This window comes from Sturnus vulgaris, chromosome Z (genome assembly GCF_052056855.1).
Source record: "Sturnus vulgaris isolate bStuVul1 chromosome Z, bStuVul1.hap1, whole genome shotgun sequence".
NCBI lineage: Eukaryota > Metazoa > Chordata > Aves > Passeriformes > Sturnidae > Sturnus > Sturnus vulgaris.
The window spans coordinates 10,768,485-10,829,432 of record NC_142283.1 but is presented as its reverse complement, the minus strand read 5'-3'; the positions used below and the strand labels follow the sequence as shown (position 1 = coordinate 10,829,432).

At 39.6% G+C, this 60,948-nt stretch overlaps 1 protein-coding gene across 1 annotated transcript; it reads left to right on the top strand.

Annotated features, from left to right (window-relative positions):
- The first annotated feature begins 5,561 nt into the window (after window positions 1-5,561).
- LOC106864358 (coiled-coil domain-containing protein 171-like) lies at window positions 5,562-39,463 on the top strand. The gene is made up of 19 exons (XM_088156461.1): window positions 5,562-5,645; window positions 6,859-7,033; window positions 9,075-9,169; window positions 11,559-11,705; window positions 14,023-14,115; window positions 15,425-15,549; window positions 16,951-17,080; window positions 20,257-20,424; window positions 22,010-22,198; window positions 23,385-23,880; window positions 24,663-24,791; window positions 25,437-25,708; window positions 26,335-26,514; window positions 27,748-27,924; window positions 28,394-28,539; window positions 30,115-30,169; window positions 32,303-32,419; window positions 35,261-35,396; window positions 38,642-39,463. Exons 1-19 carry the CDS (start codon window positions 5,562-5,564, stop codon window positions 39,142-39,144), a joined length of 3,417 nt encoding a protein of 1,138 aa, XP_088012587.1. The 3' UTR covers window positions 39,145-39,463.
- Window positions 39,464-60,948: the final 21,485 nt, after the last annotated feature.

Sequence of the window (60,948 nt, the reverse complement as noted above, 5' to 3'; positions counted from 1 at the left end):
ATCAGCCCCTCTAGAAATCTCAGCTCTCATTCTAGAGAAACTGCAGACTGTATAGAGAAAGCTTACCAGATTAAACACCAGAAAGATGGTCTCTTTAACAGTCAGGGGAAAATGAACATTCTCTAATAAGGATGTAACAAATTCAGAGGAGAAGAAAGAAAACAAAGGCTGAAAAGCCTCATCCCCTGCTTCTCCTCTAACAAACTGGGTGCACAACCATAACCATGAACCATACATTCCTGGAACAGACTCCAGCACCTTTATAAACCTCCTGCAAGCCATTACAACCAAGCCCAGCCCGATGGATATTCTGGTCAGTGCCCCTCTGCTGCAGAAACTACGTATTAGGGACAATACCGGAGCTATTTCTGGATAAGAAAATAAACCTAGGGACCATAGAGGTATTAAGACCTCAAAAAACCCTAGGGAACAGAAACACATGCAGGCCTCCACCCCAAAAGACATGAATTCCAACAACATAGCCAGTAATTGCTCTATACCAACACAATGTGATTGGAACCAAATGATTATTAGAGCAGGGTTTTTTCCACTTTCTCGAGCCTCACGTTAGGCACTAAAATATCTGTCCTGGTTTAGGGCAGATTTGGGGGGAAAGCCTCCGGAAGGAGCCCCCAGAAAGCAAACCTTCCCCCACCACCGGGTTAGGGAAGAATTTCCTCAGAGAAGAGTGGAAAAAAGAAACCTGTTTATTTAACAAGCGAGACCACTCCCCAGCACAAAAAAACAAAACCAGCTGACAAAAAAACTCTTTCACCGTTCTGAAGGGATGACAAACTCACAAAGTCTCTCCTGCGAGTGGTCGCTCACTTATCAGTCTCTGGCGCTGGGGAATGACTGCTGCAGGTCACAGAATGCAGACTCCCGGTGTTTCTCGGGGTTTCCAGTATTTCCCAGGTTCCCGTCCGGAACAGGTGCAGATGGTATGGAGTGCGGGGGGAGAAACAGTCCAGGGAAAAAGTTGGACCGCCTAGCTGAACTAACTAATAAGCAAAAGCAAGGGCAAAGCAAAGGAAAGAAAAAGAGGTAGAAGCGAGCAAGCAAGCAAGCAGGTAAGCAAGCCAAACCAGCCATCCTCTCCTAAACAGACCATGGGGGAGGTGAGCCGGCTGATAACAAGACAAAACAAACCTTCACTTTCAGAGTCAGTCCTGAAAGCACAGGACATAATACCAAGCATAAACAGAATACACGATTGGAGATACAAACACCATAACGTCACCCTAGGACACCCTGACTCCCTCCTCCTCGACAGAAATGTGCTCCTTTGTTCCAGAGAGCGCCCTGCTTTGAATTCTGTCCACAGACATTCAAAACATTCGAGCTGTTTGTTCCTCTCTATAACCTGGCCGAAGAGTGCGCTGTCCTGAGGATTCACACATCTCAGTCTGGTTTTCGTGTCAGTCGGTCCTTTCAATGTCCCGCACTTTTATTATTTTCCCGTCGGGAGCCCTGAAGCCCTACAACATGTCCGAGAGGCCGGAGAGAGCAGCGGCAGCCCCGGCAGAGCCCCGCGCTCGCTTCGGAGCATTGTGGCATCACCTTGCGCGTCCGTGGCAACCGTGGAATTCCCGGCTCTGGCTCCGCGTTTGTCCCAGCTGGTCCCAGCCCAGCAATTCCTGCGGTGCCGGGAGCCGCTGCCCTCCGAGCATCCCAGCTCGTCATGCTGGAGGAGGAGCAGAAGCGCCACAACTCCGGACATCGGCGGCAAGACTGCCCAGTGAGTTCCCGTAGCTTCACTGCGGGTTTGTTGATTGCTCCAGGCTTTGCCTGCTTTAAATTAGTGCGGTTGGATTTTTTTTAAGATCACGTTTAGATTTATTCTTGAGTGGTCTCTATCACCTTCAAATGTCGTGGGACTTTCAAATGTCTTGTTCCAGCCCCTGCCATGGGCAGGCGAACCTTCCGCTCTCCCAGATTGCTGCTCCAAGCCCTGTCCAGCCTCATCTTGGACACTTCCAGGCATGGGACAGCCGCAGGTGCTCTGGGCAACCTGTGCCAGGGCCTCACCACCCTCAATGTGGAGAATTTCTCCCTCATATCTATTCTAAATCAGTGGCCTGAAGTATTTAGCATATATTTAGAAGTTTGCAAGAAGAAACTGACACAAGTTTTTAGTGACACATCAAACATAATTTCCAAGTCAAAAACTTTCTTTGCTGTTTCGTTAAATTATAGAGCTCCCATGAACTGTTCCATGGCACTGGAATTTTTTTCCCTAAGTGAAAGAGCATGCTTTTTGAATTTATCCTTTTGTCTGCTAGTAAGCTATTGATACCTATTTTAACAGAATTTGTAATCTGCTAAAGATAATGTAGCTCAATCTACTCAAACATAACATTTTTAATTGGTGTTCTGAAAATTCTGACAGCAAATATCCTGCTTTATATATATATTTATTTTTCTACAATATTCAGGCTTAGAGGACTACTAGTGCAATTCTGTTTTCTAAACGCGAGGTCAAATTGCAGTTGTGGTAATTATTCAAGTGACATGGTAGTAACACTGTTGGATAACTGCCCCTGAGTGGTTAAAAATTAATATTTTACTAGGTTGGCAAATAAAGCATATCTCTTCTAGAGGACTTAATAATTTTATTATATAGAAGACACCAATCTTAGAAGCTCATCAAGCAGAAGTATATATGGCTAACTATGTTCTTAATTCCCCACAGTTTCTAGACTTAAAAAACTTCATTTTGACCACCATGAGTTCACCCTCTTCAGACAACATCCCTTCCAGGGAAGCTAATTAGTGAGGTCCAGTTCTGGATTTTTAAATCTAGCAGTTTATTTCCTGCTTTTGTGGCTTGTTTATTCTCTAGATGCCTGAAATGATGCAATTCAGGCTGAGGAAGAACCAGATATGGTGTGATACATGCCAGCTGTCATAGAGTCATCAGGAGGCAGAGAGAGTTTCTTCCAGCACCTAGGAATACTGCCCAGGAGGCACAGGGGGGGTTTCCACATTAATTGAGGTGGTAGAGCTTGGCTTTAAGTCTTACCATGACCCCTGTGTTTTATAACTTAATAGGAGTTTGATCTTTAGCACAAAGTATTTGTCTCTCTTTAGTCTGTACAAAACTGTCAGTTACAGAGGAACAGCAAAATTCCACAAATACGGACTGTGGTTAGAAAACCAGTCTGCTCCTTCAGCTGCAAAGTTCAGCAAAATTACACTGCTAGGTACTAAGTGAAAGAACATTTCTCTCTGTTGCAAAATTACTCTGCATTTTCTGTCAGCCGTGGAGTTGAAGTTAGTGAACAGCTGGTTTTCTGCAATGGTCAGTGTTGCCTGTAATCAGCAGACTTGTGAACACTGAGAATTTAGGTCTTGAGCTACAAAATACCTTCTGCAGTGTAGAACTCAAGAGCTATTTCACCTGCTCCTATGCTTTCTTGAAGGTCCTTAAATTCCTGCTAAAAATGGTGTCTTAGATAAAAGCTGTAGTTGGTAAAAAACATTTTAGTTCAAAACCAAGAGTTGATTAATTAGTAATACATATAAATGGAAGTAGAAGACATTCTCTGAATTTTGTTAGACTGCAAATTGTGCATGCTTTCAAACTTTCCAGGGACTTTGTGAGGCTTTGTCTTTGAATCTTCGGAGAGCTCTATGGTGGTAGCACTTCTAGTTGTTACACGAAGATTGAAGGAGAAATCTCCTACAAGTGGTAGTAAGAAGCTTTTGTACAGTACTGCGTTTGCCGGCCATGCTGTGACCATTAAAGAAAGTATCACAGAAATAAAAATTCTTAAGGCTACTTTTTATTTTATTTGAAAATCTTTAAGTAGACAACCAAAATGAAGTGGTTGATATAGTAATAGTTCAGTAGTTCTGTCACTGGTTGGCTGGGGTTTTTCTTTGTTTGTTTGTTTGATTTTGTTGGTTTGGGTTTTTTTGGTTCTATACTAAGAAAAAAACTTAGGGTTTTCTAATATATATTTTAAAGTTTCCATCAATTGCACTGTGAGCTCAGAAGTCGTTCATAAAATGATATTTCAGAAAGGTGTCTAATGATTTTTTTGCCAGTCCTTGATATTATGTTCTTTGTTTTAATGCTCTCATATATGTTTTTCATTTCCATAGCATTCTCAATTTGCTAATGCTTGCGGTGTCATATAATTTTTATATTTAAATATTTAAAGTCTGCAGCTAAAAACCTGAAATTTTATCCTCTAATAGTATCATGTCTTTATAGGCAAGATTTAATCTAAGTTACTGATCCCCTCCTTGATGGCATTTGTGTCTTTTTTGCCAGTCAAAAAATGTGTGAGAAAACATATATCATTAGGTAAATTTTTGGTAATGAAAAATGTTAATTGTGCCTACAAATCTAGGGGTAAAGTGGTCTTTTTATTTAGAAAGATCTATTAATTAAATACCAGTACAGTGTCATTTCTGTAAAAAATACTTCATGTATCCAAAGGTACTGTATTTTAGTATTTACATTACTGTATTATATAATACCAACTTAGTGCTTAATTTATCCATGTTTCTTTTATCAGTGTATTTCACATTTATTGCCCATAAACTCTTGCACTTTTGTATGGAGAAATTACTGCAGTCTTATGTACTTAAAATAATGTGAAAACCAACATATATCAAATGATGTGAACACTGATTTTCAAGTACTGAAATAACTTAAAAGTTGTCCAGTTTCAAGTTTTAATCATTTCACTTAAAGTTATTTAACTAGTTAATAAACATGTTTTTAATATACTTACTTCTATATCTATGTATGTATGTATGTGTATGTGTACATATTTATGTGTGTGTGTATATAAATTTGTATATTCCATGTTTAAATTTTTCACTTCATATACAGAAACTTGGTTTTGACTCTTTTATTATTGCTTGAGGTGCTTGAGGGCTGATTCTGCTAATTTCCTAATAGATTTTGTTATAGCTGAAATAGTAGTGAAAATTAAGATAAAACAGGGTAGTTTGGAGGACTAAACCTTTAATTTGTGTTGTGTTTGTGATCAGTTCCATGTAGTTTGAATGTGTGTATCTCTGAAGACAAAGTAAAAGAGGGATTTTGTTTCCACATCTGTGCATTTGTTTCATGACTGAGATGGTTTTGAGATAGTAACTCATGTTAAAAAATGAGAGTAACTGTGGAGACAAAAAGCTTGCCAGTTATTTTAACTTACATGATTGGAATGATGTTTTTAAGCCTCCTGGAAGTTAATTATCAGAAGTTATGGACATTCATTATCAAAAATAAAGATACTGAAAAATAATACTGAACATGTTATGCTTAAATTGACTTGGTTAATCCAAAGTGCATTTCTCTTTTAAGTTCCTGCTGCTATATGTCTCATATCTTGCAAAATAAGCAATTCTATATAATCCTTTCTTCAAAGAGCAATAGTAGATGAAAACTGCTCAAAGAATTTTATTTATGTGAATGTTTAAAACTCTGGGCCCATGGGCCCAATTACTTAGGTAATTGAAATAAAGAAGCATTGAAACAAAGGAATACTCATGTTTTTTTCAGCTCAGGACCAATATTACCTCAGGATATAAATCCGTCAGAAATGGACACCATTGAAGATTTGAGAAGAAAACTCCAGAAGCTTGAGAAAATAAATTTGGAATTAACCAATCAGCGCAATCATGATGTAAGGAGTTTGTTTGCTTGCTTGCTTGCTTTATTTTACCCTTGAAATAAATGTAATTTGTTTCCTTAAATACAGTTTGTTTCCTTGAAATAAGCCTCTCATCAAGTGAATCAAAATCACAGTCACTAGTTGGAAAATACAAAGAAATAGCCCTGTACAGACCTCTCATGCCTGTCCATAGGAACTGATATCACTTTCAGTGTCATTGCTCATACTTGAAGGTGTGTGTAAGAAACAACAGCAGTCATGCAGAAGAATATTTTGCACCCCCAGCTTTGGAATTCTCAATGTAAGACATGGTTTGTTTGTTTGAGTGTTTTAATCCTGGTAATTCCAGGGATCCATTTTAGAGAATCACCCCACCGTTGATGGAGCAATGGGAGCACAAGAGCAAATCACTGTATAAGAAGCAGGAATCTCTAAAAAAAATGGATATGGAACAACAGGCTTGGTTTATTGGCTGTATTTAATCTAAAACAGGTGAATGACCACCCACACCAGCTGCCCCTAACAAACTGCTAAGAGCAGAATTGTTACTTGTAGCAGTAATAATAATTCAAACGAAAGAAAATTTTAATGAAATATTTTCTCACTGCTACTTCATTTAGATACTAGTTTGCCGCAAGAGCATCAGGGAAAACCTTTTTAATGGAGTTAAATTATTTCCCATTAATGGAGCTCATGTTAATAAGGATACTGCTCCTTTGTAGATATTCTGAAGAAATGCATGTTTTATCTTCCACCTTCTTGCATTCAAATGGCTTGAATGTGGTAATTTCTGGCAGCAGTGACTAGACTATCTTTCTTATACCAGATAAGAACCCTTTCTGAAGTGTTTTTTTGTTTTGTTTGTTGTGTTTAATAGCATTCTTTTTGATTGCTGGACATCATTGGACTGGAATTTGTGTTTACATAGTGAGTTACTAGGTCTCTGATAATCTAGTATCCCAACATGACTGTTTTTCTAGTTGTTTAATGCAGTTATCAGAAAATTGTCTGTGGAATATAATTACATCTTCTATTGTCTGAAGGCAGAAGTATGTGTGGAAAAACAGAGGTGTATGTTTAAGGTACATGAAAAGCATATAAGAACAGGATCAGTTTTGCATTTTAAAAAAAGCATCCAAAATGTGAAATTTCAAGACTGTATTTCAAATTCAGACATGATGAGATGGCAGCTGTGAATGCAGTTTCCAAAATATTTATTTTCTAGATGTCACGCTATGAAAAAGAAATAATGAAATTAAGGTTGGAACTCGAGAGGGGAGAAGCTCTTCGTCAAGTTCTGGAAAGTGAAATGTCATTTGCTAAAAAAGAGGCTCATGTGCAGATGTGCTCTGCAGAGGATGAGCTATGTGATATAAAAGCCAAGCTTTTGGAACTGCAAGGTAAGTTTTAAAAAAAAAAATGGACCATAGGCTACATCAGTCCCAAGTCATTACAACGAGCAGAGATTGCACAAAATTTTATGGCTACTACATTTTTCGGAAATCTCTTATTTTACAAAACCCTTGCATCTCATATGAATCAAATATAATATCATCTCCTAAACCTATCAATCCCTCTTTTTTCTCTTGCTCCTTACCTTCTGTTACTCCTTCCTTCATTGTGTACAGAATTATAATTAAGGTGCCCCTCTCTACATCCTGCTTGTCACTATGTCCAGTTCTTCCTTTTTCATTTCAGGGGGGAAAACAAATAAAATCTAGTCCTGCTTATTTGTTTACACTCTTTCCAAAAACTTTTTTTTTTCCCCCAGGAGTTCTCATCGTACTGCTTTTTCTCTTTTATCTTTTCACATATTTCTAACTTTTCATTGTTCTTATTTGGCCTCTTCGTGTTTTCTTTGGTTTTCTTTTTATACAAAAAATGTGTGTTATGACAGTAGTACATGGAAAGGAAGGGGTTTACCTAGACATTTTTTCCCCTACTAGTTCTTCATTCAGAAACTCAAATTTTCTTAATTATTCTCAAACAGAGAGAGATTTCTCACACTTAAAAGCTGGGGAGATGCATTTTTTATTACCTATGTAAGTTTAAATTTAGTATAGGAGATGTATTTGTGAACCTTTGGTCTTCACTGAAAGACTGGAGCACTCCTGAAGTTTGTAACCTTACAAGGATGGAAGCAGACTGAAACTTGCAAGTGCACTTACACTGCCAGATTTTTTTTAAAAGATAATAAGAAATCTGTGCTTTCACTCATTTGGAGAACACACAAATTATAAAAATTTATAAATTTATAAAATTTATTTATAAAAATTATAAAAATCAGTTGCTTTAAAATTCTAAAACTGGCTTTTTTTTTATTTGGTTCTTTTGTTTATTTTTTTGTTTTGTTTTGGTTTTGGTTGTTTTGTTTTGTTTCTTGATTTTTTCTGTTTTTTTTTTTTTTTTAATTGGTCTCTTGGAGCCTTGCTCACTATGTGGTACTTTTGATACAATCCCAACTTCTTGGACAGAGTGCCTCACTTGCACCATGTCTTTAGTGTTTTCTCCAAACTGTTTTTCTGCTGTTCTTCTCGAGGCTTGACTTCCTGACATCTGACAGGTCTTCCCCATCATTGTGTCCGCTAATTCTCTGTGTTTCCCAACATATCTCTTCTGATTTTTTCACCTTTCTCCAGCTAGGAAGAAATTTCAGAGGAATGGGATGAATTTGAAGTAAAAATCTATTTGAAAGTGATGATAACATAAATGCAACATTGCTAGTTGTATTCAGTAACATAAAAAGCTAATACAAAATACTTTGATCCAAAAGCCAGTTTGTGAAATGAAGCAAAGTTGCTAGTAAGACTGCTTACAGGAAAAGAACTTTTCCTTGGAATTTAAGATTTCAAAGAGAGGTATATGTAGTATTTCCCTGTCTTGGAGCAGTTGCTGGGCTGAAGATTGAAATCTCTTGAGCAGCAGTAAATTTCCCCGGAAAAGCTAAGCCTTTTCTCATTACCCAACCTGCCTTAGGTTTTCCTAGAGTCTTTTTCATGTGGCAGGTGTCTGTCTTTATTTTTACTTAAACTGAAATTAATTGGTACCGACTAAAGTATCACATAGGTATTTGGAAATAAGCTAGCCGAGTGTTGCCAGAAAAATGCAATGAAGTTCCCTATGCTACTCTTGAAAGAGTTGATTTTTATTTCTTTCCAAAGAGAGAAGAGCTTTAGTTTGTAAAAATCTCCAAAGCATTTCTACATCCTTGTGTGAAAGATATTACAGGAACACAAAACGTGATTGTGATTGTTTGTCTGTAGTGAAACTGAAAGTGTTAATGTTCTAGCATTTCACAGGATATCACAATACACAGAAGAACTTATGTTCATTATACCTCTTTTTCCTGAACATGCTTATTTGCAGTGCTACTTGTCTTTTTCTCTTTTTTTTTTTTTTTTTTTTTTTTTTTTTTTTTTTTTTTTTTTTGGTAAACAACAGTACTCAACGACAAATACCGGCAGAAAGTAGCAGAGACTGAGAAAATGTTTCAAAGTGCTCTGTGGCAATGGGAAGAGGAACAACAAAAATTTGCAGTGGAGAGAGATAACATCCACAGAGCATACCTCACCGAAATGGAATTCCTTATTAAAGAAAAAACTGAAACGGAAAAGGCTTGTCAGGTATGATGTAATAATAGATGGAAAGTTTCATGAGATGCTGACTGAAAGTTTTTTTGGTGCAAAGTCCGTGGTGGATGGGGGTTTTTCTGCTTTAAGGGGGAAAATAATCTCCCTAATAGCTAAATACTGCAGAATAGTTCTGAAGATTACAGCTTTATGAAGTTACACTTAGTGTGTAACAGTGGTTTGGGGCTTTGATGGAATGCGTTGTGGCTGTTTGTCATGGTAATCACCTAACCCAAGCTATCTGCACGAAGTGGTAGAGAAGAACAAAGGAGTTTGTGCACAGCACCTAAGGTCCTTCTCAAAACAAGGAGAAACACGAGTCAGTTTTCATTCAAAACTGATTCTTACAAAAGTAGGGCAGGATATACGCTACTTTTAGACAGTTTTCTTTTTTAAGTTGTCAGGTATACAGCAGAGTAAGCTCTGAGTTCTGGCTAGCACTAAGTGGCTGAGTTCGTTTGAGGAGGCTCTGGAAGGGTCTTGACTTCTGTTGTGTACGGTGTTTTGTAGAAGCTACCTTCAGAGAGTTTAATGCTGCATAAAAGATCAATGTTGAAAAAGTATGCTATGCTCTGTCAAGTGATGTTTGTCCTCAAAAAGGGACAAAAGGAGCAGTGGATAGCTTGGGACGTTGTGTTTTCTGTCAGCTCCCTGGCAGTGTTCTCTCTGCCAGTGGTTGTAGAGGAAGGGGTTTATAAATTATTACTTTCAAGGTGTTGCAGACTTTTGTGTTGTGTATTTACATGCCCGGTTTAAATCTCCTTTAGTTTTTCTGAAGTATAAAATGAAAGCAAGGGAGATTTAACTGTGGTCTTAATACATGCACAGAAGTGTGAGCCTGAGCAGGCAAATCCTGGTTGGAAAAAATGCACTTCATGAACCAGAATTCTGAATTTGGCTGTGAAAATGCTGAGGCAGGCATGGGAGTGAAGTCACAGACTATTGAAATGTGACTCTGGGACACACAGGAAAAGCCATCCTCTCTGCTTTGTGACAGGTTTGTGGTGAGGTCTGGCGGGGTATCCTGCTCCAGGATAGGAGGTGTTGGAGCTCAGTAGGAAGGGCAATAGCATCACCTCGTGGTTAGGCAGGAGATCATAGCCCTTCACGGATTTTTCCTTAGAATACCTGTGAGACTGTGCTGTTTACACATGGTTAAAAAAAAAAAAAAAAGACGTGTTTTTCATGACCAAATATTTGCAGGTGGCTATGGGGATAGTATTAAAGAGTCCTATCACCTCCGAAGAGTTCAGGAATTCTCCAAAACTCTGAAATCCTGCAGCTCATGCTGACTTGTTTAATGAGCTTGATATATTCATGACAATTTTAGCTTGCTAATGTTAATTACATTTCCAGTATAAAATGTTCTAAAAATTTTTGCAGCATTTTACAGCAAACTATCTGTTACTTATTTCCCATTTCCCAGTTCACTTTTGTTAATATCTGGAAGATAAACCTGAAAAAAATAAATATTTCTGTATCTTTCCATGTATATTTTCTGTACAAATGGTTAATTTTGTTTTATTTATTTATTTATTTTGCATTCCGAAGGGAAGAAATCTGTCTTGCTGAACATGCAAAGCTAGAAGATTAACTTAAATTTAGTCCAAATTCATATGGACTATGAGGATTTTGTAGCAGTGACCTCACAGAGCTGCAGAGTCCAGTAATGTCAGTAACGCCAGTAAGTCCCAACCTGCAGCTCAGTTCAATTTCTGTATGCAGAAATTAAAGTCGGGACCAGTTATTTTCTACAGTTATATTCTACTGAGGACTTCATAAGATTTTAAAATAATTCCGTTTCTAGGTAGAAGAAAATCCTTTTCAGAATAGCAGGAATTAAAATTATTTATTCTGTGGGAGTAACTGTTTCTAAAAACATCGAATTTGAAGTTTTAGCAGTTAAAATCAGAACAAAAGTGAACTTTTGCCCCCATGCATCATTTCACCAAATGCACCTTATTTCTATCACTGCCACTGAGCTGGGAGACAGATGAGATTGGAAGTGGTCTACTCTTTTAGGGAAAGATTTCCTGTGTAGATCTGGCTCTGATTTTAGTGTTACCACAGAGTGTGATGCTCACAGTGATTTTTGGGCCAACACAGATTTTTTGTGATGGATTGAAAGATGTCTGCTGTTGGGTAAACACTTTTGTTGATATGTGCTGGCGTCTTAGATTCTAAAATTTTAACATCTTTTAATGCAGTCCCCTGTTGAACTCTCTACTGCAATACTTCATCTTAGCAAAAGTACCCCTTGATGTATTTATTAATTCATTTATCTGTTTCTCTTTAGGAAACTAATGCTGTCCTGCAAAACACGCTCAGGAAGTTGAGGGATATGGAGGTAGAGCACCATGGATGCAGCGAGATCCTGAGGCTCCAGGCTGATCATCTGGATCTCAAGGATAGACAGAAGGAGAGACTTGTCAGGGAGCTTGAGGTAAAGCTTTCTGTCTGCTGCAGGGAGTCTCAGAACGCACTGGCACAAATGAGAAGTTTCATTTTTGAGGGGTGGAACCTCTGAGTTAGGCTGTGAGCTCCTTGTGTTTGATTAACAAAATGTGGAGTTATGCAGGAAACGTGGATTCACAGGTTGTCCTGGTTTAGGATAAATTTGGGAGGAAACCTCTGAATGTGGTCCCTCCAGGGGAAAAAAAAAAGAAAAAGATTCCAAGCAGTCTCTCCCCCAGTCGGCTCAGGGGGAAAAAGGAGAACGAAAAAAATTGGAGAGAAGTGGAAAAAAGAAACCTGTTTATTCAACAGGCAACTCACCTCCCAGCACAGTGAATGAACAGTAGCAAACAGGAACACCTCTCGCCGTTGCGAGGAGATGGCAGATTTAGAAGAGTTCTTTCTGTGGGCAGCCCGGCTCACTCTGCTCTCAGCCCCTCCTGTGCTGGGCAATGCCGCGGCCCAGGCCAGGCCTGCTGGGCCACAGCTCTGAGCTCCCGGGGCTCCCCTGGGTTTGCTGTCCAGAGCAGGTTCAAACAGTTCCAGGAAAACAGAAAAGGGGAAAAAAACAATCCAGGGGGCTTCTCTGCCTCAGCTAGCCAGAAAAACTAACCAAGAGCAAAGGAGAGCTCTCTCTCTCTGTCCACTGCAGACAACACAGTCTGAGAGCAGGAATGGGGGAGCCCGTGCAGTCTCTGATAACAAACTCTGCACTTCTTCTTCCCCACCTTCACTCCTGGAACCAATCTGTCAGGAAAATTAATCCACAAACACCAGAGGTTTATGTCCAAAAAGGAGACAGAGGAGTCCTTTTTGCTTTATTCGACTAAAGGGAGAAGCCATGGGACATTGCCCTGGGATCTCTCAAATTTTTGGAGGACACAGCCTCCTTTTTATCCTATTTTCCCGGCCGCATTTCCTTCTCTCTTTCCCCATTGGCTTAGGTACTTGAGAGGCACAGACTTCCCGGAACGCCTGATACCTGAAATTCCCCTCTAATGTATAACCCTCCCTTTTAATTTTTAATTCTTATAGAATTCATAGTTTTCCCCCCGTTGCTTCTTTCATCTTTCGATATCCAATTTCATTTATCAGCAGCCCTACAGTTTGTTTGTAAAGGCAAATATCTCTTTCCATTCATCAATCAGTGGAATCCATCCCATTGTTTCTTTTATCTCTCAGTGCTAGCCTTATTTATAGGCTGATCCACAACTCATTTGTAAAGACAAATTCAACATTCCTCTCAAGTCTTAAAACTGCAGAATTCAATATTCAACACCAACAGGACAGATGATTTGGGGATATAGGCATCACACAGTCACCCCAAGACACAGCTGAATGCTGCGAGCCTGACCTGAGACTGGTGTTTGAGCAGCAGATGGGAAGAGGTTTATGTCACTGGGAAAATACCCTTGGCAATATGGAGGCATAGGGGGAGTATTTGTGAATTTTTTTTTTAATTTAGTGTGTTAAGCAGGTGAATCTTGTGGGAAGAGGCAAAGATTAAGCCTTTTGGCTGATGCTGTGGAATAGGTTTGGTAAGCTCTGCGCTGTTACTGACTTTCTCATAGGCGTTCCACAGATCTCTGTTTCTCAATTATTCACTTTTATGAATGTGTGAGATTATACAGAGTTTAAATTTATTGCCAACAACTTGTACTTTAATTTCTTTCTTTATTTTTTTTTTCTGTTCATATTTCCCTAACAGAAGTGCTTAGAGTGAGGATTCAGTCTCACATCCTTGTTATTTTGCTCTACCTTTGCAAATCATTGACTTCACTTGTATCTATGTAACCTTAAGTGTCTTAAATTACTTTTAATATTAATGTCTTTTTCTTGATCTTTATTGCATGACTTGAAGGCAGGAATCATTTTGGGGTGTATTGTTCTTTTCAAATCAGTCATCACTCTAAGGGAAAAGATTTTTGTGATAGAAAACAGTGTAGTTAAAATTCCGTATGAATTTCTATTATAGCAGCTCAGTAGTTACTGCTTTTGCTAAAAGTATTTTTTCAATTGAAATTCTATGCCCAGACCTTTATATGGAGATAGTGATAATAAAAAATGCAGCGAGAACATAATTCTACGTCAATTTCTTTAACTAAACAGAAAATACTGTTTTAATAATCTGGATATGTAATTTTTTCTTTTGTTTATTTATTGATATGAGTTTTCACTTCCAAAATGCAGGTAGTTCAGATATCACTGTTTGGTTTATGGAGACCTAATAAATTGAACAAATAAAGTTGTCTTTGTGTGATATTATCATCTTTCTGGACTTAAATATTTTCAAAATGTACTTTCAGGCAGCTATGGAGAAAACAAAGAAACTGGAGGAAAACGCTGAAGCAGCAAGACTAGCACATATGGAATGTAAATACACTGCAGATGTCATGCAGGTAAACTTTTTATTAAATATTTGGTAGAAGTTTACAGCAAAACGAAGATGAACTTGTAAAGGTAAAATCTTCCAAAAATGTTAAGACTTCCTTGCTCCAGTGAAAACACTGAGTAGATTTTTTGCAATGAGTGTCAAAAGTGTACAAGGTAATAGAAAAATAGCTCCTTTTTTTCAGGTAGCTATCAAGTTAATGGAATAAATATTAAAAGAAAATGTCACATCCTTATGTTTGAGAATTCAAAGTAGCATTGAAACAGTGAGGGGAAGGGAAATGTTTCACAATAGTTAAACTGTTAAAATATCCTGTCCTATATCTTTGGAATGGGCACTTAGATAATTTTGGAGATACAGTGCATGCATCCAGCTTATCCAGATGTGGGCTACTAATGCATCCTGAGACTGCAGTTCCAAGTGTGATTATTCATTTCAGCTTCAAAGCTATTATATCTTCAGTTACCAGAGAAGTTTGAATATATAAAAAAATAGAATATGTATACTTGAATATTAAATTCTTGTATTATTAAACTGCATTACACAGGGTTTGACTCATTAAAGCAATTAGGGTTAATTTTAAAAAACGATTGTGAAAAACCTGTAAGATGATTGCTGAGTGATCTTGTACTGACTAAGAAAGCCCTCATACTGGACTTTTGAAAAACTAAATGAGAAAACAAAAAGGAATTTAATCTTTTTTTTCTTTTTTTCTGAGGAACACAAATAAGCATTGCCACTTCTTCAATCAATTGTTTTCTTATGACCTCCTCTAAGTACAGGCACCTAGATTTCTGAAGTGGTGATTAAATAAGTAGTGATGATTTAGTTTTCTTGATTCCCTCTCTACTTTTACAATATACAAAGGAACTGGAAGGGTAACATTCCTTGAAGTTAGAGATTTGTCTTTTATGGATGAAGAACTAGTAAGGTTTTCTTCCTTGTTTATGTGCATGAACAAGCTCCACATGAGGTTTGTTCTGAGTGCAAGTGTAGCTCTTGCTGTCAATCCCACCCTTTCATGAGTCTACATAAAAAATAGAATTCCCCTGGAAAACCTCAGTAATATAAATAATTTGAAAGAGGAAAATCCAAACACCATGAAAGGACAACAAAATGTGCTTTTGGTCAGCACATATCTTTCTGTTTTGAACCCTATGTATTAATACATTTTTACATGTATTCGATGCTTTCTAATTCCATATGGAATTAATAGACTATATTCACCTGTAAAAAGCAGAACACAATGGTGAACAGCATTGAAGACCATGGTAGTCTTTCCTAATTTTTAAAACTGCTTTGTCATCTCTTGGTAGTTAAGAATTCAAGAACTTGAAGATGCTTTGAATAAAAAGCAAGGCGGCAGGAGAGAAGCTGTTTCAGTGGTAGCAAAGAAAGATTTTGGAGAGTCAGAAAATGCACATCAGAGAGGAAAACAAGTGTAAGTTTCCTTCTAAAGCCATTGTAAAGTGGCAGTAGATGGCTTGAGTGCAGCTCATAGTTTACATTCTCTGCAATTTTAAGTCAGCAGAAAATCTAATGCAATGTGACAAACCAACGTTCAGAACCTGACAGTCCATTAATAGCAGGCCCATATCAGTAACCAAAGGTATTGTGATTGGGTAGAGATAACTGGCCTGTTATCTGCCAAGAGAAAAATTTTGAAAATCATAGTCATGGTAGGGTCCAGCCTCCAGTAGTGGTTGGCATGAGAGTAGGAAAACATATCCAGCAGGTCTAGAAAAGATGGCATTTCTATATACACTTACATTATTATGAAAATATTGTTCTCCACTTCAGTGAGCCAGTTGAATCTCTAAGACTCCTGTCAAGAAGTTGTGTATCATTTATAGTGGGTAATCTTTGTTTCCAATTTTTGAATGGCTGTTGAAAGCTTTAATCAGTTTAAAAATATTGAAATGTGTGAGAGCAGTGGAAATCACTTGGGACATGTTTCCTGCCCAGCACAATCTGCTGTGTCTGTGGTAACAGAACTTGGATGACCTCTCTTTCAGCCTAGAGCTGATATGGGTCTGTATACACAGGTGTTTATGTTGACTCACACAAAGAGTAGTGGAGAACGAAAGAAACTGGTTTTCCTACAAGAAAGGAAGTTTGTGGCTTGAGCAATTAATTCAAGATTCATGGTTACAGGGATGGTTTTAGTAAGATACTTAAAACTTGACCTGTAAAAACCTTCGTTGTCCTTTGCAAACATCAGGGTTCTTTGGCTTTCCAACACCATGCCTAAATACTCAGGCAATCTTTTTTAATTCTTCCTTGAATGCTGTCTCTGCTTTTGTCTCCTTTATACTATTGTTTGGCCTTGTAGTTTTCTCATCAGCTGGCTGTTTAGTCATGCCAGGCTCTTGATGTATCTGTTTTCCTGACTGACACAGTACAAGAACAGATTAAAATTCTAGGTAGTCTGCTTTAAAAGTCATGCCAGAGTAGAGTCAGGCATGTGGGAAACTTAGGAGCAAGAACTGTACTTGAAATCAGGGTTGATGATGCAAGTTGTGACTTGGTATCTCTGAAGACAGCTGTTGTGTTAATTAAAATATGAGAAATTCTGTTTGTTATATATAATTTTTAGGCTCTGTCCAAATAATCAATTGAATTTCATGACATAAGGCTTGATAGCTGAAAACATAACCACTTGAAAAGTCATTCTTAGAAGGAATGTAAGTTTCTTCATTCAATTAAAAAAGGCAGGCAACTTCAGGAGCCATATGATGTGCTAACATGGTATCTGCCATATTAATTGATTATCCTTTAAAAGAATATAGTGCATTTGACAAAGCAATTTTGGCTAAAGTATCTTATTGTGGAAACTTTCCAGTTTACAAAGACAGCATGCATCCTCAAATGTGCAATGGAGAGAGGGGGCTGAGGAAAGAAAGGAAACTGAAGAACCCTCTGGGAGATTAGTGAATGCTGCAACCAGCTTCAGCCTGCATGAAGGCCCAGTGGTAAGGAAAAAAAGCCTGTGGCACACATTGTTTTGGCTTTTTTAAACATACTGTCAAAATATTTACTGTACTAAGGATTTGCTGCATTTGCTGTGCTGAGCTGTGGAAGAACTTTGCCATTCTCTTACCCTGTTTGTTATGTTTCCTTTTTCTAAATATAAAACATCAATAAATGTAATCAAGGCCCTGGAGAAGTTAATTTGAAAATGTTTTTTAAGTGATACGCATCTATTTAACTGAAGAGTTGTTTTCGGAAAACTATTATTTAAAAAGTATGAATAAGATGTACTGGCATTCCTAATTAAGGCATTTTGTAGATATGGAATATGATTTCCTGTGAAGAATGTTGTGTGTTTCTACCCAAACTTTTTTTTCGAGCTTCATTAGCTACCATTATAGAATGTTTCTTTCTTTTTCACACAACCTTTTGGTTTTAGCACAAATATTTGACTGTAAAAATTGCTTGTTCGAATGTAGCAAAACAGGGTATTTTTTGTTGTTGTTTTGTTTGTTTGTTTGTTTTGCTGTGGATTTGGCACATTGGATGTATTTCACTGGATTATTTTTTGAAATCTTTCTCCTCTTGCATGACCACTTTGGGCCTTTCTACTGTCTTTACCCAACTACATTTTGAATTACAATTTTGCCTTTTTTTTCATAGCAGCAGGGACAAAGGAAAGCTCTTAGCATATCTAGAAAACCTCTCTTTCCATTGTGTGGTATTGATCTATTTCAACTCCTAGCAATATAAACTTTTTTATGGCGGTGGCTTGGAAACTTCTCTTTCTATCTCAGTGCTCTGAGCATGGAAGGTAAATGTGATCTGTTCCCTGCTGACAGGAGCAGAGACCACATCAGTTCAGACCTTGTTCAGTTGATGGAGTTATTTCATGCTTTGTCTTAGTATTACTCACTGCCCAAGCAGGTCTGCAATTATTAAACTGAAGAAAAAGAAAATCAGAATCTTCTTTTTTTTCTTTTTGGGAGACTAACAGCATCTTGCATTCCATCATTAATGCATTAAAAGATGTTTGCTGGCCTAGTTAGCCTGAAAAGTAATTTCATCAGGCACAAAAGGAATACAAAGAGAGAAAAGCAACTGTCTGCCCTAACTACAGAAGTTAATGATTGCTATTTATAACTACAAAACAAAATTACAAGCTAAAACCATTCTACTAGAAACCGTAAGTGCTTGCTAGCTGTTACAGTAAGAGTTTTCCTTTTTATTTGTATTCCTTAGTTAAATAGATATATTCTATATTACAAGAATTCAGGACAAGATTCCATTCATGATCAAGATTTCTAGTAATAGAAACAGTACTTAATGGTGTGCTCAAATTAATGTTATGTATTGGGATTTATTTTGTAATGAGACAGGACTACTGAGAGATGTTGTAAAAGATGGTTTATTGCTTTATTACATTATCAGTCTCATAGAAGGGTCAGACATTAAAGGTGTTACACCCAACACCATAACATCAGAAGCCAATCTAATTTTCAGTTACAATGCTTTATATAAGTTTTTAGCCAATCAAAATTCACTAGCGTCTTCTTACACCAATCATTAATTCCTTTGTGTTTCATAGCTTTACCACAATGTGTCATTTTTCAACCAATCATCTAACACTTTATAAATTTACATTGATACATCTTAAACATCCAACAAACTTTATAACAGGTTCTGTTGCTAAACTTTAAAATCATTTACTATCTTACTTAACATACTGCTTTGCTTACATAATGCATATCTCCGTTTGCTTAAAACATACTGTTACTTAAACTACAAACTTATATTCTTGTTTTATGACTGTTTTACTTTTAATGCTCTCATTCTCGTAGCCTTCTCTAAGGTCTTAGGTCAAACCTTGTATCCATCTCTCGAGCCTGTATGCACTAGGCCTTGGGACTTTTCTGTCCCTGGATTTCCCACAGTTATATTACTGAAAGGTTAAACAAAAAAGAGATTGATTCACTGTCATAGTCATAGAGTTGGTTGTTTAAATTGTTTTACTCAAAGGATTTCAAACCACAGGACTGTCCTAAGCAGGTAATAAAAATACTCGATTTTGGAGTAGTTGTATTAGTGGTTCCCTTGTGAGATTAGATATTTATTGCCTTGGATGGCTTTGTATTTCTCCCAAAGCTTTTTGTATTTATTTGGGATGTCCTTGTATGTGATCCTGTTGGCTCTATTGATACAGCTTTCATATTGCTTCCCAAACCAAAAAATCAGAAGACTGCAGCAGAAACTAAGTATAGATAACATTTAATATATTGCTGTTGGACTTTGCTCTACCCATGCTAAAACTGTGTGAAAAAGTCAGTGTGTTCTCTTCCCTTCATTTTCATTTCCACTTTCCTGACCTATACAGTATTTTTTCATATTTTATACCACTTTTATGCTCTCTGAATATGTTCTTTCCATTCCAGTCTGATAATTTTATATTGATCTCTAATTGTACTGATACAGTGATTTACATACTTCGTGCTCATGGCATTTGGGATACAGCTTTCTATTATCTTAATCAAAGTTTCTAAGTTGTTTAAATGTACTAAATGTATGAAGAATTGAATTTCTACTGCATGCTTTTATTCCTATAGTTTATTTATAACCTGAAGCAATTTATTATACCACTAATTTAAATCACTGTAAATAAATGAGGCATGGCTTGTGGAGTTTGACTGATGGCGACCTATTTTGGCCAGTTATTTAATCATATATAATCCATGCAAAACAAATTTTAAAAATAATTAAAGTGTGTTGTGCTGCCAAGACAACTGGACAATTTTCTGTGCACCATGTAGGTGTTGGGGCACAGTTTGAATGCACCTGAAAGTATTAACAGGGGTGAATGAATTGGATCTACTAAGAGCATGGAAATTTTTATCTGTGCCAGGTCATGATTGTGGTCCCCAAGGGACTGGGATTTATTCACATTATTTACATACTGTGCCTAATTAGATACATTTTGTGAAATCTGTTTTCTTACACTGCTGTAATATTATGCAATATTATGACTGCAATTGTTAGAAATTAACTGAGGAATTTTGTAAAGCTGCGAGAATAAACTGTGAGGGTTTGTTTCCAGCTGCATGCAGCGCTGCTACTACGCATATGATGCATTTCTCTTGATTTTAACATTGCCCAGATACAGCAATAAATTTTTGTGTTCCAGAAGGAGCTGTCCATCCTCCTGAACATATTCCAGAGCATGGCAGACGGCCACGTGATTGCCAGACACCCAGACGTTCCCCTGGAAGTGTTACCTTGGAGAGAGTTTTGTGAACTCTTGCGTGAGAACGTTGAAGCCCTGATCTTGAACTTCCACGAGGCTAACAAGAGGGTGAGTGTCCCCAGGCACCAGCTGCCTCTGCTGAGCTCAGTGACATTTGTTCACACTGCAGTCTTGATAAAAAGGACTGATATTCATCCCCCCCCAGAAGGATTTGGACGTTAACAAATGAATACCATTAATTACGGCTTGTCCACTGCTCAGTTTGATGCTGTTGCTGTGGGCATTTAGATCTGACTGGAGTGTGCATCAGTGTCTCAGCTCCACTTTCTGTGCAGGACATTCTGAAAGGACATGATAGTGATATGAGCCACAAAAATCCTAATTAAAAGATAGTAAATTCATCTTACTGATAAAGAAATTCACAGGATGTACTCATCAACAGTCATGAACCAAGTTTTTATTTTACCATAATCCAGATGTACTATTTGAAAGAATGCCAGTGTGGGGTTTTTTTTGTTTAATTGTGACTTTTGGATTATGACATTTTTATTCAGAAACACAATAGAAATACCTATCATAAAACATGTCAGTATTTGTGTGGAGAAGGAGTTGTATTTTCTGAGTTATTTTAATGCACATGAGCTTACTTGGCCTTTCTCCCCAGAAATCCTTGTGTTTTTAGAAAGGAAAAAAACCCTTTTTACGTAAGTCAGCTGGTTCTTGAGACTAAGTTGTGCCACTCTTTAGAATTTCACTTTTTGTTCTGGTTTATTTCTCTTTTGAAGTAGGGGAGGAAAGGGAAGGAAAGGGAAGGGAGTGAATATTGTTGGCAGTGTTTGTGGGGCTTGTGTCTTATTGTTGCTTGCTTTTTAATTAAATATTGTTATTGAGAGTGATTGTGAGGTCTCTAGGGCTCTTTTGATGTACTTAGCCGCTTTTCTGGGATTTTAGATTGTGTTGTACAAAACTTTTTTTCCCACAGTTCGGTGTGATCTATCTGGAAGTATCTTGCTGATATTTCTAGTAACAAGGTGCAGGTGTGTCCATTTGGAGATCATTGTTGGCTTGGTTCATTCCTCCATTTAGTTTGCATGGGAGGTGCAGTGGTAAACCACAAGGGTGAATCCGTTCACCCTTGTTGAAAACACACCATAAACTTGTGAGCTACTTGTAAGGAAAACATTCTCTATGCTAGAATTCCCTGAAATGGTTTTAAAACTTTATAATAATCTGGAATGTCTTTGCTTTTCAACAGCAAAAACAACAACGACAAAAGCCCAACCGAAACACAACAAAAAACCCACAAACAAAGAAACAATTAAAATCTGTTTTTAAATTATTGTTTGCAATGGTCACAGACTTCTAAAGGATGTACTTGGATTACTAATTTACTAAAATGCAATACAGTTCTTTTAAAAAATGTATGAGGTGTCTGCCTCGGGTTTCCTGAAAGAGGGTGACATCTGCAAAATGGTATAAGATGGCAAAACCGAAATCAAATAGAATACTTTGTTTCAAAACAAATTTCAGTTTTGTTTTGAGAACCAAGTAATTAATCTGCCATGAAAAGTTTTACTTAGTTTTAATAAAAATATTGTAGAAATTACGTTTTAGATTTTATGCTGGAATAGTCTGTGCTTAACTTAAAGTGAAAAGGTAAACCGTAATTTCTTCTTAAATGCTTGTCACACAGATATCTCACCTGGAATATATTTGCAAGCACAAGACTTACACTGTGAACAACCTTCAGCGGAACCAGAAGAATGCTTTGGCAAAAATGTCTGAACAGTTAAAAGCACAAGAACATTGCTGGCAGAAAGAAAAGAAATATCTTGAACACCAGTACTCAAATCTCCTTGCAGAAGTTCATGCAAGAGCACAGGTATGGTGCTGTGAATTTATTTTTCTTTAAACATTTGATGGATTATTTCTGTAGTTTAAGCCCCTTAGCAGTTTAAGTTCATCTGGGAATTTTAGTATATTTTTAAAGTTAAAAAAACCCAACCAAACAACAAACCAACCCATCACTGTGCTAATATTAACATCACTTAAAATAAGAAATAAATGACTTTATTGAAGCATTCTGAAGACAATTTGACCTACAGCCCCAGTTCAGAAGCCTGATTTGGTCTACAGTTGGAAGTATTTTTTTTCCTGAGAGTGTTAAAGCTGTAAGATTGAATTTGCTTATTTTAAGAATTACTGAGGGCAGCAGCTACTTTTTCAGCATCATCATTTGCAGAGATTGTATAGAGTAACAATAATGTGGTGTCACCTGGAGATAAATTTAGTTACATGTGTACTGACCCTAAGAACAATGGCAGATTTCAACAGTGTTAAGTGACTCTGTTTTATTGATACTACAGTGAGAAGTGATTTTAAAATGTAAAACTCTCACTACTTGTTAGATTAGTTATTTGCATTCCAAAATGTTCCGTTTTTCCACAACTATCACTTACTGTCTTTACCATCACATTCCTTCCCACCTGTTTCAATTAAAAGTGTTGAGAAAAAAGTAAATAGATGTCCCTTGTTATTTGTGAGTTACTGCAACTTATTTCATCAACATAATGCTGTATTTGATGCAGATTTCAGGACTGGAAATCTTTGCATGCTGAAAAATTTAATCTGTCTAGTTTCATGTTCCAGCCTTCCTTATTTATTTCATCTCACACTGGCTTCTGCTTGGTAGAGCAACGTTCTCTCTGAACTTGGAGGATGTTATTACTGTTGTTAAGTCAACTCATAAAACTATATTGTGGGCAGACAGGTGGACATCCTGTGAACTGTCATGGTATTGGTGGATTGTTGTCAGAATTCAGGAGTACATTTGCAGTTGATGATCAGACAAATTTCCCTCTTACCTTTGCTTGGGTGTTATACATCTGATTCTATTTCATAGTTGTTTACTAGAAGAGATACTTTCATCACCATCATTACTAACAATTTCTGTTCCTTTAATGCATCGTTTGAATGGCAAAATTAACAATTTTCTTTTAGCTCTTGTCTAGGTAAAAACCACCTTGTTATTATTTCTCCCATTTTCGTTTGGTTTGTTTCTGTCGCAGGAATGTGAAGAAATTTCACAGAAAAGCAGGCAAAAACTGTATGGCCTTGAACAAATCTGTGAGAAGCTGGCCTATGAGAACAATTCTGTGAGAAATGCATTATCGCTTGCTCACAAGGAGCGCTCATCTCTGCTGGCAGCCTGTGCACTGCTGTCAGGGGCCCTGTGTCCTCTCTACAGCAGAGTGTGTGCTATGTCTTCCCAAAGAGATATTCTCCAGGTCCAGGTGAACCTCCACGAATTAGTGAACCAGAAGATCAGGAGCCTCCTTTATGGTCTCCCTACTATGGAAAACAATCAAGAGGAAGAAAGGCGGAGAAGAGCCAAACACCTGATTTATGTGTTCCGAAGAGCTGTTATTGCAGTTCTGGCTGCTAACAGGCTTAGAATCCTGGCCCAATATTCCTGCTTCCTTTTTCTCTGGACAGATGGCTCAAGAGGAAGCACTAGAATTCAAGTTTGTGTGGGAGAATCTAGAGGCAGGCATCACATGTCACGTAAGTGAAATGGTTTTAAAGTGTTACATCAAATTACATGGTTAGGGAATAACAAGGAGCAATGTTGTTACTGCTGGGGCATAAAGACATATTTAATGACATTTTGACAAATATTATTTATGGATTTATGGTTTTTATGTTTCTTGACAAATATATTTCACTCTAAGAGGAAATTCCTCTCTATGATAGTGTGTTAAGCATTGGAAGTAAAATTGTAATTATACACATGAACTCAACACTATCTGATATCATTGATATTTGTGTTATGGATTTCAAAACTAAGTGCTACAGCATCTTCTCTGTGGTAAATATCTTGCAATGCTCTAAAATGATTAACCATCAACTTGTTTTTTGTTGTTTGTTTTGGCGTTTTTTTTAAAGGTATTCCCTCTTATTTTTGAATAGTTTTTAATATTTATTTCCTACTAAAATCCGGAAAAATTTGCTTTCTGATTCAGGTGAAATATTAGCATAGGATTTAGAAATTTTCTTTAGACATTATGTCTATTTGTCCCTCTCTGTTGCCAGATCAGTGTATGCTTCCCCCTACAAGGATAAGTGGTACCAAAAATATTTTGCAAATTAGAAGATTAATCTACTTTTTTTTTTAGTAGTCCTGGAAACATGCTTAATATGGTTGGCTACAACACATGGTCTAAATTGTCCTGATTAATTTGTGGTTTACGTGCTTATTTTTGGTTAATTTCTGAAAGAGATGGAGATAGCAGTATGCCATATCTCAGTAATTCAGTTATCCTGCTAGCTGCAATTCTGTTTCACAGGTTTTGAAGAGGAAGGAGTTGACTCTATTGAAGCTCTTGACTGGTTGACTAGCTCTAACCTCTATACTGCAATAATCAGTTCCTTCTCTGAACTGCAGGATGTTCTCAGCAAACCAGGTAATTTTAACAGTATATTGCTGTAGCAGAAATACATTAAAAAATAAACAAATTTTAGTGGGGCTGTTTCCCTGAAGTGGTAGTTTTATTGCAGGGTAAAATAATATCCCTCTTCTACATTCTCTGAATGATCACATCTCTGTACTCTTGGAGCAGATTAATTTTCTTTAATGGCTGATAGGATATTTTATCCTTTCAGTATTTGGAGTCATGGAAGCGGAAGACTGCAGAGTGGTTTTGGAGTCTATCTGCAGTAAGAACTGAAACAGGTTCCCTTGGTTCATTTGCATTGCTGTCATCTCTGTTTTTTTATTAATCTGGAGATTTAGAGTAGCCACATTTTTGTCACAGAAAAAAGAACATTAGAAGAGGGATAATTTATATGAATGAAGGCAAATAGCAGGACAAAGACATGGTGATACATTTTCCAGAAGGCTGAACACTAAATTGGTATCAAAGTTGCCATTGAATCACATGTATTCAAATTCCGTTTCAGGCACTTTCTTCTTTGATCATGCTGTTTTCAAAAAAGTGAATTAATATCCTTAAAAAGCAAAGTTTGAGCCATGTGTCAGATTCAGTATTCTGTGTTTCAGAATATTTACAGATTCCATCCTGTATACATGAAAAAGAGATGGATACTACAAGACATCAGAGCTAATAACCTTCTTGATGTTTCCTTTTTGTTATTGTTTCTTAAAGATCCAAAATCCTGGCTTTCTGGACACTCACTTATCAACGCAGCCAGGAACTCCTTTACAAAACTGATGGACAACCTGAGCGTATTGATGGAGACAGGACAAGGGAAACCCTGTGGGTGCAGAGTTTACCTGGAGAAGGACTCCCTTATACAGAGGCTGGCTTGTGGACTCCACAGAGTAAATGCCCAGGCCCTGGAAGCTGGACTGTATGACAGACTGCCTAGCTCAGTAAGCAGATTTACAGTCCTCCTTCATGGAAACAGAAGGTTTACAGTAGCAGTGAAGTTCCCTTGATAGCACCATTTATTTTTTTTCAGGCTGGTCATGAGTCCATGACAATGAACTATGAGGACACTCGGGAGCTGATTTGTCACACGTTAGGGTGTGGATAGGTCATTTCTTTTATTGACAAAGAATTTTTGGAGGAGGTTGTGCATATCCAAGTAAAAGATTTTTTTTGAGGTTCTATCAGAACTCTACTAGCTAATAAGAACAAATTTGCTTTTGGCTTGATGTAAATGTTAAGGCTGCTTTTTATCATTGTTTTCTCATTTTTACCATCCTTTCTTTCAGTAGATAACCTTCTTCCCTTTAACCAAAAGGAAAGGCTAAACTCTTTCTCTCATAATCTTTTATAGTAGACTTTAGGTGAAAATAGTACTTCCTTGTAAACAGAATTTGCAGTTACCCTTGGTAAGTTACAGGTTCAAATTTTTGCCCTTGTGTACGTCTTTTAGAGATGGAGGAAAAAAAAGATAGTTTTGTCTTAATTTTCTTGCCTCTTAAATATGCTTAATTTTATTGCTAAAATAGCAGATTTTATAGCTCATCAACTTGGTTTTTTTTGCTGACAGAGAAACATAGCAATCTTGCAGCAAGAAATACTTGAACTTTCAGGATGCTTTCATACAGCAGAGGTAGAGGCCCGCTCACTGTTCCTGCAGCTTGTAGAATTCAAATGGACTTTCAATGAGATGCAAAAAGATGTTGAAAAAGCCCACAGACTGCAAGAGCAATTCAGTGAACTTCAGCGTGTAAGTATATTTGATTTGGAGACTCTCTTGCTTAAAAGAGATTCTCCTTTCTATACTTTTTTTGTGTTCTTTTGGAAAAACAAGCATAACATTTATTTACTTTCAACAGACTTTTCCAGAAAACTTGCCTTGTAAATGTCACTAAACTAGAAGTCAGATGTATTTAGAAATATCGCTTTTCCACTGGAGTTTCCTTTTGATTTGTAGAAGGAAATATCCTGCATAAATTACAGTTTAGCCTTCAGCAGTCCAGGTTCTCCCATTTGTTGGAAATGTTGATGTGATTTATGTATCCTAAAAGGAGATTTCACTTCAACAAGTCAGCTGGAATGAGAGTATTCAATAAGAATGTTCACGAGAGGTTAATGAAATATAAATTTAACAGTTTAAATTCTTTATGGATGTTGATGAATGTTATAACAAATATAAATACAAATTTTAGTGGGTCTGTTTCCCTGAAAAAGTAACTTTATGGCAGGGGGAAAAAAGCCTTTTCCTACATTCTCAGTAGTACAAATACACAAAATTCGCCTGAGTCTTTTGCTGTTGCTGATTGACTTACTGAAATACTGTGGGTTCCCTAAGCTGAAGCATAGTTTTTAGAACTTGTCAGTGTATCCCAATCCAAACACTTTGGAGTAGAGAATATCTGCTAGATGATATTGCACCCATCGTCCTTCATGTTCCCAGCCAGTAAAACGGAAATTTTTTTTATTTAAAAATATCTAATGGTCTTCAGTTTTGTTCTTAACAGGTTTTATTCCCTCAGTGTTTTGGGACAGTTAGATGAAAATTGTTACATTTTAGATTGTAGTTGAAATGCAGATTATGACTTTCCTTGAAGAATTATTTCTTCTTTTGGAACAGTTTTTGGAGAGGAAAAACAGTGCACAAAGGTGTTTGCAAGGATTAATAAGCTATCCACTAAAATTTTGAACATTGATCTGCATATTTTTTCTTCTAAATATTGAAATTTTGCAACTTAGGGTGCAAATTTGAATAGAATACTGAACGCCAAGACTTTACATGAATGTTCTTTATAAAAAACATAGTAATTAACTGTCTGCCATTTATTGTTCAGTGATCTGTCTTCATGTTAACCAGCCTCTATACTAATCCTAGGCATGTGTTTGTTTTAGAATTTGGTATGTTTGTAAGTGGAAGTCAGAAAGTCAGGTAGGGAAACCGCTGAATATTGTTACAGAATCAGACACAATTTATTTCTCTTTCCAGAAAACAATCACCCAAGACAATATACATGAGGTATTAGAAAAAGCTTTGCACCGTGAGAATGAGGCAAGGTTGCTTTTACAAGAACACGAGCAACGGCTTCAGATGTTAAGTAGCAGACTAGAATTGCACACAAGTGCAGACACTGATAGAAGCCAAGACTCAAATGTATCTGTGATGGTAAGATTGTTCTTCTGGAGCAGTCACCAGAATGTGATCTTTTGTTAAATAAGCCAAATAGAGCAGTCCTTGTGTAAATAAAATAACAGGAGTAAATGCACACACACACTATTCAGTCTGCCGGAATTTTAGGCTACTGAGAAAACACTTCAAAGACTTTTTTTTTTTTAAGCTATGGATGTTCTGTTTTTAAAAATTTAAGAAAAAGCCTTCAATGGGTGTTTAATTTGAGGGTTTTTTGCCTACAATAATTTTGTTTTCTAAAACACATTTATATATAGCAAATATACTGAAATATCGGGGGGTTCTGAGTCAGCACTGCTTTTGCTAGGAAATTCATAGAACCTTAGTATGCAGTGGTCCAAATCTACTTCACAATCAGTTTGTTTTCCACATTGGTCAGTGGCCAATGGCACAAAGCAAAGTTTATTTGGCCTGATGAGTAACTCTGCTCTCTGTCTGCTGGCAGAGCCTCTCTGATGCAATGGAGGAGTTGAGGAGAAGAGGCCGAGTTCTGAATCACCAGGAGAAACTCCTGAAAGAGATGGAGCTGGAGCGGCAGTGGCTGCGGGAGGCTCTGCAGGAGGCAGAACGTGCCCTCCAACAGGAAGCAAAGTGAGTTCTGGGGCCTGTCCCTCAAAATGAACAAAAATTTCAATTCCCACTTCTATGGGCAGGGATTTGGACCTGGCCAGTGTAAGACAGGAGGAAAGTACATCGGTCTCTTTTTTTTGAACTTCAGGGATAGTCTTCTAAAAATAAAACCATTAGTTCAGAATACTAGGTCATACATTTTATGCAGTTATCCCATAATAGTGCACCGAATTCTGGGTGCTGAAATAACTGCAAACAAAATACCTGTTCTATCTTACTGATCTGACAACATCTCTTTGGCAGATCCTTAAAGCTCTGTTTATTTAAGAAGTTATTGTTCCCTGAATTTCCATGCCATCTTTTTATAGACAAATACAATTTATTTATAGTAAATACAGAAGCATCAGGTAGGGGACAGGTCTTAGCTACCAAAGAGACTGAAACCTATTTTGGACCTAGCCTTTCCTGTGGGACAAGATAGATCTTCTGGCTGATTTCAGGGGGTTATGGATTTAGACCTAATCCCCCTACCATTTACACCATAACCTGGAGTGGAAGGAAAGGCTCAGGAACTGCTCTTGAAAAGATTGGTAGTAAAAAGAGACCCCTTGACCTGAGCGAGCTTATTACTAGCCTATTCTTAGAGTCATTTGGTCAGATAAAAAAACAAATCTTTACACACTTTGTTTTCTAATACTTATCATAATATGAAGTATGTATTATGAATATTGTTATTCTATGGCTAAGATCTAAAAAATTTTAATTAAAATTTTTCAGCATACCTGGGATCATTCATCCTCTGGAGAACAATATCTGAGAAGTTTTAAGGGTTTTATGCACCAGGGAAATAATGCAATTCATATAGTTCTCAATGAAATATTTAACAAGCTAATTAAAATGATAAATGTTATTTGGTAAGATTTGATCAAAGCAAGTGTCACCTGCAGAAGGATATGTTCTAGAAAGCTTCTCCATTTCATCCTGCCTCAATCTATTTTTGACATTTTAGTAATGATTATTCCTTGTGGCCATACATATATCCAGAAAAAGTTATTTTAGTGTGAAGTGGCTTTAAAACTGGCTTTTTTTTTTCTGTATATAGCAGCTGAACATCAACAAAGATAACTACCTTTCACTTCATTTTTCTAGCAACTCTTCACAACAAATAGGTTTTGGTTTTTTTCTCCCTTTGGAACATATAAGCAAAGCAGAAGAAGTAAACAGAATCTGCCAGTGTTTTGCAATACAAGAATATAATAGCATCATGCTAGAGACTTTTTATGACCTCTATATCCAAGCCATGATAGTTGTTCATTGATAGGCCTATAATTACATCTATTTTAATTGCTTATCCTCAACAGAAGCATCTTTCATAAGAAATGCATCAAATGGTGTTACATAACCTATTTTTAGAGTTTGCATTAGAGATATGAAAATGAGAGAAAATCCTAACAATTTGAGTTATCAACAATTATGTTACAAGATATGACAGCCATAAAGTAGCAGAAGATTAATTGCTGTATTGGTAGAGCTTCAGTTCTGTAAAGTTACTCCATTGTTCTTGTTTTGTTTTTTGTTTTTGTTTTCTTATAATAGAGACAAAGAGTTGATCATTAATCATATGAAAGCTGTGGATGCCACCCTAAGAGCGGTAAGAATTTGAAGCTTTCCCTCTGATTTGTTTCCAATCACGCCAAAGCCTTAGAACTGCTTATTCTCAGGTGTCTCAGTTTGAAAGACAGGTGTCTGCTAGGGAAGGCAGGAGCCTCCTTTGGACTGGAGAATGTAAACCCTCTCTCTCTCTGAGTTATTCTAATTTTGAAATTAAGGGGCTCTCAGGCAAAGATATGAGGATAGGAACGGCTGTTCTTTATTAATGTGTATAACAAGGCACACAAACAACAACGACTGTGGCATTAATAACAAACAGAAGCAGGGACCCCGTGACCCTTCTCGGCCGAGGCAGGAAAGGATGGAGGAGAGGCTTTGCTTCACCAAGCCCTGGGGCAGTCGGTCCCGGTGCCCCTGCGGGACTCCGAGGAGCACCAAGCTGGAAGGGCAGGAACGAGCAGAAGCCCCGGGGTGGTGGCCGAGCTGTATCAGAAGCTCTGTGGCAGCAGCTGGAGCTGCGGGATGTCCCGGCAGGGCTGGGGCAGCGGGGCCGGCTCCGAGCGGGGCAGGGACAGGGGACCGGGATTGCCGGGAACACGAGCGGATGGGAACAGCTCCGTCCTTTAGTGAGGTGGGTGCCAATAAGGCCCCGGGTCAGTGGCTGCTCTCACGGGCAGAGGCTCACCCCACAGAAGAAGCAGCAGCAGCTCCGGGCTGGGTTGTGGCCAATTCCTTTCCCCAGGCAACAACAGCTCCGAGCATCCTCCTCTGAAGCCGCAGAGCGAGAGAGCTGGCAGCTGCCCCAGCCCTCCTCTTCCTGCTTCAGATCCCCCGGTATCTCTGTCTCTCGGAGAGAAATACCCCAGATAAGAGAAAATGCAGCCAGATGCCTCCTTCCCCCTGAGTTTGGCCACTTCTTTGTTTTCTTGAGTACTCTTGAATACTCACTTCTTGAGTGCTCAGTAGTCAGTGTTTCTTAGCAATTTATGGGAAGAATTCTATAGGTAAGAAGGACCAAAGGAAAAGAAACCTGACCTCCAATATCAGGGGAAAAGAAAAGTTGTTGCAAAGCAACTTCCTTTCCTTTGAGTTGAAGTTTCCCCCCTCAAATTCTTCTATCTTAAAAAACCACAGTGAAATAAAATGCAAGTTTGTAGTACACAAGTTGTTCTAAATGTAGAAGTTATGACAAACTTCACTCGCTGAGAACTACTTCTAGTTGCCAAGTGAGGACTAATGGAACACAAAAAATTGGCAATTGGGGACTTAACCCTCTACTGAGTAATGTGAGGTCACATACTTGGTGGCCATAAAACATTTGGCTTTGTGTCTGCTACTTTTATCTTGTAAACATCATAAATAGGAAAAGAAAAGGCAAGAAGTAGTAATTTGTGGTCAGAAACTTCCATGGTATTTTTTTAAAAAATATTTTAAATTCAATAGTAATCTCAAGTTTTCTCTCTGACTTGTACAATTGTGCTCTAGTATAGGACTGTTTGAAGGTCCAACAAAGCTGTATATATTAATTATTTAGGAGAAAGGACTATTTTCAGCTATAGTTCTAGGGGCAGGTAGTTTTATAACTGTTTTTAATCTAGAGCAGCATAGAGCAAAAGAAGTATTTTCATACCTGGGAGTGTCAATTTCCCTTACTACATCTTTAATTCCTAGCAACATGGGAAATTCTATTTTAGTTTCTGCATTCACCAAAACTGTTGTTAATTTAATTTTCAGATACCTTTTTCAAATCTCTTTCCTTTGATGTTCATGGAAAGCAACAGAACCTAAACTGTGTGTTTCACCTGCAGCAAACTCTGATGATAGAAAATTTCCTTTGTGCCACCACATCTTCATACTGGCTTCTTTCAAACTTTGGAAGTGGATGTCATGCAACAAGTGCTGTGTTTTTACAGTGCATACATATCATATCCTTGGCCTTTCTATTTTCAGACCAGGGCAAGGTGCTTTTTTTTTTTGGTAGCATTGTCTTCCAGCACTGTGCATTAGAGATTTATTTGCAATGAAAATTCAAACATAATTTATTCATGGATGTTAGGTCCAGCAATCAATGCAAGTCCACTCAATGGGCTCAGGGAAGAGAGACCCAGTTCATCGCCATTGGTGTGTCTGAAGGAGAATTACTATTAATGCTGGGTTTGTTTTTTCCCTTTAGGTCAGAGACCAGGCAGTGCTATCAGGTGCTGCAGCAGCCACACTGCTCCCCAGCCTGCAGCTGGAGATCCTTTCAGAGGAAGCAGTGAGGGGCAGGCCAGAGGCTATAGCATTCCAGGTCAGAGTCTAAAACCAATCCTGTTTAATTGCTTGTTTGTTTGTTTGTTTTTAATTTCATTTTTTGCATCTGAGATACAACAGGCAGATGGACTGCTCTGAGCATGTGGAGAGCAAAATGCTTCAAAACTATTACAGCCAACAGTTGAAAGACAATTTCCTTGTGTACTCTTGCACATGATATTTCGAGATGATGGCAACTTAATATTGCAGTTACAGCGTTAAGTAACAGATGGGAATACAAACATGGACAAAAGTATATATACCAGCTAATATCCCTCTATCCCCCTCCCTTTTTTCACAATAATATACACGATACTAATTTAAAAAAAAAAACCACAAACAAACAAAACCAACTAAACAAAAAAGATAAGATTTTCATGCTTCTTCTTGGTCAGTATCAGATTTATTTCAACCCATCATTCTAGAATTAACTCTGGGTTTTTGAGCATTCTTCATTTAAAAGAAACTGCTATTTAGTATGTTTAAATACAGAAGCCATTTTGCTTATGTAGGTTTAAAGACTTGCACATTTCAAAATACTGATTTTGTTAGGACAAAACAATGAATGGAAAAAAGACAAATTAGTGCTAAGACAGAATTTTTTTCCCAATGAGAGAACAAAAGGCAGAGTGAGTACATATTTCTTTCATTGTGCTTCTCTGTCTGAATTAGAGAGACAGCAGGTAATCAAGTAAAGTGCAAGGAACTTAGGCAAGGTAAGTATTGCATGCGATGTGTATGTTTCTGCAGTAATTCCTTCCAATTTATTGTAGATTTTGTGTTCTAATGCAGTATATAATTGCAGGATCGGGGTCACAAAATCAAACATTCAAGAAAGGCAGATTCTAATGTGGAAATTTCTCACAGTTGCCCTATTGCATGCATACATGCATTTCAATATGATAAAGATATAAATTATGTGCAATTGTCATGTTGTCACACTAAAATATGGAAATATGTGATGCCCTGAGATTCCCTGAGGTCAGTTAGCACAGATGAACTTTTACATCAAAGGGTAGAATTACAAATGCTTCCCCAGCTCAGCGATGATCCATTTTAAAGCTGAACAAAAAGTCCTATGGGTGGCATCTTTTCACAGGAGGCATTGTGGCAATCACCAGATTTGAAATCTTGCTTTTTAAATTTGGTAGCAGATGCTGCTTTTGGTTTGGTGTTTTTTAGTCCCATCTCAGCTCCCATTCTTTTTGACCTCACAATGATTGCAGAAGCACCTGCAGCCTATTCCCTCTTTCTGGAAAGGAAAAACAAAATGTTGCATTTCATATTTGCGCAAAGTGCTTATGGTATAACTAACGTAGTACAGTGTATGCTGGGGAGATCACTGGTGGAGCAGAATTGTTCTTGTTCACCTGGCAGCTTCACTTGGTAACTCAGGAATACACAAACAGCACCAATTACTCACAGTCTGTGGCACTGTGAACTTCCTTTTCTCCTTCTCTTTTCCTCTTTCTCCCTTTCCCCATCTCTTTCCCTCTTTTCCTCCCCTCTCTCCCCCACCCTCATCTCTAGTCCCTGTTTGATTCCTTTCCAAGCACATTATTGAGGTTTTACTATAAAATTGGCATTTTATAGCCAGAAATCACCTAATGGATTTTAATTTTATTCTATGCCAAATTAAGGACAATCCTGCAATCTTGAGTGAGGTAAGCAGGTGGTAACCACTTTAGGGACACTTGTCTTTTAAAGCAGTGGAGCTGTTTGCAGGCACATCCTCTGAACTGCCTTAGTCTATGGGGAGCGCATTTCAATTAAAGGCCTTAAAATCTGCAAGAATCCTCCTTTAGGACTAGAACTGCAGTACCAAGAGATTTTGGATATTCTTTCTGATGAGAAAAGATGTGATATGGGTTAATTTGCCACTGGTGTTTCCTAGATACCACAATGAAATAATCTGATTGATTTTAGCTGTGTTAACGTTGATTCTGAAAAGCAGCAGTGTGAAACCAAGGAAAGGAAAACTGCAAAAATCCCTGTTTGTGGTACTAAGCTGGTTTTTGTCTATACCAAAGGTTTACATTCAAAAGACCAATTTCATATTATCTGAAGGGAAAGATTGCAAATAAAATAGCAAATAAAATGTGATTAACCGTTGTAAAGAAGACCAATAATTTCAACAGTTAGTTGAGAGCACTTGGGGTAGATATAAAGTTACCAGTACTGCCAAATAATTTGTGCTGCCTTGTCCTGCTAACTTTATCATCAGTCTAATCAATATAAAAAAATGGGGAAATTCTTCCACTACATGCATAGAAACAGTTACATTTTTCCAGTTATATTGCAATCAGATGATTTGTTTTCAGAGGTCTGTAGGTTTACAATGTTTCTTTTGTTACTGCCAAGTTAATTTTTTTTGCTGTGAAATTGAAGAATTAGTAAATTGACTCATTTTGGAAGTGTGAACATTATCCTGAAACTGTGTGGTAATTTTTTGTGAACAGAAATTAAATCTGCATTTAGTCCTGTATTGAAATAAAATGGAAAAATTGTATCAAAGCTCAATCCTGTACTGTGTCGAAAATGTCTCATTAAAGCTTCTTCTAACTAGGGTGTGGAGTCATTCCCTTTTCTTAACAATATTAATATTCAAGATTTTAGAAGAAATAAAAAATCCAGATTTTAGAAGAAATTAAAAATCCAAATTAAAAAAAAATAAAAATTGATGTTTAAGTCCTGGGACTGAAATTCTGCCTGGTTTACGAACCGTATTTCATTTCTCTGCTAAAAAAATCTGTCTTACGTAACAAATTTGAATGTGAGCTATTTGGTATTTAATTGTAGCTTGCCTGGCACTGATGATTCCTTTTACTTTTACTTAAAGCACGTCCTTTTAAGTTTTATGGATCTCTACTCGCTGGCAGCTGTCAGAGTAGAAGCATTACCAATAGGAAGAGAATCTTTGTGGGTTCACTTTGAACCTGAGGCAGCTGTGTCGCCTCCTGCTGCTGCTCCTGATGGTAAGTCTGCTTTTCAAAAAGTGTTAGTCACTTGGACTTGGGTTCCTAGGCAGCATCTCCCTTTATGCTGCACAGCTTCTACAGGCAAATACAAGAATGCTTAAATGTTAACCTAATGGAGCAGTAGAACTAATGGTAACAGAAATGTTTTGAGACATTTTTCAGAAGAGAAAGGGGTGGTGAAAGCTGACACAGGGATTAAAATTTTTGTAATATTTTGTAATTAATTTATTTGTAGTTTCTTTTTTCTAATGGTCCCCATTTGTTTGGAGATTTATATTTTTGGTTGTGTTTGGTTGCTGGGTTGTTGGATTTTTTTGGTTTTGGAAAGTGCTGGTGACGAGTGGGTGGGTATTTGGTTTTTGATTTTTTCTTTTATTACTGTTTCTAAATTTTTTTTCTCCAAAGGCTTTTTCCTTTCTTTCTGTTTTAAACCATTAACAATTTTGTAGTAGCCATTCCTTGCAACCATAACCATTTCAGTTCTTTGGATTTCCTTGCTTTTTAAACTTTACTTTCTCTGTTGCTGTAGAATTTGTCAGACTGTTACCCTCTTGTTACTCTCTGTCTTGCTTTTTTTCTTGGAAATAGTGTGGGACAGAATTAAGTAACTGTGGACCTCTAATAATTGTAACTTTTCTTAATACTGTTAGTACTGGATGGTTTATTTGCTTTGAAACAGGTGAATGTTCTTTCAGTGACAATAAGTCAAGTAAAATCTGATAATGTTGTGGGTTTGACATTGGCTAAACGCCAGTGAACCCATGAAAAAATAATTTACTTCTTCTTCTCTGCCATAGTTGAGCAGAAGAGGGGGAAAGAACAATCTAAAAGCTAATGGGGTGAGATAAGGATTAGGAGAAAAATACGTCAGGGGCAAAAGTTTAAAATTTATAAAATGTATAAAGAAAAATCTATTAACAGAATTCTCAAAGGATAATGAGGACTCAAAACACTTCTCCCCTCCCACAGCCCTTCTTTCCTTCCTACCAACAATGCAGGAAGAAAAAACATGGGGTTTTTATTCAGTTTGTCACTTCTAAAAATCTTCCTTCAGTTCTCTTCAGGAGAGGAGTCTTTGTCTATGCCATGGGGATTTTCCCACGAGAGACAGCTCTCTGTGAATCTTTTCAACGTGTTTTTAATTTTTAGGCGTAGCAGTCCTGCCCAAATCTGCTGCAATGTGAGTCCCTCACATGGGCAAAGCAATTTTCCCACAGCTGCTTTCTTTTCATGAGCCATTTAGTTCATGGGGTTTCATTTTTAAGGATCAGCTGTTGTAGTGTAAAAGCAAGGGTCTTTTTCTTATATTTCTGGAAGCAAGATTTCTCAGTTCAAGTCTTTCACCAGATCACAGCTTCTCAGCATCCACACAATCTAGCGTGAGCACCTTTTTCTCACAGGCTGTGGGTGAATTCTGCATTCCCCCATGCACTTCATGAATTATAGGGAAATAGATTGTTGTATTGTAGTCCTCACCATGGCTTGCAGGAGAATTTCAGCTCCAAGGCCCAGAGCAAAGTCCTCTTCCTCCCCCTCCCTCTTTTGCACCGACCTTAGTGTCAGCATGTTGTTCTCCTCCTTTTTCTTTTCTCTGACTTGGGAGAGGATTGGTGTCCACAGGTTCACTTGTTCTCAAGTTCTATCAGTTGAAAAGTTTTTATAGGGTTCTGCAGCATTAAAAGGTTGATTCCATCTGGTCTCCACCCTGGGGAATTGCTCACCATGTCTCTCACAGCCATTGTGTGATTCCCACCAGCCCCGTGTCCACTCAACACCTTTCTTCAAGCTGAATGCAGAAAAGGAAAAAACAAAGCAGCTGCCACCACTGTGCCCTTCTGTTCACAGCATGTCTGGCTGAACAAATAAAGTTACTTGTGAGCCACCCCAAGATAGCTGTGGCCCCATGGTGCCACCCTGGCTGTGCCAATCTTGGCCATGTGGTCCTGGCCACATGGCCCTCCCCGGACTGGGAGGGTTCTGCTGCTTGCCAACCCCTCCAGGGAAGAAAGAGAGAGTTCCCAAGGTTTTGTCTTTTGTAAATAAGTTATCATAGAAGCATTACCCGCTTTTGTAATTGGCTTAGCAGTGTGCCTCTTCTCAAAGGCAGACAGTGATTGGTTTTGCCAGGCACAAAGGAAGCTTTTAGCTCCTCACAGAAATATCACTTCCATGGCTGGCTTCTTCCCTCCTCACCAAAAATTAACCCGTGAAAACCCACACAGATAGGCCGCAAAAGAGAATTTCCCAGCTATTGAGATGATTGCAGACATGAAAGAAATGTATCAATATTTGTCTGTATCAGCACAGGCAAAACCAGAAAAGCATATTAACAGTGTTTACCAAGCTGGAAATATCTGTAATGCTGAATACGCTAAGCAGTGATGTCTCCCAGAAACTACTTTTTTACTGGAGAATTTGTAGTTCTTATCTGATTTTAATCAACTGGGCATCGCTTGCCAACATTACTGCATAGCCAAGGAATGCAGCTATCCTGGTATAAATGCTCTCCTTATCAGGTGACTTTGCTTAAACAAGTAATATTTGTAACCAAATAGTATAAATCACACAGTTTAAAATAATAACAATATGAAGCTTATATTATAAATCACATTATGTAACCTGGGACAAGGTGTTCAGAATCACAGTAGTTCAACCCCACACTTGCTATTTGGTAAAGAAAGTGCCTTTTCTGTGCAAAAATTGTTTGGTACTCAGTATTCTACGTATGTGAACTTTTAACTTGTCAGACTATTGTAACATATTTGAATATAACAGTAATTTTATTTAAATGTTGCCTGTAACAATATGCCTGACTAATATTTGAAGAATATTAAGTGTTGATGTCAATTGATGGTGAAATATGCTCAAATGTAAAGGACTCCTTTCTGTGGCTAACAGGGCCTGTGCTTCCTAATAACGTGAAAGGGAGACTGTAGAATAAATTTTTTTACTTGATTTAAAAACACAGCCTTGGAGTTATAACGATGAGAGGTAAAAGATGTTGGAAAGTATTTGTAGCACTTGAAAAAAAGTGCTGTTGTTTTCCAACACTTTCTAGGGCAGGACACCTATGCTATTGTCCTTTGTCAAATAAAGATTAATATCTGTATTCAGGTGCCGTTTGCTTCAAATAAGCACCTAGGACAAGAAGCAAACATAAGTTATAAGTACTTCACTCTCTGTGAGAGGTATTTAACAGCAAATGTAGATACTCTCTTGATTAGTTTGTTTTTTAATTCCAGCGTGTGGGAGACAGCCTACACATCAACATTTTACATACGGGTCAGAAAGTCAGCCTGACTGGAGTTACAGCCAAGATTTTGGGTGGTGGCAACCTGCAACTGACCTAACCACTGATGTGATACACGACAGAACCTATACTGGGCCTGTAATTTACTCAATCCCTGGTGAGCCACCCTACAGAAACTATATGTCTGCCAGCAGCAGGGCTTACAGTCTGCCACCAGGCAGAACAGGTTATGGACCATTATCGGGCACTTTCGTCAACGTTACGCCAAGCGTAATCCACGCTGCCTCAGGACTGGACAGCTCCTCCTGTTACAGGCCATGCAGTAATTCTGTGTATTCAGTGTTCACACCCTCCAATCTGACACGGGATAGAACTTTAGGGGTCTTCAGGACAGGGTCTTCAGACAACACGTCCTTCAGTTTCAGACCACGCAGAGCCAATTCTTTGCCTTCGTTCAGATCTTACAGCCAGGATATCTCGTCCAGCCCCAGATGAAATCAGTAAATTTTACTGTTGGAGTCTTGGCTGTGACAGTTTTCTTAAAGAATATCCTAGCTTCTCTTCAGAAGGCAAAAGCTCTAGAAATGTAAAAAGAGCTAATTAAAGTTCAGCTTTACCTACCTTTGTATTGTAGTTCAGTGTATCTTTTTGTCTGTAATTTCAAATTTTTATGAAAATGTGCATTCATTTCTTCACATTTCTTTGTTTCTAATTATTCATATACCAAAACACTTTTAAAACTCTTATTTATTGCAGTTGTTAATTTTTATGAAAGGTATTTTAAAATGTTATAAAACAACATCTTTTGGGTAGTTTTCTTCATTCTTAAATAAAATCCACAAGCCCTTTTAGTCTTTGTCTCTCAAAGTTGTTTCATACCTGTCTATTTTAAACCAGGACTACAATACTTTAATAGGGTTGAGAGGGGTCCATGAAATGTACACCACTAATTCCTCTTGTATAATGTCACAGCCTTGCCATGAGTCTCCTTTTTTTTTTTTTTTCTCTCATCAGCTCAACTGCAGACACACATTTAGTTCCCAGCTTAAGACAGATGAGCAAAATAAAAAGGATGTGATGGGCCTTTGGGAGCACCCTTGCTGATCTTTCTGCTTTTTCAGTTGAGCAAGACTCTCATCCAGTTAAACAGATTGCACTTAGAAATACACTTAGAAATAGGCAGGAGCTCTATTGATTTCTAGTAACAGCTGGAGGCCTGTATCTCCACAGGATGTTTTGGCTTTCCCACACTTTATTGGGTTTTGGCTGCAAATACCATTGCCCTTGCTTTCTTATGTAGAAGTACCATGGCTGGGCAAAAACTGCCTAGTGGGCCGTATTCCAAAGGCAGTTTGGTCTAGAGTTTGTGAATGAACGAGACCCTTATCCAATTCCAAACCACGTTAAAAAAATCATAAAAGAGAACTTCTCATACTTAAACAACTGACAATTCAGAAGTGAATGTAGTTATTCATACAGCGAAAAGAAATTGAATCTTCCAATGGATTTGTGGTTAATAAGAGGTTTTTTTCTGACTCCCACTCATCACTGGCACTGGAGAAAGCCATATTCCTGGAAATGTCAGTGTCTTCTGTATGCCATAAATAGTTTTGATGCAACAGTCAGAGGCACCAGGCTAGAGAGAGGCTCAACTGATGTTAGGAACAGGAGCTGCTCCAAGGAGAAAAGAAGAAATGAACTTTTACTTCCCAAACCCATCTCTCCACAGACTCAAGCAGGATTCCCCTGGTTCCCAGAAATGTGGAGAAATAGGGGTGAGAAGACCATCTGAACCTATGTGTTCATGCCCAAGACCTTGCTGTTGCCATTTAGGTTTTTCCTTTTTTCTTTTATACGATTTTTATACTCTTCACACATATATTTGTTGCTCTGTGGCCTATTGTATTAGTGATTAGTTTTCCCAGTAATTTTCCATGGCCTTTCCCTAAGCAGAAAGACAAAACAAATTCCAGAGCTCCGAGCCTCACAAGGTACAAGGCCTCAGTGCTCTCTTGGTTCTTCCTGGGAACCAAGGTCGAGAGCAATTCTTTGAGCTGCCTTTTAATGGACAAAGTACAGCCAGTGCCAAGGGGGGGGACTCCAGAGAGGGATTTGACCTTGGAGGGAATTGCATAATCACTGGTCCTCCTATTTCGTGTTTTTTATCAATTATGCTAATTTCCTAAAATCTATAAATATGTACACATCCCTAGAGGGAGTGGGCTTTTGTGGACATCTTTTCATATCTGCTCCTGAAAACCTTGAAATAATGATCCACTTTTATATTACCTCCTTACTAAAAGTATCTCACCTTTCATTTTCAGATTGGGAAAAAGGCAACATAGCAATCACAGGCAAACATGGCCCATAATGCCACTAATCCATTCATTAAGGTGTCTTCAGTTTGCTGGGATTTTTGCCCTGCTAGTTTTGTGGGAATGCTGCTTGCTGTCCAAGCGCTTTGTTCTTTTCAGGAAACTCAAGATTCTTGCTTAGGTTCCTCTTTTCTACAGACAGGGGCTATTGTAGCTGTTGAAAAAGATGAGGGACACAAACCATTCCTCAGGAAACTTCAACAAGTCTAAGAAATGTTAATTCCAGTAGGCCTTAGGCCTTTGTTCTGGCAATTGACAGGGGTGTTTTAAAGGACACAGACACCAATGGAAAGAAAGGTCATATTTTACTAGGAATATTAAGGCAACAGAAAAGTAAAATGATACTACATGCTTGGCTTCAGCAGCAAGCAAAAACAAGCAAGGTAATCTCATTACTATATGAGAGACAAGATAATGATTGAGAAAGATCCATCACCAATGGCCTAAACACTTTACCATCATCCAGAGTGCATCCAGAGTTGCTGTGGAGCCCCATTTCAAAGAGAGGAGCTGGAGAGCTCTTCCCAGCAACTGGGAAAATCCCACATGGTGCATCCACCTGTAGTTGAGGTCTCCAAATTCACCCTGAAAGTGGGTCCAGGTTTTATGGGCTCAAATCACCAAGTGAGAGTGACTTCATCACATTTTTAGCACAGAAACACCTTGCTCTGATGGCACACTTCCCAACCAGCAGAGGCCAAGACTTGGCCAGTGTCCAGGCCTTGTCTGGAAGAGTTTCCCCTAAAATATCCTATGAACAAGCCTCTATTCATGTCAGTGGGGAAAATTTCTTAAAATTATACATTTCTTGCATATAGCTTTTCTTGCATATCTCAGCCATCTATTTTTAGCTAAATAATAAATAAATAAAGTGATGATGTCAGTCACATAATGCCAGGAGTTCATCTTTGTGACAGCTATAGCTGGTCTGTAGCTGCACGGGTAGATTGGTATTGACAGACACTCACTCGACCAGCCTAGCTCCTTACAGAATAAAAAGTAAACAAGTCCTTGAGCATGTTAAGGACAGGTCGGTTTCAAACTCAAACAGGGAACCCCAGCCAACCCCTTTAAACCATGAATGTACCCATGCCCTTGGCCAGTGAGCTGGGTGGAATTAAGACCCTTACCCAATTGCATCTGTAAGCACAGGAAATTTGAAGCCCCTGTGAAAGGGGGTGCACATCAATAAAATCTGCTGTTGCTGTGTGAATTCAGTGTGTCTTCTTGTTGCTTGTCTGTCTCCAACATCAGTGACGCATCTTAAAAGTCAGCTTTGACTGAGGCCTGCTTCTCAGCCTCAGGCCTCTATCTGGGTTCACTTTCACAAACAAAAGTTGTATTTGTTTAAAGTTAAATTGTAATAAGCTGTATTTAATGGTATTAAATTTGTATTATAGTAATTAACATTTGAATAAATTTAATTGTAATTAAAATGTATTAAATTTAAAATGCTAAGCAGCAAAACAAAAGTTTTTTTTGTCCTGTGAATATTTGAAAGGGCTAAAAGCACTGTGCCTAGGCATCTATTTGGGCTAAAATAAGATACATTGTAACCAACATAGAAGTGGGAAAAAATCCCTCAAAAACTAGAGACGCAGGATGAAACTTGGCAAGAAAAGGGAAGAGAACTTGCAAGAATGAAGGCCAGAGCTTGCTGAAACCAGTGAGGAAATTGCTGAAGCAGTTCACAAGAGACTGTGCACGCCTAGAAAGGTGCACAGGGCACGGCGAGGAAGATCTCCAGCCTTCATCAGGGGAGCACCGAGGAAGATGCAGGAGCTCCCAGTGCCACAGCCCGGCTGCGCCGCGCCTGCTGTGCCGCACGTACGCTAATGGCAGTAATGAGTTTTAAGACATAGCTTGCATAACCACACCTTTTCAAAGGAAAAGAGATGAATATGCACAAAGTCTAACCATGTATCTGCTGTGTACCAAGGTGTCCAGGTGTTGGGTCCCTGTGCATCTAGTGCTGAATAAAGGAAATAGCGCATCTTGCCTTTGTCTCGGGAGTGTCTCTTGGTCCAGTTTGGGGCAATTATTTTTCTCCATCCAGACCCTATAAAATCCTGCTGGCTTGCCACAGCAGCACTGAAGGCAGTGATAGCTCCATCCACAGCTAGGCATAAGTTACTCTGGTCCTGTAGCAATGGTTGCATATTTTAAACCTCCTCTGGCCTCTGGATTCTGGTACAGATTAGTGACTCAAAAGATTTTGAATCTGGCCTTTCTGTTGATGTTTTATCAGACTGAAAAAAAATAGAGTTGTCTACTCTTTCTTCGTACCCTGTGGTTGTGTTGAAAGGAAAGAATATTCACATTATTTGCATTTGAAATGATGCAAGAAATTGGCAAAGAATTGGAGTTATTCTGTCTCACAAAAGATAGGATAAGGGTCATCATCAAATCCACACAGAGAATATCTGTGCTCATTAACAGATTTTCCAAATCAGTTATTAGTACTGTTCAGTGTTCTTGGTTCTTCCTTTAAAGAAAGCAGGTTGTTGAAAGATCTGGAGTGAATATTTAAACATTAGAATGTTAGCATTTAAACATTAGAATATTTAAACATTAGAACTATATAGGCTTTCCAAAAACCCAGTGGTGAGAGAGACAACTTTGCATTAATGCTGATTAGCAGCTGAATTTTTCACAAAGGCGTATTGAGGAAACTCTAAGATAGAATTAATTAAAATGGAAATTGCAGACACAACTAAATTACAAAAGACAATGAACTAGAAACTCAGCTGGTACAAATCACTATAGAATCATTGAATTCAAAACCTAGCTCAGTGCTTGCTGGAGGACATCCATGACCTGATTCCAAAGTGTCTCACACAATTTGTGCTGTGCCATTTTAATGGTGCCAGTGAAAATTATGGTCTTCCTGTAATCAACTTATTAATGACTACACAACATAATTACCACATTGGGTGCAAATCATAGGGTTGGGTTTTTTCCCTTTTCATTGCATAGTTTCTGTTTAGCTCAGATATCAACAAAAGATTTCAAAAGGATATATTGTTTTGTAGAAGGTACATTTTAAACGCTGGGTTTATTATTACTTTTGAATAGATTACTTTTGAATTTTAAATTACTTTTGAATAATATGAACCTTATCTCCCTGCTCAGAACAAGAATATCCATTCCAAAATAGTGACATGGGGTCATGTTGGTCTGTTGTGACCAACACAGTGAAAGCTGAAATGACACTTTCAAGAGGTGAGCCCAAGCTGAGGGCATGCAAATATGTCAAATGTTTAGGTCGTGCTCTTTTCCTTCAAGTAAACGTGGATTCTTCTCTTGTCCCAACGAGGTCAGTCCCTCAAGTTATGACATATTAATTCTCTAATTTCCCTTCTCAAAAATCTGTGAAGAGAAATGTAAATATTTTTTAGTTGTCAAACACAGAAAATATCTACATTCTTTGCATAGAGAGAACAGACCATCCTTTCTATGTGTTTGTTTTTATTTTAAAAAGGGGCAAAGTCTCTGACATTTTGGTAAGTAAACAATTAAGCTGAGAATACAGAAGCAGTTTAAACTGCTTTTCTCTTTTACATTGTTTCTATAAGATTAGCATAAATTCAAATTGAAGCAGTGATGAAGAGAGGCAGTTAGTTTGTGATTAATTGTCCCAACTTTGCATCAGAATTGCTTCTTATACTGTGATATTGCTTCACATACTGCTACAGAGAGTGGTGGAGGTGCTTTGGCATTATGCATTTATAGAGCAGCTCCCTTCCCACACAGGTCAGTTGGGAAGAAGCTTCTCCTGCTTTGTCCAAGGGAAACTGATAAACAAACACTGTGCCATCAGTGCCTTTGGAAAGAAGGAAAACTGGATGATTTACAAACAAGCCATTGAGCTGAACAGAGCCTGAGCAGTGGAGGACAGAGTTAGCACAATAAAGTCCTCATTGCAGAAAGAATTGCTCCTGTTTCTCTGATGCCAGCTGTGACAGTGCTCCACTGTCAGAACCTCTTGGGAGAAAAGCATCATTAGAGATAATTTTCTTCCTCTCTCTTTTTCATTTCAGTTGGGTTTTTTGTGTTGTTTAATTTTTTTATTATTCCTTTTCCATTTCAATTCTTGCTTCCTTCAAACATCTCCTGAACTATTCCAGCAACAGCCAAGGTTGCATTCACTGAGCTTAAGTTTGTGCTTCCACTGAAGTTGGACCATGGTTCTCCCTGCAGTGCTTTGTTCTCCCCTGCTGCTCTTTACAGACTGGAGAGGGTCCAAAGGAGGGACAGAGATGATGAAAGGGCTGGAGAAGCTTTGCTGTGAGGGAAGACTTGGAGCAGTTGGGTCTTTTCTTCCTGGAGAACACAAGGTCCATCACACCATACCAGTATTTAGAGCAGGGATACAAAGGGGACAGAGCATCTCTGCTCACAAAGAACCACATGAAGAAGACAAGGATCGACAGCACAGGTAACACTGCGAGGGGTTTGCATCCACATAAAAAAGCAATTCTTACAGTGGGAACAAGCCTTTGCTGAAACAACGTCCCCAGGGATGTGGCAGAGTCCCCCTTGCTGGAGGTTTCCAAGTTGCAGCTGGACACGGCTCCAGGGAATCTCCCCGGGCTCCTTCCCTTTCCCTGTCCCTTCTGAGGTCCCTCCTGCCCTGGGCTGTTCTGTGGCTGTATCCTTGGAGCAGAGGGCCATGCTCCCCGTTCTGTTTTCCAGCTGTTTTTCAGTTCCCTCAGTGCCCAGCTGTGCTCACACCCCTGCTGATCCAACTCAGGGCAGAGAAGGGAGTGAGCACCCGGCTGCAGGAAAAGCCCACGGAGCCTCCTCTTGTGTTCCACCTGTTGGGAACTGTTGGCTCTTGGCAGTCTCAGCAGTGCCCATCGTGCAGCTTTGACTCCTTTGACCTATGGTGAGTGATTCTGAGATTCCAGGGAAATCCCCCCTGGCTCCAGGTGCTGCTTTATGACTTAGATGCTCTCCCACAGGTTTTTGTTGGTGTCTGTTGTGGTTAAGCTGCACTGGATTGTGTGAGAATTGACACAGCTGCAGTCAGAATGATATTCAATTCCCCCATAAAGAGCATTGGGGAATTCCCAATATTTAATAGTTTGGATGAAGTTTTGCTGATAGCATTTGGACATTGGAATATTTGGTTGAGAAGTGAGGAAACTTCTCTTGGACAGTCAGATTTCCACCAGGTAAGATGTGAGGACACATAAAGCAGAAGATTGGTCACCAGAACCACCTCTTTAATAAGGAATTGGAGCCTTAATGTTTGTCAGCAATCAATGTGCTCTTCTCAGACACCAGTTTTTATTTGTAACAGAGCATTTCCCTTCAGCTGCTGGGTAGTACTCAGAGAGCAGTGAAAACAAGATGGATCACAAAATCAGCTGTATTCTTGTGTAGATGGTGTGGTTACAAAACCTTCTAGGGCTTAAACTGACATTCTGTTTATCATAGGAGAAAATTACAGAAATATAACTCGTTTCTGTGATTATTTCCTGATACAGCAGAGTCAGGGCTTGCTTATGGAAGGCATTTATCATAAATATTGGTATCCTTGACAACACCAGGCTACAAAAGGGCTTTGTAATGAGCTACTTTTCAAAAATGTATTCTTTAATTTGGATGATTGTGTAATAATAAAATTGCACTGGGCCATTTTTGGAAAATAGTTTAGGTGGTGTCACCTTAAAATATAATGTTGCAAGATACATTAAAATGTCTCAACTTGCTAGCAGGCATAGAGCATGAAATACCAGGCTGAACTGGTGTGAAACCTCCTCTGGTTTTTGCTGTGTTTTGTTGTATTTTCTGCAATATGGCCAAAATGGTGTCTTACCAGTCACAGAATCACAGGATCATTAAGGTGGGAAAAGACCTCCAAGGTTATTGAGTCCATCTGTCAGGGCCTACCATTAATGAGAGCAGCTGACATCAAGGTGACGTGGATCCACACTCTGCCCACCTTTTCCAGGTGTGCTCCTGGCACACGGACACATCTCCATGGAGGTGAGGTGAGCCCAGAGTTATTGATCAGCACTGACACGTGAGGGTGTGTAAACACAACCCTGAGACAGCATGGAATTGGTGCATCAGCCTTGGACAGGTTTGGGGTCAGCCCCTCGGGCCAAGAGAGCGGGAGAGAAGCTGATCCTGGCTTTTGTTGGGGAATCCCCATGGAAGGGGAGTTGGGGTGAACGCTCCAGTTCAGGTCGCTGGTGGCAGATGTGGTTTGAGGTGCAGCCACCCGTTCCTGTGCTTGCATTTCTCTGGAGGGTGGGACAAAGGGTCAGCCCTCATCCCAGTTCAGTTTCAGGACACTCTGGGTTGTCTCCCAAGCGTTTTGTCTGATGAAAAGCCGGCGGTCACGCCGCACCCTTGGATTTGCTCCATGGAAGCAGCACATGGCAGAAGGCCGAGGTTCCTTTGGAGAACATTCCCAGTACTGCACTCTGCTCTTCCCAGAAAATGCCAGGAGAAACACGTGCTGCTTGCAAGGTCACGAAAAGGAAAATCTGGACAATTTGTTCTTGCCCAGAGGCTGTGAGGGTTAGGCCCCCTCATCATTCCTTGGTCAATAACGGGATCATGTGACAGGGATCCCAAATGCCTGGCTTCAGTGCCATCCAGAATTGTAGCCTCACCTGCAGCATCCCAAAGACGGACCAACCAACTAATTATAGACTCATCAGGTCGTCGGGTGTAATCCTTTCTTAGGCCACGGAGGTCCTTTAGGGAAAAGGACTCAATATTGGCCTCTGATCTTGTACCAGTTGCTTTGACTCCTGGTTTTATGTCAGGAGGTATTGAGGGTCCTTCTCCTGCATCATCATCATCATCGTCATCATCATCATCATCGTCATCCACTGGTCGATCAGTCTTGTCTGTGCACTTTCCACTTCTCGTGCTGGTAGCAACAGCCATTGGTTGAGGCTTACTGACAGGTTTAGCTGCTGGCTTAGGCTCACTGTCTGGTTTAGCTGCTGGCCTCGAGCCTGGGGTGTTGGCTGCAGCCTGAGTGACTGGGATAGTGGCTGATTTATCTGCCTGTCCCCCTTCCTCTGTCTGCTGCCCTATAGTATCTAGCAGGGTGTGATAAGCATATGCCAGGGCCCAGCTCACTGCAATGATCTTCTTCTCCTTAGAATTATCATGGCACTTCTCTTTCAGGTACTTTGCCACCTCAGCTGGGTTCTGAATTTCTCCACATGGAAAATCCCAGGATGTAGGGTCAGAAAATTCCTTTAAGATTTGGCCCATATCCTCCCATTTCCCACACCACTCAGGATTTCTCACGCTTGGCTCTACTCCTGGGTCAGGGGTCTCATCAGCCCCTCTAGAAATCTCAGCTCTCATTCTAGAGAAACTGCAGACTGTATAGAGAAAGCTTACCAGATTAAACACCAGAAAGATGGTCTCTTTAACAGTCAGGGGAAAATGAACATTCTCTAATAAGGATGTAACAAATTCAGAGGAGAAGAAAGAAAACAAAGGCTGAAAAGCCTCATCCCCTGCTTCTCCTCTAACAAACTGGGTGCACAACCATAACTATGAACCATACATTCCTGGAACAGACTCCAGCACCTTTATAAACCTCCTGCAAGCCATTACAACCAAGCCCAGCCCAATGGATATTCTGGTCAGTGCCTCTCTGCTGCAGAAACTATGTATTAGGGACAATACTGGAGCTATTTCTGGATAAGAAAATAAACCTAGGGACCATAGAGGTATTAAGACCTCAAAAAACCCTAGGGAACAGAAATACATGCAGGCCTCCACCCCAAGTGACATTATGAATTCAAACAACATAGCCAATAACTGCTCTATACCAACACAATGTAATTGGAACCAAAATATTATGAGAGCAGGGTTTTTTCCACTTTCTAGAGCCCCGAGTTGGGCGCCAAAATATCTGTCCTGGTTTAGGGCAAATTTGGGGGAAAACCTCCAGAAGGAGCCTCCAGAAAGTAAACCCCTACGACTCCCCCCACCACCAGGTTCAGGAAGAATTTTCTCAGAGAGAAGTGAAAAAAACCTGTTTATTTAACAAGCAAAACACTCCCCAGCACAAAATAATGAACAACACCAGCTGACAAAAAACTCTTTCACTGTTCTGAAGGGATGACAAACTCAGTCTCTCTGGCGAGTGGTCACACAGTTATCAGTCTCCGGCACTGGGGATGACTGCTGCGGGTGACAAAGTGTAGCCTCCCGGTGTTTCTTGGGGTTTCCCAGGTCCCCGTCCAGAACAGGTTCAGATGGTATCCAGGAGAGGGAGAGGGGGAAAACTGTCCAGGGAAAAAATTAGACTGCCTAGCTGAACTAACTAATAATCGAAAGCAAAAGCAAAGGCAAAAGCAAAAAAAGTAGGAGCGAAAGCGAGCAAGCAAGCAAGCCTCTCCTAAACACAGACCATGGGGGAGGTGAGCCGGCTGATAACAAGACAAAACAAACCTTCACTCTCAGACTCAGTCCTGAAGGCACAGGACATAATACCAAACACAAACAGAACACACGATTGGAGATACAAACACCATAACGTCACCCTAGGACAACTGGCCAAAACCCAGTGATTTGTATTTGCCACTCTGAATGTCTTCTGTTGATGGATCAGATGCCATCCTACTGAATCTTGTGCTCTCAGGATGAGTTATCTGGAATTGGTATTCTAATTCATATTTCTTTTACATGCTAGACAGCTTACATTCTAAATTGAGCTGTTTGAAAATGAACCCTGCGATGCACTTAAAAGAAAATTAGTTTCTTTGTGCTAAAAATCCAATATTACATGCCGATTGTGCCAGTGTGCAGCTAATTAACCTTTATTCTGCTGCTTCTTAAGAGATGATGAATGTATCTATGGATTTGTGGAGTGACTGAAACTTGCAGCTCTCCCCCAGAAAGGAGAGTTTTAAGTGATGCACATTGCATAGTTTTTCTTCTTTTTACTGACAGGTGACAAAGGCTGGGAAGAGAAAGAGGGACACCAGAAATGGAAGTGAACAAGATACTTCTATGGATATGATTTGAGAAGAGCAGACTTTGAGAAGAAATGGTTCATTTTTGTTCTCTTACTTACTGCACTGCAGAGTCTGAAACCTCATAGACAAGTCCCTGAAGCTACAAATGTCTTCAATGTCCACTAGGGTTGTAAAAGTTCACAAAAAACATTGCATCTTGGGTATTCTTTTTCATACTGCATGAATACACCAAGGATGAGGATTATGAAAATAGGGCATCTGAACTGGTACTGTAGCTAAACTATAGTTTTATTCTGAGCTTGTTTTCAAATTTTTTTTGCTAACATAATGAATTTGGTTCTCATGGCAAGTTTTTTTGGGGGTGGATCACGGGTTAAGGAAAGGACAAAAATCACTGAGCAGCAGCTGGGAGAGAGAATATGTGAGAGGAGCAAGCACCAAAGTCAAAGAAGACCCAAGTCTCTGTTCCAGGGGCCCGAGCTGATTCCCTACAGTCTGTGAGGAAGAGCACGGGGAGGAAGGCTGTCCCTAGCTGCCCAGGGAGGTCCATGATGGAGCTGACTTCCACCTGCAGCCCCTGCTTGTCCAGTTTGCAGGAAATTGCAATATACTTTCCATAGAACTGCTTTCTTCTGGTCACAGTTTCTGCTGCTTCTGAAGATCTTCTGAAGAGATGAGACAGACAGAGGTGGTTTAGGCACATCACCTTGTCAAGTGACAGAGGAAGGATTGTCTCATGAATAAGAAAGTTTTTGCTCAAGTTCACTGCCTTTATGAGGAACAGTGATCTGATTAAAGTAAGGTAAATAAAACCATTGGGAAGTCCTATGAGACAAAAAGCTCAGCATTCCTGAGTTGTGGGAGAGAAATGCAGAGACACCTCAAAGCACATCAAGTGTTCACATTAAAAGCCCTTTAAGTTGGGATTCTTCACAGGTACTGGAATCTGCTGACACTTTCCCCAGCTGTTCTGTATCCCTGTTGAATTTAGCACTGACAGGATAGGACAAAGTGACATCTGGTTTCTGATGCAGTCGGCCACTGTGTAACTTCCAGGATGAGCAAATCACTGCAGCTTTAGGGCCTTCAGCTGCAACTCCAGGGCCTGAATTCTGACCCCTGGGCATTCTCCCTTCAGAGTTTCCCTTTTCTCCGCCCATGGGACATTTTCTGCCTGGAGAGACACAAATGTCTGTTCCTTTTGCATTCTCTGATCCAGACTGTTGGCATGTGACAGTCAATACATGACAAGATTTCTTCAAACCTTTGAGCAGCGTCTCAGGAACAGCTATTGAAACAAGCACAGGGAAGGGGAGGGTAGGACTTGGTTATTCCTGAGCAAAGGGAAGGTTTAGAGGCATTTATACAGGCATCCTGTCATGATCACTTTTCCTAGTCTCATTTCATTGTAATGGTGAGGCCCAGTTAGTCTGGAGTTGTCATGGGTCTAACATGAAGAGAATCTCATCTCAGAAGAGAAACCTACACTGCTTGGCCCTGATTTCTGACTAGGAAGGCCAATGTAATTTTTCTTTTTTTAGACCAAAGTCAGTTTGAGGCTCAGTTCCAGCAGAGCTTGGCATTTGCATTTACACATATCTCCAGGTACTACAGTAAGCACATCCAGAGAGCCCAAGACCAGGTGACATCCCAATTCCTGTATCAGATAAACCTGCTCTTGTTTGTAGCATTACAGTGGTGCTAAAACACACAGCATCTCCATGAAATTCTAATTTGTGAGGAACACCAGTAAAGCTGGACACCCTGTTGCTGTTTGTTAGCAGAGGGGAAAACACCTTCTTTTGACTTACTCACAAATGATCACTGACTAAATTTAAAAATCTGAATTGCTTCCAGATTTTAATAAGGAGACAACGGTTGCTTAGCAACCAGAAAGTTTCCTTTAGACAATAAGAATTAAACAAAAACGTAACTCACATCAAGGTCAATTCAGCAAAGAAAGGGAGAAGTTGCTACAAGAATGGAAAAACGGAGGTAGCTGTAAGGAGGGAAAAGTGTGGTGAGTTACAGAGTGCGTGTGCTCCAGTGGGGGCTGAAGAGCAGAGTAAAGAAGCAATTCCAGCTGGAGTAAAGAAGAGGTTTGTAAGGACACTGACAGATGTGCAGGGGTTATGGAGAGGCTTTGTCTGAGAACCTGAGTGTGAATTCCATGGAAGCAGCACAGGAGACAGGAAGAGCTGCAGCCAAAAGCAGTCCCAGGAGCACGGGCTGGGAACAGCCCTGAGACAGCCAAGCACAGGCTGAGGCCAGCAGGCAGCAGAGGGATGTGTGTGTGTGAGGATGGACCTGCCAGAAAGAAAATCAGCCAGGGCAGCCAGCCCAGCACTGCTGATGGGAGATAACACGGGCAGGGGGTGATACTGGGGAGTCTGAAATGAAAATCAAGAGAAGACAGGAAAACACGGCAATAAAAAGAGAGGAAACTGCAGCCAAACAAAGTGAGTTTTTTTGGAAGTGAGAGTTTACAGCCAGTCCTTGGAAAATGAGCTGAACCAAGGCCAGCATGGTGAAAATGTAAATCGGCATAAATAGTGCCTGGATGTTAATGTGCAGCTAATTTTCCAATTAGGCATAATCACACTTGGTGAAGAGAGGTGGATGACATACAAGTGCTTTGGCCTGGGCATGTCCCTCTCAGGTGGATCTGTTGTTGGTGGGGATTTCTTTCACATGTTTTATTTTATGTATGCAAACTTCTAACAAGCTGGCATTTCCTGCACAAACAGGAGAAAAACCAGGTGGAATTGAGCTCTGTGATAGACTCCAAGGGCATCACTTGTTCTTTGTATCAGGGATTGTATCAGCCACAGATAACTGGTAGGTAAATCAAATTGGCAGGACTGCTGTCTTTTTCTTTAGTCTGACCAAACTCTGGCCTTTGAATTCAGCTGGTGAGCTCTGACTGACTCCCTTTGTCCTCTCTGTGGTCAGAAAAGAAGGAAACAGAGCAGTTTCTCCAAAGGCTCAACTGGCAGTGTCACCAGCCCCTGCCAACTCTCATAACCCTCCTGCTCAGTTAGGACGGGAACTTCCATGTCTTTTGCCTTCCTTGCTGCAGTTTGCCACTGAAAGGAGATTTCAGAGCTGTCCTCTGAGTACCTGAGACCCATGGATTTCTTCCTATGCCAGGACACTGGTCAGTGAGCTCCCACAAGGGACAGAGGAAATGTCCCCTTTGCACTGTGGGGCTTTCAGAGACAGACATGGGATGGATTTCACCAGAGATCACAAACCCCCAGCAGCTCCCACATCTCCAGAAGCCCTCGGTTCTGGCTGTACTCTTCTATCATAAGCAAGATGTGCCTTTTGTGTGGCTTTCTCCCCAGCTTTTCCTCTCAAGATTTGACACAAGTCTCTCCTTATTCCTTCTTACCATGTCCTTTGTTTATTCCATTTGCTGTTTCCTTCACTGCACCTGTCCCATTTTTCCAGGGTTTCCACTTCCACTGCCCCTCTTGTGTTGCAGGTTGTGAAGAGGTGGCACATTTTGGGCTTGACTCCCTCCATGAGCCTGTTTTGGGCTCTGCTTCACACGCAGGCTGGCCCTGGCAGCACTGCAGCAGCAGCAGAGCATCTCTGCAGCTCAGTGCTCCATCCCAGAGCCGGGGCCTGCCTTTGCCAAGGGCTGAGCTCAGGAACTGACAGCTCACTTCAGAGCTGGAGGCAGCCATGAGACCTTTGCCAGACACATCTGGCTGAGCTGCATATGCTGTTTGAGTGCTCTTCTACCCTTCCAGATCGTGGCTTTATCCTTTATGCTGTGTTTTATCTTGTGGAAAAATATTCTCCCAGGAAGGCCATTGGGCAGTTCCTCAGGGCTGCTCAGCTAAGGAGAGTCTTTCATGGAGCAGTGCCTCCATGTGAGTGCACCTCTGCAAGGAACATCGAGCACATTGCTTTTTTCTGCCTCTGTGAATCTGTTCTGAGAGTGCTGTGAGCAGCCACAGAGCTCTGGCTGTCCCTGTGAAGTGAGGTTTGGGTGCAGGGAGGCTCTGCTGGGAAGAAGAGCAGATCAGAAAGGCTCACTGGGAAGAGGGAACTGATGGATTTCAGGAGAGCACAGCTCTCTCTCTGCAGCCTCTGTACCTGCCTGGAGAAAGCCCAGCTTGGTCTGTGGTGCTTGTGGTGCAGAATTGCTCCCAGATTTGCAGAGCTACCTTTAGGTGGATCATTTCCAATCACCTTCAGGCCTTCTCACTCCCAAGGCTCATGCTGGGGCTTGTGCTGCCTTATTGATGTGACTGATGGCCCAGAGTTAATGCAGAAATGTCCTGGGCAGGCGGGAGGGTGCGGGCACCGCACGGAGAAACCCAGAGCAATAGAGAACAAACAGCGGTGTTGGGCCAGCAGGGCCCGGCTCTGAGCAGGCCAGGGAGAGGCGAAGTTCAGGATTCCTGGGGCACACGAGCAGATGGTGACAGGTCCTTCAGGTGCTGGTGAATTGTCCCTGCAGTAAGTGACAGCCTGGCCGTCCTTCTCCGATGTCGAAGAGCAAAAAAGATCCACAACCGCCCCAGCCCCCATCCTTTACCTGCTTCTAATCTCAGGGTGTCTGTATTCCTCTGAGAGAAACCCCCAAAACAGAGGAATTCCCCTTCCCCCTGTCTCAAGCACCCAGCCATCAGTGCCTCTTAGCAACTCCATGGGAAAAAATTCCACAGGTAACAAGGAAAGCAAAGGAAAGAAAACATAACCTTCAACACCTGTCTATGTCTATCCCAAAGCTGAACCAAGAATTAATGTAAGGTAGAAACTTATTCAGAGGTACTCTACTGATATTCCTGGCCTCACTTCCTCTGTCTCTGTCTCTCTTATACACACACAGACACACACCTCTCACGTCTCTCATATCTATCTATCTCTCTCTACCTATCTATCTATTTTATCTTTCTCATAGGAGAAACTCTCCTTACTTGCATAAATCAATCAAGTCTTATCCACACAGGCAGAAATATGAGAAGTCACTAAGGAAAATATTATAAAATAGAACTTGGCAGAATGACTTAAAAGGCCTAAGGGCACATTTCTGGCAACAGAGTTGTCAGTTGTCTCTGAGCACAGAGTTACTTCAAGCAAATAGTTCTTGAAGATGATCTCCACACAGTTCTGGGAAGGGGCATGTGTGGGTAACACAGTCAAAATCCTGCTCCACATTTAGACACCTTCAGCATATAAACATGAAAGAAAATAATTTCAAGTTCCATTAGTAGCATAGGTACAAATCAATGATCTATGGATATGGAGGACAAAAGCAGCAGAGAATATTTACTTTTGATGTTGTAATACAAAATGAAAAGTAAAAAATTCACAGCCTGGTTAAAGGATATTTAACAATAAGACTAAAAATGTGGTGGTTTGGGAGTTGAGTTTTGGGAAAACCACCAAGTGCTAAAATAAAAATTCCCTCCCTTTTCTCTTGGAGTAACTGCAAGCTCCTTCCTAGTTTTTTTCCCCCCAAATACGTACAAGCTACAGTTAACTCAGGCTTTTAAAAAAGGCAATGAGAATTGATCAGTTTTATTATAGAAGTTTAAGGATTTTCCCTCTTGACTTAGGGCACTTCAGAGCAGTTATTCAACAGCATCACCATCTATTCTCACTGGTAACAAAGAAAACAATCCTCAAGATGTGCTCTGTGAGCCCTGCGCTCTCTGTCCCTGGGACGTTTGGGTGGCCTAAGGAGCTGAACAGCGTCCACTGACAGCTTGTGACTTTACTGGCCTGTTCCTGGGGCTTCTGTCAGGTGTGAGCCCTCTGTGATAAATGTGATTCGTGCTAATTAAATTGTAACTATATTAACAAAATTGTATTTAGATCAATAAAAGACAATTGTCACAGAGCGAGAGGGAGAAATGGGTGAGACAGGACAAAGGACATCTTCCAGATGTTGGGAGTTGAAGAAGGAGGTTGGAAGAAAGTCAAACAGAAGGACGTAGGTCTGACAAGCAGCATCTAGAAATAGAAAGTTTTGACCTTGAAATGGGCCAAAATGGGATGATTCCAAGCATGGAACTTAATTAGAGTCATGTTATGGAAAACATCTGCTCAGTCACACAGGGCGCCTGTGCTACCTGCAGGTCACACCTCGGTCACTGATGAAGATGATGAGCCTTCACTGGAAATAAGACCCTTAAAAGGATAAGAGACCCCCAACCCATTAGTAGAGCATGCGCCGTGCAGTATAGTTACGTAGATTTTAGGAATAGAAACTAGGAGGAGCTTTCTAGAAACTTGTGTAGCCTATAGTATATAAGTGGGATTGTTAGCCTGGATGCTTTGGCATGTGAGGAGTGGGAGCCACTCCCCGTACCCCATTAAACAACTTTAATGTTAACTTTAACCCTCCCCGGTCGGTTTTGCTTATGCTTTATATGAACCTCAATTATAATAAATTACTTACTGCCAAATTTTGTATATTCACAAATACATGCACTTTGATTGTATTCATCTCCAATACTTTAATTGTCATCGCCTATACTTTGATTGTATTCATTTTGTTACTATTAAAAATTTACTATTAAATTTAATCTTGTTGCTTAATAAATTGGAAAAATAGAACATCATTCATAACAAGGAGATTTCAGTCACAGCTCTCTTCCTGTTGGCCGGTTAGGGCAGCCTGCACCTTTTGGCAGGTGTGTTTTAGACTTGTATAGGTTAAGCAGCAAAGACAGTTACCCAGGGGAATAACCATCCTGCTTCTGAAGTAAATACCCTCTGAATATCCCCCAATCTCTATATGCCTAAACATACCCAGTTCCTGATCCTTATGTGAAGTCACAAGCCAGTGGTTTGACCACAGAATCTCTAGTTTCTGGGTTTCACTATGTGACAGTGTGTTACGAGATCTGTGGGTTGGAGAGAGAGACGACACACACTTTCAGAGATCCATGCAGCAACAACCTGTTTTATTGTTCAGATCCTCCTCATATAGCAGATTCCAAACTCCCCCATGCAGAGAGCTGGTCGGTGGCTTTAAAACTGCCCAGCTCCCTGGCCAGTGGCACATCTGCATTTAGGGCTGACTGAGATTGGCTGAGGGTCCCAGATTTGAACCCAATCTGTTCTTGTTCACCCAGGGATTTGTTTACTTCTAGGCTGGTTGAGTTTAGGGGACAGGTTCAGATCAGCTGCACTGTGACAGTAGTGGGGGTTGTTGTTTTTGTATTTGGCTGAGGGGGTTGTTTGGGTTTTTTTGGTTGGTTGGTTGGTTTTTGTGGGGTTTTTTTGGGGTTTTTTTGTTTGTTTGTTTTGGTTTTGTTAATTTGTTTGCTTATTTTCCTTTGGGCATGTTTAGCATTGTTTTTTTACCAGTTATTACCACTATTCTTCAGAGAAAAATGGAATGAAATAGAGAGAGTTTTCAGCTATATAACTTCTGGTCAGAGGCAGTGAACACCCATCCTCCCTTACACAAACCAGCTCAGCTGTAAAACTCCCCCCATGGGAAGGCCACACACAGGACATTGGCATGAGAGACAGCTGAGAAAGGGCCATAAACCACCAAAGACCCAAAAGTATCCCCCAGATTCGTTCCTGAGTCAGCAGAGCCCTGCAGGTGATGCAGACTCAGCCTCTGTTGCAAGAGACTGTCAAATTGCCCTTCCTCAGAGGAAGTACCTGGGCATTCCCACCTGGCCCAAATGCATTTTAAGCCATTGAACTTCATGTTCTGTGGGACCATCACCACTGAGAACACCAGGAGGGGGTCAATGGGACACTGTTTGGATCCATGGAGTGGTGAAATTTTCTACCTAATCTGTCTCTGTCACTCTCTTTCTCCCCCCTACTTTTTTTCTATTTCTTTCTATTTCTCTCTCTTCCTCACATTTACTGTTAAATGAAATCCATACTATTGACTTTGCCACATGGTCTCGTTTGCACCTTGATTGGGCAGAGGTGTCTCTGACAATTTTATTTTAATAACTGGATCATAACAAATAGCATGAAAATTTTCAGAAGAGTATCATACATGACCAAATGTCTTTCTCTAAGGTGTTTACAGTGGCTCAGAGTTCTGCTGTTGGTCTTCCTTAAGTGTCAAAATTCTTCTGCTCCTAAAACATATGGAAACTCCTTTTAACCTTTTGAAATACTACACAGGTAACAAAATCTTGCATCCTTATCATATTCAGGGCAGCCAAAAACTCTGAAACCTTGAGGAAATACATTCTGCATAACAAATTGTCAGCATTCCATGGAGTTACTGCAGTTAGAAAGATTTTTTTTCATGAGTGGTCCTTTTAAGGATCAGATTTACTATGCTGAGAATGAAGAATTTCAGAAACACTTTTTTCCTTGCTTCAGTTAGGGACATTTTTTGTTGTTCTTACCCCATTTCAGACCTATTGTGCTGGCTGTTGAGGGATGCTCACAGGAGCTGTGCTGGATTTTCTCGTGGTAGATTATTGCTCTTTCCATCAATCAGTGCCTGCAGAAATGTCACAAACTTCCCACTGCAAACACAACAAACACAGAGCAAATACTATGGATAGGATCGATGCCACAGATAATTGCAGGAAATTTCCAGTTTTCCATGTGACTTTAGATTTCTCTTCACCACCTAAGCAGTGTCTGGCACTGACAGACATTTGTTTCCCATCTATCCAAAGCTCCTGGTTTTAGCCCAGCAGAGGTACAGCCTTTTCACTGGAACTCCAGCCATGTATTTATTCAGTACTTCCCTGAAACAGGACCCTGTGCTACATGGAATAACTTTGAAGCTGGATCTAACTTTAAAGCCAGTCCTGCTTTGTGTGGTGGTGTTGGACAGGAACATTTAGAGATTGCTGCCAGCTGGGCTTGTCCTTCATTTTTGTGGTTATAGAACTGCATTTTCCAGGGACTCCAGTGACACCAAGGCTAGCTAAGCACCTGCAGGTTTAGCCATCAGAACCTTCTTTATTATCCCCTCTCGAAATGAAGAGTCATGGTCTGGTCTTTCTTCAGCAGAACTGGAGACAGGAGGTTCTCCTTGCCTGTCTCTAGTGACATGACTCCTGTTCATGCTAAAATGTAGGGATGGCATTTGGTCACTTCATCAAAGATGATGAACAAATATCCAAGTGTGATTATTGGTGTCCTAAACACAAGTTGGAGACACAGTGCAGAGAAGCAGGAAAAATATTTAATTTCTGGATATTAATCGATCTCCAACAATGAAAACTTTAAAAGTTTGATTAGAATTTATTTTTTCATGTTAGCTTAGTCTGTAGGGGAAAAAATAATAGTTGGAATTAGTCATATTTTTCAATTCACAGCAGGGACAAAACAAACAACTGGCACATAGCAATGTCAGCTCCTTAGTGAGCACCATGTAGGTAAATGTGCCACACATGTAACACAAGCAGCAGGCAAGAGAAGAGATGCACAGGACTGGAGCCTTTGATCACCTGAGGATCCACAGGATTCTGGGGCTCTATTTTTAACATAAACTCTGCTGGTCTCACAGTCTCTGAGCCCCCTGAAGTGGTGTGTACTCCTGAGTACCAGTTCCATGTGGAATATGCCATCACACCAGTCTTCTCAACTTTAGAACTGGATCTCCATACAATGCTCTTTTTTTCTGTTTCTTGAGTGATCAAGCACACATTTGCTCCTGAAATGCTCCTTAAAGGCACCTGACACTTTTGCTTCAGCAGTAGTAGGTCACTGTGTAGCAAATGATCAAATTTCATTTCTAGCAGTATCTCAGCATCTCAGTGCAACTAGTTCAAGTTGAAGAAAAAAAACCTCGTGTGGTGTTTCCTACTGAAGTGAAGGAATGCCAGATGCAACCTGAGTTTTCACACTTGTGGTTTAGTGTGGTGCCACAATCCAAGTCTGAACTAGCTGAGTGTGGTTCTGGCAAGGGAGGAAATGCGAGTAACTACAAGCAAGCTCTCAAGGAAGAAACAGCTTCTTTTTTCTTTTTTTTTTTTCACATTTGTGGCCTCATTTACATTTTCAGAACATCACAGCTATAACAACACTATTATTGTGCCTTCAAAAAGAGTTCTGTGAGTACCTGCACTCAATCTTGGGAGACAGAAGGAGCTACTTGTGTTATTAATCATGTGTGACTTTCCAAAGGCAAGAGGCTTTAAATTTCATTAAGTGTTCAGTGCCAGAGAAAAAGTCTCCATCAGACACTACAGGATTATTTGAAAGTGTTCTTAGGCACTGTAAAATCAACTTTAGTTATAGAATCCAGTGCAGGTCTTGCCTGCACTAATGATGACTTTCTGTGTAAGGCATGCTCTTATTGATGAGACCTGAGGTAATTTGACACTTGCAATGCCCCACATTGCTCTCAAGTGCAGGTGGATAACCCTTTTCTGGAAATACAGATTATCTCTACCCTATTCTTGTATCTAATTCCAGCAATGATGGTCTCTTGGAAGGCTGTAAATTTTCTTGGTCATCCCCCAGTGCTGAACATTCCCTTTTCCCTTGATTCAAACTGGCCCCTGCCTGCAAAAAGCACAAAGAAATGGTTGACATTCATGTGAACTGGAGCCCTGTGCCCATCATCCAGTTATTTATTTTTATGTTACCAATAACAGCTCTGCCTAGGAAGGATCATATCAAAACTATTTCACTCTCTAAGCACATGAGCACAGCTTAAATAAATAAACAAACAAATAATCAGTCCCTGAAGCTTACAGCAGAAATCCTCTGCCTTGCTGGGGATACAAATAAAAATTCCATAGAGTAGCAGAAAAATGAAAGAAAGGGAGAAAGAGAAAGAAAGAAAGAAAGAAAGAAAGAAAGAAAGAAAGAAAGAAAGAAAGAAAGAAAGAAAGAAGAAAGAAAGAAAGAAAGAAAGAAAGAAAGAAAGAAAGAAAGAAAGAAAGAAAGAGAGAAAGAAAGAAAGAAAGAGAGAAAGAAAGAGAGAAAGAAAGAAGAAGAAGAAAGAAAGAAAGAAAGAAGAAAGAAAGAAAGAGAAAGAAAGAAAG

What these genes read in the sequence shown, in the direction of transcription:
- LOC106864358 (XM_088156461.1), top strand. Translation starts at nt 5,562, where the DNA reads ATGGACACCATTGAAGATTTGAGAAGAAAACTCCAGAAGCTTGAGAAA. An exon ending in CCAATCAGCGCAATCATGAT is followed by an intron (nt 5,646 to 6,858) that starts GTAAGGAGTTTG and finishes TTTATTTTCTAG; the next exon opens with ATGTCACGCTATGAAAAAGA. An exon ending in AGGAACAACAAAAATTTGCA is followed by an intron (nt 9,170 to 11,558) that starts GTGGAGAGAGAT and finishes GTTTCTCTTTAG; the next exon opens with GAAACTAATGCTGTCCTGCA.